A 72,089-nucleotide genomic window follows, 5' to 3' on the forward strand; every position below is an offset into this window, starting at 1 on the left:
TCTTACTATAGAGAATGAAGTCAAAGACAAATGGAGATGTTATTTTCATAATCTTTTCAATGAAGGACATGAAATAAGTACTTCTTTGGGGGAGTTGAGTAACTCAGAAGAGTAGAAACCACTCATTTTACCGCCGAATTAGGAAGGAAGAAGTGGTTATAGTTTTAAAAAAGATGAAGCACAGAAAAATAGTGGGCCCAAATGATATACCGATCGAAGTGTAGAAAGTCTTGAGAGAGATGGGTATAGCATAGCTCACAAACATTTTCAATAGGATTTTGAAAACGAAGAAGATGCCAAATGAATGGCGAAAGAGGACTTTGGTGCCTATTTATAAGAATAAGGGCAACGTACAAAATTGTATGAACTATAAGGGTATTAAGTTAATGAGTCATACAATGAAGCTTTGGGAGAGAGTAATTGAGCATAGATTGAGGCAAGAGACATCGGTCTCTGACAACCAATTCGGGTTCATGCCAAGGTGCTCAACCATGGAGGCAATCTATCTCTTACGAAGATCAATGGAAAGATGTAGAGATATGAAAAAGGATTTGCACATGGTTTTTATAGATTTGAAAAAAAAGTATGATAAGGTCCTAAGAGACATTCTTTGGAGAATTTTAGAGGAAGGAGTACGAGTAACATATATCCAAGCTATAAAGGATATGTATGATGTAGTAAGGACTACCGTAATAACTCATGAAGGACAAACCGAAAGCTTCCCCATTACTGTAGGGTTACATCAAGGCTCATCTTTAAGTCCTTACCTTTTTGCATTGGTAATGGATGAGTTAATGAGACATATTCAAGATGATATTCCTTGGTGTATGTTTTTCACAGACGATTAGTGTTGATGGATGAAACTTAAGAAGGAGTAAATGCGAAGCTTAACCATTGGAGATAAGTGTTGGAATCTAAAGGTCTTTGCCTAAGTTGGTCAAAGACAGAGCATATGAAGTGCAAGTTAAGTGCAAACAGAGGCTCAAATGAGTTAAAGGTGAAGATTGGAGACCATGAAGTTCCAAAGAGCGACCGTTTTCGCTACCTAGGATCTATCTTGCAAAAGAACGGAGAATTGGATGAAGACCTTCACCATAGAATACAAGCTAGATGGATGAAGTGGCATAATGCATCCAGCGTGTTGTGTGACCGTTGTATGCTACTTAAGCTCAAGAGAAAATTTATAGGGTGACAATAAGGCTGACAATGCTTTATGGCAGGGAATGTTGGGCAGTGAAGCATCAACACGTACATAAAATGGGTGTAACGGAGATGAGAATACTTCGTTGGATGTGTGGGCACATGAGAAAAGATAAGATTATGAATGAGGATATCCGAGGTAAAGTAGGAGTAACCGAAATTGAAGGAATGATGAGAGAAAATCGGTTATGGTGGTTTGAACATGTGAAACGAAGGCTTACTAACACTTTGGTTAGAAGATGCGATTACAGGACAGAGGTTCAAGGCCAAAGGGGCAGAGGAAGATCTAGGAAGACTTTGGAAGAGACTCTAAGAAAATACTTAGAGTACTTGGATCTAACGGAAGGCGTGATATAGAACCGAGCGCAAGGACGTTCTAGGATTCATATAGTCGACCCCAATTAGTGGAAAAAATGCTTTGTTGTTGTTATTGTTGTAGGCCCATTATCCCTAAACTTTTATAATCAGTCACTTTTCCCCTAAACTTTAACTTTAGCTGATTACTTCTTAAAATATTATAAATAGTCAATTTCTCTCATAGCTTTACGTTTTAAAATTTTTCATTTGTCTAATTTTTCATTTTTTTTTTTGCCTCCATACAGTTGTTATGTGTCGTTGGCGTGACCAAAATGGATGAAAATTTAGCAAATTATAAAACATCAGAAAAGTAATCGGTTAAAGTGAGAGTTCAAGAAAAAAATTGGTAATTATAAAAGTTCACGGAGTTGTTGACTAAAATTAAAATTCAAGAAAAAATTAATCGCTCTATACAATTTTGAAGGTCAAATTGACAAATATGCCTTTGATAAAAGCCCGAAAGAAAAAAAAAAGACTCGGAAACAAAACCCAGCAAACCAAATCCCCGCCCCCTTCCTCCCTCTTCCTCACTCCCTCACTCCCCACTGCCGAACCCACCACCGTCAGAATCCATTGCTGCAGTCAAACCTCTCTCTCTCTCACGGAACTCCACCAGTCCGAAGGCTCAACCCTCCTTTCTCTAATCCAGCTTCGTCGCAAACCAGGTGACTATTCTCTCCGACTCCCTTTCTCTCTCTGGCCTTGTGTGATTTGTGATTCTTGTTCCGAAAACTGAAAAGAATTAGAAATAGAGTTGGAATTATGAATTATTATTCTTATTTGCGGATTATTTGTTTTCCTCTCAATTTTTACATGTCGTTTTTTTTTTCAAGCATTTTCGACAAAGAATTGCGTAATTAGTAGTTAGATGGATGCATTTGGATTGGACCCATTGCAGTTGAGGACATGGTTTGTGGTTTTGATTTGTTGCTTGCATTAGATGGATATTAGTGTTATACAGGTAGCCGTGGCTTGGAAGTCTGTACCAGTGCAGTACAGCAACATATGGAATTAGGCTTTGAGTATCAGTCACTGCAAAGTTAGAAGTTTGGAGTACACATCACAACGTGAGAGACGTTAACGGCGCCACAGAAATGAAGGTCCGGGTGGTGTGTCGGAAAGTGTATGATTACATTCGTTATGATCTGAAAGAGATTGCATTTCCATCTTCGCTGCCGGACCCTCCTCATATCAAGAAGCGCCGTAAGCTCACCATGCGTGAGTGGTTCTTGGTATGCCCCTTACATTCATTTCCATTACACATATAGATATAGGCTCTGTAGTTAATCATACTCACATCCAATTCATTTAACTAACTCATGGATCGTTGAAGTAATTACAAGCACTTGATTGTTAAAATGCTTTTTGAAAATAAAATGGACACACAGCATGTTTGGGAGTTCTTTTGACCTTTCAGATATCAGAAAACACATTTTTTAACAATTGTCTAAAATGGCGCTCCATGGAGAAGTACTATTGAGCTAACGGATAGGTGGTTTCCAGGAAACACTTGGATTATCACTGAAATCTATTTATACGCTTAATTGCTTATGATAAAAGTACTAATATAAAAGTACTATTGAGCGGAAGCGATTCGTGTAGAAAGAGTCTAGTTTTAGTTTGTGTGTTTTAATTGTTTACCTAACTCGGGGGTTGGGTACGTATCAGCCTCTTATTTGGGTAGTCTAACCATTTGATCTTTCTCTTGACCAATTCTGATATGAATTTTGATAATAAGGCCAATTGTTCAACCGTAGAATGCTTTAAAATTTGAAGTTCTGAGTGTTAAAGTTGATTTTGTTTCTGATGATTTGAGGTATTAATAATATTTGGCTATTGCTTTTCTTTTCGTCTAGTTTCAGATATAGTTTGTCTTGTTTTCATCGAGTATGAACTATGTTTTTGTGCTTAGGATATGTTAAAGCTTATTAGTATATTTATGCGTGTGGTGTTAACATGAAGGATGTAATTTATAATTTTATACCTTGCGTTGGCTGTCAGGTGTTGAAGGAGGCTTCTAGGCTTTATGCCGCCAGCTGGGTGCGGGATGTTGGTCCTGAACTGCGACCTAATGATTATAAGAATAAAGAGAGTGAAGATGGACCTGGTGGAGCACAGAGAACGGCTAAAGAGAAAGAACCCTCAACTTTAGAGGATCTTGGTAAGTAATGTCTACATTATGCTGCCACATCAATCAATGTGACCATTTTAACAATAACTTAGCGGAATGCATGCTTGTTCTATATGATGTGTGCATGCATATGACTACGAAGATAATGACTGATGCCCAATAGATCTTTGCTTTTTGTTCTTTGATTTGGTTTGCATTAGTGTCCTGCAATGTTCTTACTTAGGAAGTTGGCATAAATAATCATTGAATCATGCAACTTGATAATTCGATCCCGTCAAATATTTTACATGCATCAATTCTGCTTCAAGTACAGTAGGTTAGAAGGTTACTTTTTAATAGTTGTTTGCATATCCAAACAGCTTCAAAAAAAATAAAAAAATAAAAAATCTACATATGCTTCTTTTGAAAGTGGTTCAACTTTATGATTGTAAAGGGAAGATGAAGTAAACCAGTATGAGTAACAAATATAGAAAGGAAGATTTGCGGACACTATTTTGTAAGGCAGTTGTTCCTGGCTGGTTTTTGTGTGTGGGTTCACTTTAATCTGTCGATTGCCTGTGTCTCTAAACTTCTGAATAGAATTTGGGTTATGATTCTGTAACTTTTACCACTCTTTGTGATAAAAACACATAGTCCTCTCTCTCTCTTGCCTGTGTCGTTTTCTTTTTCTGTCGTAATAAGCTTTTTTCATCTCATCGGCCCCATCTCTAACAACATAAACAACAAAAGAATAGCTGCAAAGGGAAGATGAAGTAAACCAGTGTGAGTAACAAGTATAGAAAGGAAGATTTGCGTGCACTTTTTTGTAAGGCAGTTCTTTCTGGCTGGTTTTTGTGTTTGGGTGCTCTTTCATCTGTCGATTGCCTGTGTCTCTAAACTTCTGTATAGAATTTGGGTTATGATTCTGTAACTTTTACCAATCTGTTGTGATAAAAACACATAGGCCTCTCTCTCTCTCTTGCCTGTGTCGTTTTATTTTTCTGTCGTAATAAGCTTTTTTCATTTCATCTCCCCCTTCTCTAACAACATAAACAACAAAAGAGTACTTTTGTTTAGTTAAATCTTTATGCTTTTCAGTTATAACGGTTTGAGATCTGATTATGTTTAATGCTTTTCACTGGAAATAAAAACAAATAGCTGTGGCTGCAAGAGGAGGAATGGAGACATTAAAGCCTGCTCTGCAGCGGGTGTACATGACAAGAGCGTCTGCATATAGAGATGCTCTTCAAAGTTTTATACATGGGTACCAAGAAGGCATCCAGCAGGTCATGGAGAAAAAGGCAAAAGATTCTAAATCTGAACAAGAAAGTGATAAATCTGCGTAACATCTCTTGTTACTCTTCATAGTTGTTGCTGCACCTACTGACACCCCTTCTTTCGAAGTCATGGGGTCATTTTGCCGAGTTCCTTCGACATGGTTCTCCCAAGCACCCTAGTATGGTATACTTGTTATCTGTGTCCTTTACAAGTTCTTGAGCTCTACTTTTAGCTCTGTTTTAAGAACACGTGCCATGGTTTTTCATTCAAGTATTCAAGAACTCGAAAGCAAATTTAAGAAATGTAAATATAATGTAAATTTGCACTATTTTTTCTCTTTTGGGATTGATATAAATCTGCTTTATTGAAGTGATGAATTTTTACTTTGTCACTAGTGGTAATGAATTTTTACTATTAAAGTTTTATTATTTTCTTGAAAATCAAGTAATCTGCTTTAATTTTTATTTTATTTTTTATGGAAGTAATCTGCTTTATTGTCTGTAACATACGTTTACTCTTTGGAAGGTTTTTATTTTTATTTCTATTTTCTAAATGAACAATTACATGTCATGACACATGAATGTCTAGCGCGAAGGATATCTTACATGATATGAGTTGACTGTCGCATGGTCTGATGCTTTAGCTTTCACCTGTGGGTCTAAAACAGAAAAACTGCCAGAATCAGATAGAATTGGCCAGCTTGGTTTGGTTTTCAAATAAAACTAATTCTCTGATGTCAGATTGCCACATATCAACAAATTCCCACGATTATTTGAAGACGATTATATTTTTATGAGTTGGTTGTATCATACTATTAGCCGATCAAAGACATAATATATGGAGTGCAAGTTCAGTGCAAATGGAGGCCAAAATGAGTTAGGGGTGAGGATCGGAAATCAGGAAATACCAAAGAGCGACTGCTTTCGCTACCTAGGATCTATCTTGCAAAAGAACGAAGAATTAGATGGAGATCTCAACCATAGAATACAAGCTGGATGGATGAAGTGGAAGAGTGCATCTGGCGTGTTGTGTGACCGTCGTATGCCACTGAAGCTCAAGGGAAAATTTTATAGGAAGGCAATAAGGCCGGCGATGCTGTATGACACAGAATGTTGGGCGGTGAAGCATCAACACGTACACAAAATGGGTGTAGCGGAGATGAGGATGCTTCGTTGGATGTGTGGGCACACGAGAAAGGATAAGATTAGGAATAAGGATATCCGAGGTAAAGTAGGAGTAGCCGAAATTGTAGGAAAGCTGAGAGAAAATCGATTACGGTGGTTTGGACATGTGCAAAGAAGGCCTACTGACGCTCCGGTTAGAAGATGCGACTACGGGATAGAGGTTCAGGGCCGAAGGGGTAGAGGAAGACCTAGGAAAATTTTGGAAGAGACTCTAAGAAAAGATTTAGAATACTTGGATCTAACGGAGGACATGACACAGGACCGAGCACAATGGCGTTCTAAGATTCATATAGCCGACCCTACTCAGTGACTTGGATTTTTCAAGTCTCCAACTGAGAAGTTTTCCTCATTCGAGAAATTAAGGGAACACTACCTCAACCTACATGCTTCACTTACAAAGCTTCAACATACAAGCTTCAACAAAAGAAAAATTCAAAGAACTTAGCGAAGAAGGCTTTGGTGTATTTAACACAATACGTTGAAATGAAGCAAAACTTATTTATTGATATCTCCGATAAGTTATAAATATGTACATATACATGAGTCAAAATAAACAAACAAGAGGGGGCCTTCACAAAGGTTGCTTAGGAAAAGTCTCAGCAGTCGGTAGAGCCCCAGAAAGAGAAGGCACCGGAGGGTGATCACTCGGAGCCTCAGTATTGGACAGAACCCTAGAAGGAAGATGCATCGGAGGCTGATCATTTGGAGCTTCATTACGCGGTACAGCCCTAGAAGACGAAGGCAATAAATGCCTTTGGAACAAACCCACAAACCTCTGATGATCAAGTAAAATCTGACCATCAGATTCCTTCACTTGGTTAAGCTTCCTCTTCATGTTTGTAGCATAGTCATATGCGAGCCTGTGCAACTGTTTATTCTCATGCTTGAGCCCTTTAATCTCCTACTTGAGACTCATCACTTCAGCCGCCAATGATTCAACTTGGCGGGTTCGAGCAAATAGGCGTTGGGCCATATTCGACACAGAACCTGCACATTGAACACTGAGAGCCAGAGAATCCTTAACAGCCAACTTATCAGACCGTTTGGAAAGAAGTCTGTTATCTTTGGGAGTGAGAATGTTCCTGGCCACCACCGCAGCGGTCATATCATTCTTCATTACGGAATCCCCAACAGTAAGAGGACCAGTAGGGGATAAGAAGGATGGGTGCCATATGTTGTCTGGAGAAGGCGCGGCTGCCTCTTCACAGAGGTTCAAGTTAAAACGACGGTCGGAAGGGCCAGACATTTTCAAAGGTATTGAAGAGAGAAGAGGTCGGACAAATCAAGATCTTAGAAGTGCAAGAATGGAGCTTCTACTGGTGGAGATTCAAGTGTGCTTTGGAACTTAATGCCAACCTCTATAAAAATCTGCACTCGACGGAACTTCAGAAATCGAAGAGGCGCCTGCTCAGAAATCGAAGATGCGTTTGCTTTATCAAAAGTTGGGCTGCTTAGAGACCACGAGGGCCGATCTCAGAGATCGAAGAGGCATTTGCTTTCTCAAAAGCTGGGCTACTCAAAGACTACGAGGGCCGATCTCAAAAATCGAAGAGGCGCTTGCTTTCTCAAAAGCTGGGCTGCTCAGAGACCACGAGGGCCGATCTTAGAAATCGAAGAGGCACCTGCTTTCTCAGCTTTGTCAGCACTTGTCACATGCACACTCAGCTTTGCGGAAAGTACGGGCAATCTGTCGAAGATTTCTGGTGAAGTAGAAAGCATGTGAATCTTACTGTTCAATCATCCACTTTCCACACGCAACATCAGCTCATGGGTACCACAAATAACTTTGTCAAAGATCTATGACAAAGTTTAGACACGTGAAGCTTGCAGCTCCCACTACATCGCTATGACCAAGAAGGGTAAAAGAATAGCAAAGAAACAGCACTAACAAAGTTTAGACACATAAATTTTCAAGGTTTAGCTACCATATTATTACCCACAAGGGTAAAGGAACAGCATCACTGCTGGATAATTGGAAAGTCCCTGTGTGTCAACCTCTGTGCTCCGTGGCAAGGTAGACTAGCAAAAATGCCCAACCTTTACTCACATTCGAGAAAACACTCCCAACAAGATTGTTTGCTCCAAATTCGACGAGGCACCGCCTTCAGAATCTCGAGAACCAGACTCCCAACAAGATTACTTTCTCAAAAATCAAAGAGACACCGCTCTCCGAATTTCAAGAGCCAGACTCCTAGCAGGATTGCTTTCTCAAAAATCGAAGAGGCACTGTTCTCCGAATCTCGAGAGCCAGATTCCCGACAGGATCGCTTGTTTGAAAACCGAAGAGGCATCGCTTTCTCAACTTCGAGAGCCAAATCTCCTTGGATAAAGCTTGTCTGTAATCTTCACACGCAACATCAGCTTTCCAGATACCATAGACCACTTTTTCAAAGTGCTTTGACATAGTTAAAACACGTGAAGCGGGCAGTTCCCACTACAGTGCTATGACCAAGAAGGGTAAAGGAATAGCATTACTACTTATTGTTAGGGAGACTCTTATATATGTCGACCTCCATCCTCAATGGACAGGCAGACCTGCAAAAATGCTCAACCCTTCCTCATATCTGAGAGGGCAGTCCCAACGAATCCTCTCGAAATACTCAGCTTTCTTTCCCCCCCAATAATACCTCAGCAAACAAGCTACACCAAAGCAAGAATATCTCATATCATCAGGGTTAAAAGCAAGAGTATCCTATATCATGCTTTTCCCTGTCTTTTCCTTTGACCTTGTTTTTACCTGCAAGACAAGGAGAAAGAGAGCAATCAGTCAGCACTTGGAATCAAGCTTCCAGTCAGGAACTGACTGCCTAGAACCCTTTACCTGATTGCTTACCTGGCATTGCTCTCGAGTACTCATGCTTCCAGAGAAGATACCACATCTGCCTGAGGAACAGAAAGGGCCAGTGAGAAGGATACAAGGAAGCATGTGGAGACAAGCGTAACAGAACACGTGCCGATACTTCCACTACTTTGTCAACAGCAAAAGTATCCCATATCAGCAGGGTCGAACGTACTCTAGATTTGATAGACTTGTTTTGACCCTCAAATTCTTCAGTCGCCCTTATACTCTGGAGGTAACCAGAAAACCCTCCAGCCCAGTTCAAGAATAAGCCTGTGGAAAGTTACTTTTTCAAAAGCAAAAGTATCTCATATCATCTCTTTTCCTTTTCTTCTCTTTATCCTTCATGCTGCCTGCAAGATAAGGAGAATGAGAACAATCAGCCGAAACTCGAAATCAAACTTCTGATCTGGGACTGATTGCTTGGAGCTCTGATTGCTTACCTTGTCTGTCACCTCTTTCAGCAGATCCCCTAGCTCGGCGACTTGGGGGACTCCTACTACATGGTTTGTATCGCGCTTGACCACGTCTGAAACTACAAGTAAGCTTCAAGTGAAATTGATACATTACCTTGTGCATCTCCACCAGTTAAAGATACCACCCCTGGACGGAGGAAGAGTACTTCCAGAGAAGATGCCACATCTACTTATGAGATAGATAAGGCAAGTGAAGACGATACCACACTTCGGTACTTAGAAGTTTTCTGATTACTCAGCGGCTTGAATCTTGCAAGTCCCCAACCGATGAGCTTCCCCTCTAACCAGGAGGCCAATCACAGAACGACACATGTCGACATCAGAAGCCAATCATAGCGCGACATGTGTCAACATCGGAAGCCAATCACAACACGACACGTGTCAATGTCAGAATAAGGCTAGAAACTCTCTTCTATAAAAGGAGATCATTCTCCCAAAATATTTCCTAATGCCATTTGTACTAAATCATTCACTTGTACCCACTAAAGGAGAGCTTGAACCTATGTACTTGTGTAAACCATTCACAATTAATGAGAACTCCTCTACTTTGTGGACGTAGCCAATCTGGGTGAACCACGTACATCTTGTGTTTGCTCTCATGTCTCTATCCTTTTACATACTTATCCACACTAATGATCGGAGCAATCTAGCGAAGGTCACAAACTTAATACTTTCTGTTGTACCAAAGTCTTCATTGATTTTGTGCATCAACAATCCTTAAGTCCTTACCTTTTTGCATTGGTAATGGATGAGTTAACAAGACATATTCAAGATGTTATTCCTCGGTGTATGCTTTATGCAAACGATATAGGGTTGATAGATGAAACTCAGGAAGGGGTAAATGCGAAGCTTAACCTTTGGAGAGAAGTGTTGGAATCTAAAGGTCTTCGCCCAAGCCGATCAAAGACAGAATATATGGAATACAAGCGGGATGGATGAAGTGGAAGAGTGTATCTGGTGTGTTTTGTGACCGTCGTATGCCACTAAAGCTCAAGGGAAAATTTTATAGGACGACAATAAGGTCGGCGATGCTGTATGACACAGAATGTTGGGCGGTGAAGCATCAACACGTACACAAAATGGGTGTAGCGGAGATGAGAATGCTTCGTTAGAGGTGTGAGCTCACGAGAAAGGATAAGATTAGGAATGAGTGGGTTGGACATGTGCAAAGAAGGCCTACTGATGCTCCAGTACGAAGATGTGACTACGGGACAGACGTTCAGGACCGAAGGGGTAGAGGAAGACCTAGGAAAACTTTGGAAGAGACCCTAAGAAAAGACTTAGAGTACTTGGATCTAACGGAGGACATGACACAAAACCGAGCGCAATGGCGTTCTAGGATTCACATAGTCGACCCCACTTAATGGGAAAAGGCTTTGTTGTTGTTGTTGTTGGTTGTATCATACTATTATGGTGTTCTTATCCAAGTATTTTTCAATAAAAATTCATAAGATATATATATTTTTTTTTTTGACTAACCGATAGTGTAGTGGATTAAATTGTTAAATATTTGGGGAGGAGGATCGATGGAATGCCCACATCAAGGTGCATAGACATAATTGTTTTTCACCATTACGTTAAGGCGTTACATGCAAAATTCACAAGATACATATAGCAATATCGTCTTAACATGATTTGGTATAAAAAAATAGATTAAATTAATTAAAAGAGCGATGGTAAGCTATATTTAAACTGAACCCAAATCATCTCCGGATCTAATGATCCTGGGCCTAAGGATCAACTGATCCAGACCGTTGAAATTTGTTCCAACGACTACAATTATTATAACTTTTAGAAGAACCTTATGTTTGTAACCGTTGAATCAAATTTCAACCGTCTGGATCATTTGATCCTTAGACTCAGGATTGTTAGTTCATTTAAACCATCACTTTTCTAAAGAAAAGATATAGAATAAAAAAATATTATGATGGAGATAGTCGTCATCATGACGCATTGTGATGGATTTTTGCAACCGAAACCTGTGTCAGCAGTAGTTACTACGGATGCAGAGGAAGTAGAGTTCCGCAATTCACTTGAGAAACCCTATCATCTGAAATTCTCAATCCCTCCTCCGTTACAGTGATTGAGTGCCCTCCCTTATGTTGTTAGCTCTGCAGCGATGGCTTCTTCAGAGATAGAGGTGGTGTCGTCGGAACCAAAAACCCAGAAAAACCCTGCGGAAATGCCCGTGCTTGACGTCTTCTCTGCTTCTGCTTATGGCGATTTTCAGAAACTCAGAAAGTTCGTCGAGCAAGATGGTGCCTCTCTCTCCAAGCCAGACGTCCATGGCTACTACGCCCTCCATTGGGCTGCTCTCAATAACTTCCCCGATATCGCTCACTACATAATTCAGGTATCTATGCTCTAAAACCTTTCTCTCTCTCTGAATTAGCTTTTTTTCTTTGCTGGGTTTGTGAGGAAAGGTTGAATTTTGCAGTGGGTTTGTGTGGAAATGTTCAAATTTTGCAGTGGGTTTGGTTACTGGTGATGAAGCATATTCTGTTTTTATTTTGTCCCATTTTTGGTATTGGACTGCTGTATTCTTTAGTGAGGTTGGCTTGATCTGTATTAATGTACTTGTTATTGATGTGGTCAAAGCATGGCGGCGATGTCAGTGCGACTGACAATGTACAGCAGACAGCATTGCATTGGGCAGCTGTGCAGGGTGCAATTTTGGCGGCGGATGTGCTCTTGCAGAATGGAGCTAGGGTTGAGGCAGCTGATGTACATGACTACCGGGTAATTGTCTCATTTCCTCTCTTTTTAATTTTTTTTTTCATTTTCCTTAATTTTCTTGTTTGAGTTTGTCTATTTTGAAATAGAAACTATTATATTAGGCTGAACCAGGTATATGATTAAGGATTAGGATTCATTGATGCATACATTTCTTGTGAAACAAATGATGAAGACCCATGGTCCCTGGATAATCCGCTTCCTTCCTTGCTTCAGCAATTTCATCCAACCCCACAAATAGACCACCTCAACATTCTCAGTGCCTACCCCCTTAATCCCCGCCAAATAATCTGGGACTGGACTACCCACCAGTCATTTGCACCAAGTACTCCACAACTTTTTCTTCTGTTCATCTGAAATGATACATCTTTTCCCATACCGCACGTGTCTCTCTCTACTGCAAAGGATCTCTAATTAGGGTTCTCTGAGACTTCTAGGCCGGTCCAAACCCCCATATCACCCAGTTCTTGCAAAAGGAATTAAAGAAGCTCAATTGGGGGGGGGGGGGGGAGATTATAGAGAATTTAGGAAGGAAGAAAATGCCATGGGAAGGATGCTCATCCTGTCATACCTATTTTGGTTCCCTGTGTATCATTCTTACACTTTTGACTTGGGACCCATTTCTTTAAAAGTAGTTCCCCATAGTCTTGCCCTGCTCTTGTATATCTGTATTGTGGGACATGTATGTTCTATTCATGTTCCTAATTTTTTCAGTTCTTGTATCTATGTTTATGTTTACTGAGGTTCTTTTCTCTTACAAAACTGTTAGCTTTGAGTTCATTGAGATTGAGATAATTTTCAGACACTAAAATGGACCTTTAAAACCTTGATTCCACCTTTTTATTGGTGGAAATGAAGAGCTGAAAGTGGAGACGTGGCGTGGATGAGATTCCAGAAGCGATGGAGCGTGTTATTCATGGGTCACACGTAGTTTTCATTAGTTTTACTTAAATTAAGTATTCAACTGCCGAATCCAACGACTAAAAGTGAAGCCCAGTTTTTAACACTAGTTGCATATGTAACATACGTTAATGAGATGAAGTACATGTGTACAAATTTTCTTTGGTGTGGTGACTTGCAGATAATCAGTTTTTGGCACTGACGGTTGACTGCAATGTGTTGGCATACTTTGTCGCTATGTTCTCAATATGTAGCATTATTTATTTTATAAAGCGATTATTATATTTATAATCATATTATTTTTTGGAAGATTTATATTTAATATGAATTTAATTTTGATGGGGTGATGTATACTTTAAAACTAGTTGTTAGTCCTATATTTTCATGCATGCAAGGGATGTTATTGCTACTAGTTTTTTCTTGTCACTTGTTTAATTTACCGCAGGCAGTTCACGTTGCTGCTCAATATGGGCAAACATCTTTTTTGAATCACATTGTTGCAATATATCACGCTGATTTTGATGCCCCTGATAATGAGGGGAGGAGTCCTCTTCATTGGTATGTTGAAAGGCTATACTATGGCATACTGACATGGTTTACGTTGACATAGATAATCTGTGACATTGACATCAAGCTTTTTTAATTTCTCCATGACAACATGGGCTGTCATGAATTAAATCTATTCATAGGCACGTTGTTTTATGCACACGTGCAAAGAATGTGTGGATAAAGGGTTGAAGTGGTTATTTATTGCTCATTTATCCCTACCTTTTTTCTAATGTAACTCTGTGACCCTTGTGGAGGTATGCAGATTGGTATTAGAACCATAAAATGACTCCTGGTGTGTTATAAGGACTTGCAGGGGTACAATACCTGTCTGTATACCCCCACAAAGCTTTCAATATCAGATGTGGTTCATTATGTACATCTACATAAAGCACCGGAATTAGTTCATTCTAGATTTGATTTGTCCATAACACTAGCATCCAACTTCTTTGCCTTTTTGTTAATGTTGTTTAGTATGCATGGAATACTTCGAGTTGTCTAGATTATCCTTTGCGATTATTTGATTGGTCTATTTTGATCATCTGTGTTTTTGACTGAGCCTTTAAATGACAAAAGTGCCACATCTGATTAGCAAAACAAGTTTTCTGAACTGAGGTCATTGATCAAATTATTCTGTTCTGTGTAGCAGTCATACGTATCTGGTAACATGAAATATTTGTTGTGAGACTGTCTACAGGAAAATTAATCAATTATTATATTTTCAACCAGGGCCGCCTATAAAGGTTTTGCAGATACAGTTAGATTGCTTCTGTTTAGAGATGCATGCCAAGGGAGACAAGATAAAGAAGGTAAATGTGCACTATTCACCTAAATATGTTGTGTTCTGGTTATATTAGTAGTACAATTAAATTTCTACATCAGCTGTTTATGTAATGTGTCAAAACTGGCTTGAGTAGAAGAGAGTGATTAGACATGTTTCGTGACGGGTGTCAAATAATGCAATACATAACACGTCGATGGCTATGATCATGAATTTGCTACCTTAGGATACTTGTAAATATTTTTTTTCTTTTATATCGAACAATATTACTTTCAATCATGCTAATTCTTCTTTTTGGTTCTCTGCTCTCTGGTCTGATTTGAGTATACTATTGTATTAGGTTGTACCCCTTTGCACTGGGCTGCTTTAAGGGGGAACATGGAGGCTTGCACTGTGCTTGTCTATGCTGGCTCTAAGAAGGAATTAATGGTGAAAGACAATACTGGTTTTACTCCTGTTCAGATTGCATCTGATAAAGGTCATCAGCGTGTCGCTCTCTTCCTTGTACGTAAATTTATATTTGTAGCACTCCTGGTAGCTTTCTCATCACCAAATCTAACGAGACTTGAAAAGCAGATATGGGAATATGAGGTTCAGTTTGGGAGGAGGTTTTGATATCGGACCATGTCTTGCAATGGTTGCATAGATTCATCTCATAGATTTTGACATTTCTTATTATTCACAGTTTCTTTTCTTTGTTGAGAATTTAGTGTAATGTATAGTACATATATAAGGTAAGCAAATTGGTTACTGGTTCTCATGTACTTTCCATAACTTACATGCCTCCCCAAACATGAATTTGTTTTCTCTTTTCTGGAATAGTTGCAGGAGTTTGTAAACATATATGTCATATCTATCCTTCTGTATATTTTCTTCCCATGAGAAAAGTAATTTCAAGTGATGTGTCCCCTGTGGATGGGAAAATTGTATTCTACAACATTTGGTTAACAATTAATAGGTATATTTAAAATATAACCATGTTAGAAACAAGGGTTTATTTATATCTTGTGCAGGCTAACCAGCAGCGGGCTCATAGAAAATGCTGGAGAGACAAATTTTGCATTGGGAAGATGGCGGATATTGGTTACGCACCTGTCTTGTTGTGTATAATAGTCTTTCAGACAGTTCTCTTTATGAACTCAGTCCTCGCAGGTAGTAAAGCCTGTTCCAGTTTTCCTTTAGATTTCAGATAGATTGAGTTCCCTTGCTAATTATTCCTTACTGACTACATACTTACTCATGTTAGCACCTAATCTGACAAAGGTTACTGCTGCTGTCGGTCTTTGGGGATGGGCTGCCATTTCATTAGCAGTGGGTTCCTTGATTATGTTCTACAGGTGCAGCAGGTAATTCTTTCCTGGAATCCATAATTAAAAGTAAATTCAAATTTTATGTTCGTCTTCTCCAGTTCTCGGAAATGGGTATGTTTTTAATTAGTTTCAGTAAGAAAATTTGAATGTGCGTTGATACTTGAACTTCTAATTTACACAGTGTAGTAGTTACTTAGCACTAAATGTTGGTTTTTTCCACAGCCACCAGATAATCCCACCCGGTCCTTTTTTGGAGGAACCTAATACATCTGAAACATTGCCAAGAGATTACCAGCCTGGCAAATTCATGCTTTAATAGTAGATGTGCTTTATATATATATATATACCACAAATCTTCTGTTTAGTAATGAATTATCTAAACAATTATCTGCCACATTTACTACTGTGATGTCGTTAAACAATTACCACATTTGCTTGCAGTAAGGATCCAGGTTACATCAAAAGAGCAGGGGATTTCAGCAATCCTATAAATACAGAGGTATGCAATGTTTCTGTTTAGTCTTTATCATCTATGTTCAAAATAAGTAGTCTTCTGATGACTAACCGTAACAATTTCTATTTATTCATTTATTTTCTTTTCTGAAGCCATCAGTTTCTCTAAAACAGAAGGTGGTAGGCATGAAACTTATTTTGAACTTATTTAGGTCGATAGTTTGAATCTCATCTGATGGAAAAATGTTAAGTGCATCTTTTATGACAGCATCACATATGCATAAGTAAAAAAATCGTGTATCACAAGATTTGGATGAAACGGAACTGAGAGAGGTCCAAAATCAAGGAATTGTCATGTAAAGAAAACTCTACTCCTTCCCATCAAAATTTTCAATGATCCTTGTTTTTGTTTCCAACCACAGCACTGAAAGCTAAGCTATTGATCTGCAACTACAGAAGACTTTCACCTTCTTCCCCAAACTCAAAGATCAATTATTCTGATAGAACAAAAGAACCCTTGATTTTGGAATTATGCAAGACAAGTCAGTCTCCCTCAGCAATATATATGCGACCAGGCAATAAATGACCCATATAATGCAATTGAAAAATAATGATGTCACAAGACATGCTCGAGTTTTTAAACCTACATATTCTGCGTGCATATGTGGTAAAAACAATTTTACTCTGTATGTGGCAGTGTTCAGAAATGCAGCTCCAGATGGGGCCTTGCTGACTTATATACTTGTGTAACTGAGCTTACTAATAGGGCACCAACATTTTTCAGGATCCTTTGTTGAATATTGCTTTAAACAATTCCTCTGTATGGATGGGAAATTGGTCTCAACTTTGCCCCACTTGCACGGTTAACTTGATGTCCTATTTTCTTTCAAAGAGGATACTAAATATAATAATATATTTGGATATTTCTTTATGGTGCACATGATTATTGTGTATTTGATTAATGTCATGTTTTTCTGACGTTCTTTTGTTTCAGATAATTAGACCTGTTCGCTCTAAACACTGCCCCACATGTAACCGATGTGTAGAACAGTTTGACCATCATTGTCCATGGATATCTAATTGTGTTGGAAAGGTAAGTAGTGCTAACTTCTTATCATAGTCCAACTCAGTATAACTATGTTATGGATTCTTGAGGTCACATTTGTTTCCACCAGCTTCACCGCCTCTTAATTTGCTTCTTGCAGAGAAACAAACGGGATTTCTTTATATTTATCTGCTTAGGAACTTTGACGTCACTCCTTTCTACTGCCGTTGCAGTTCAAAGTATGTGGGTAGCAGACATTATGAACTTTGCGTTGAACTATTTGTTTCATTTTTTTACTAGATGACAGCTGTCTTTTCCTGATGACAGGGATTTGGAGTGCATTGCCGGGATTGCAAACAGAAGAAACATGGATTCGTCGTGTGGTAGTTCAATATCCTAGTATTGTTGCTTTTCTGTTTGTGGACATAATCATTTTGATAGCTGCTACAACCCTAACGAAGGCACAGGCAACTCAGGTAATTGATGGAACCCTTGCTACATAATGTTAGCTTAAGTTAGCAAAAGACAAAACATGTGTTCCTCCGAAAATGTGAAAACTACATCTACTGAGATGGGAATCATACTCTTGAAATGGATTAACTAGCATTCTGTTGCATTCAAGGATTAGCCAGCTCATACGGTCTTTAATTTGGAAGACAATTTATTTTTTGTTTACCTCCCTTTCCTTCTTTCTTGAGATTTTTCCTTTTGCGGTGGTATAAATATCGATTGAAGAACTCGTTAAGTTATGGGAAAAGAATGTGGGAGCAGATAGCAATTGATAAGAAAGTTATGCCCCTTTTGGCATCCTGTTGAGAATACTAGCAAGAGAAACGAAAATGGCCATGAAGACTAATTAATGAATTGGATGTTGCAAAATTTGGCTCTCTTTTTTGTAGTTAAAGTTAGTTTTCTTTACTATTTTGTACCTGCACATTGGTATGTTTTTTTGAATTTGACCCCTTCATTAGTCTAATTTTCACAGATGTACTTACAGTAATTGCCTTTTAAACTCTTCTAAGTTAGTGAGACTAGACTGATTATGTTGTTTCATCTCTGAAACAGATAGCTCGAAATATCACCACCAATGAATTGGCAAATGCTAATCGTTATGGGTATCTTCGCGGTCCAGATGGGCGGTTCCAAAACCCGTATAACCATGGGTGCAGAAAAATTGTTCTGATTTTCTGATTCAGGGCCACACTGATGATGATGAAATTGCCTGGTCTCCATTGCAGCAGGTTGCCAGTTAGTACTCAGAACGTTAATCGGTCCTCTCCATTGTCCCAGGCTACGGATGACGCTTGGCGTTCCACCTGTATTTGCTTGTATCTAGGTTACCCAATTCGTATACATAATTCCCGGTCATTTACTACTACTACAAAGTACAAACTCCATTTTCAGTTAGCCACCACATGTACAATTGAAACAACAAAATGCAAAAGAAATGAAAGCTTTTTATCGTGCGATTGTCTTCTGCACAGATCGTCTTTCTCCTCAGTTTCAGATTATTATTGGCATGGAATGAGAGTTGATGCTTGAAATAATGCGACCTATTATGCCTCCGGACAATTTGCTTACCATGATGAGAATTGCGCATGTTTCATTTTATTTTTTATTCTTGCTTGGTGGATGTCTTGTTGTAACTTGTACCTTGAACCCTACATCATAGAATTTGTTCAGCTTTGACACCATGACACTGTCAATCACAATACTCAACTGGATTGAGATCCACTTCTAGATTTGTGTCTCGAGCCCGAAGAGATTTAGACTGCTCAATTTCAATCATGTGATGTCTATTAGCCAATTTCACTGGTCACTTTCCAAACACTCAAACTTGAACGGCTTGGATCTTTTACTCTCTCTTGAACGGTTCAAACACAAGGATCTGAAGTGGATCTCATTTCCAACTTGAAACTGAAGAATTTTTCCAAAGATTGAGAGAAAACCACCATCTTTTCATCTCTTCAATGTTTTGTAACTTCCTGACGTAATTGGCTCTTTGAGGGTTGGCTTTGGCTGGGTATTTAAATGTTCAGGCTCTTAAATGCGTCTCAAATATGCTACACAAAATTTGAAAAGTAACCTATGTAGAACGTGTTACTGTCAAGTGATTATCCCTTCTAAGAATATGTATTGTCATGGTAAGTTTTTCTACACATCATGTAAGTTGCACTCGACAAATGTAACTCTCAAATACTAATTTGTTCGTTACGTGACAATTTAAAGAGTAAAATTTACAAATTTACAATTTTAAACTTAACTTACTTTACAAACTTTATTGTCGGATTATAATCTTTTTTCTCACCGTGTTTATGGTCAAAATCTATTTTGGCCATTGGGTTTTCAATTTAGCAAATTTTGACCACTCTGTTTTACAAAATTTGCAATTTTAGTTACATCTGTCAATTTTGTTAATGCAATATTAAAATTAGTTTACCAATATGTTACAATTTGTGGTGTTTATTGGAGATGCTCTTCTTAAAATATGTTAGAATTTGAGATGTCAGCGAATAGAAAAGCACACTCATCCATGAAAGGAAAGATTGATGCCAATTAAGAAAAAGAAATCAGAAAGAGAGGATCTGCAAGTGATGTGGGATTGAAGTCAGTCAGGACTCAGGACTCGGGACTCACCATATTAATCATCAATGACAGATCAGAAAGACGCAGAATCAGTTATATACTGACTACTGAGTAGTGACACTGCATGTGCGTTTCAAGTCATTGCCCATATCGATGGAAATAGCCGCAACTACTACTTTCTGCAGATTGGTCAGAGACTCACAGGTGACGCCAAACTATATAGATATATATTATATCCAATGTGTTTGTACCATACTTAATCAATCCCAAAACTACTGAGCACCGGTCAACGTTATACCGTCAAGGACCCAGAAGAGTTTCCCTCCAACCAGGAGGTCAATCACAACGCGATACGTGTCGACATCAGAAGCAAATCATAGCGCGACACGTGTCAACATCAGAAGCCAATCACAACACGACACGTGTCAATGTCAGAATAAAACTAGAAACTCTCTTCTATAAATAGAGATCATCATCTCACAATATTTCCGAATATCATTTGTACTAAATCATTCACTAGTACTCATTAAATGAGAGCTTGAATCTATGTACTTGTGTAAACCTTTCACAATTAATGAGAACTCCTCTACTCTATGGACGTAGCCAATCTAGGTGAACCACGTACATCTTTTGTTTGCTTCCCTGCCCCTATCTATTTACATACTTATCCACACTAGTGACCGAAGCAATCTAGCGAAGGTCATAAACTTAACACTTTCTGTTGTACCAAAGTCCTCATTGATTTTGTGCATCAACATTTGGCGCCGTCTGTGGGAACGACACTTATTCCCACTCTCTTCAGCTTTGCTAAGCTGGTTTCCACCATTCGTACACTCTCTTTTGACCAGACATCCTTCTCCAACATGGGGAGCGAAGGAAGCCACAACACACAGAATGACACCCCTCTTGCACCTAGTGTAAAACAACGAAAGAAGGAAGGAAAGAGGGTTGCTCTTTAAGCTAAAGTCGATGAGCTAGAAGCTCAGAACAACAAGATAGCAATGAAGAATGAGGTCCTCCAGGAGCAGTATGCGAAGCTCTTTGAGACGCTTCACGAAACTAGGCGTACTCAAACACGTGAGCTCGTTGCCTCTGTGGACATCAATCATCATCTGGGTGCCCCCAACACGGAGGGTCACCTCCCTTCGACATGGGTATCCTTGATGAGGAACGAGCTAATCATCAAAACATTGATCAACATGAGACTTCTCTCAACCCAGATACTTCGACCTGAAGTAGAAAAAGTGGAGGAAGACACATCCTTGCAGAAGGGTTGGAAGGATCGAAAGCCGTTTATCGTGACTACCGAGACTTCCTAAAGCAACGTTGAGAGAATCCCCTCCACATATCCTCGAAGATCAATGACCCAAGGGTTTCTGAAAAACTTGGTCCCCTTCCACGACCCAAGCCAGCTGCCAATCTAGGGAAGGAACAACAGGTCCTAGAGGAACATAAAGGTACGGGAGACTCTGAGGTATTCCGACAGACTCGCCCTAGAAGTCAGTACGGCGAGTCCAAGAAAAAACCACACGCCCTTGCTCAAACTTTCCTACTTCCAAAAGGCGATGGAGACTTACGAAAGAAAATTCCAGTGGTACATGACTCCACTTAAGACCCCATTGTCCTACAGCTTCTTGAGGAGGTAAACAAGTTGAAGGCCGAACGTCAGGCCGAGATACCTGACTAAAACCAACCCAGGCTTGGCCCTCTCACAAGAAGGATCCTCGACACCCCCTTCAAGCGAAGACAAAACAAAAGCTTGGTTTACAACTCTATACTGGAAGGGAGGACCCAATTGAACACCTTAACCTCTTTGAGTCCACCATGGCATATCGTATGCACACCGACGAAGAGCGATGTCTTCTCTTCCCCTCCACCTTCTCTGGCAGAGCTCTAAACTGGTATTGCCATCTTCCATCTGAGACAGTAGACTCATTTGAGGAATTGAGGAAACTGTTTGTCTCTCAACACATCTTCCAGACCGATTACTTGCATTTTGCAGATGACTTGTACACAGAAGTCGGACAAGTCACTACGAGAGTATGTCGGTTGCTTCAGCCATGAGTATTCTCGCTGCACTGAGGCAGATGACAAGACTGCCCTCAAGGCCTTCACGGCAGGCCTATGTGATTGTTTCTTCAAGTACATGATCAATGCCAACACTTGGAAAACTTACTCTGAGGTGATGACACAGGCTTACAACCACGCTTCCGTCGAAGCAAGGACATACCAAGGGAACCCTTATATGGTTAACCCCTATCAACAAATGGGAAGTGGAAGTCAAGTTCTACCAAGTGAGGAGATATTGGCCATTTAGACACCCAATGCATCGTCTCCTGCCTCATTTAGCTACTCGCTAAGTCACCAAACGTATCTGTCTATTGGTAAGATGAAGGATTTTTACTCTCAGCAGGCCCATTACAACAAGAAGGATAAAAGTTCGTATCAAGACAACCAGGGGTGAACGTACCGTCGACTATTATGACTATGGGGCCAAGCCTCACTCTTTTAAAGTGGAGGACTAGGTACTGAAGGAAATGATATTATAAGAAGTCATACACATTACAAATGTTTTGACTCTTAACTGCTTGAGATCTTTTGTCACACAAGCCATTCGACAAATATTTAAAGAAGAGGGAATTCAGATAACTTCTTATGAGTCTTTTGCGTTCCTAACACTGGAACACTTGGTCTACGCTGACCTACCCTTATACTCCAACTCAGAGCTTCAACATGCGTACTTTGACACAAAGTATGTGATACTAAGTGTTACAACCAATATGGGTCACATATCAAAAGCATGGATCCCTTCATGTATAGCAAAACATTTATAAGCATCACTCATATCAATCAACATAAACATTATACATTCCAACACATTCATACATAAACATCATACATTCCAACACATCCATACATAAGCCAACTGTGCTTCGAAATGGTTCAACATACTTTGTGTCTTCAACACTTGCTACAATGTGTCTCGACACCTTGCCCTTATTCTCACCAATCAAGTGATGAAATGTGAAGAAGGAACTCATCTTCATGCCACCAACCAGGTGATGAAATGTACAACTCGTACTCTAATATCATTTGGCAACTTGCCACTCGTGCCACCAACCAGGTGAAGAAGGAACTCATCTTCGTGCCACCAACCAGGTGATGAAATGTACAACCCGTACTCCCCTTCATGCCACCAACCAGGTGATGAAATGTACAACCCGTATTCTAATATCATTTGGCAACTTGCCACTCATGCCACCAACTAGGTGAAGAAGGAACTCATCTTCATGCCACAGACCAGGTGATGAAATGTATAACCCGTACTCTCCTTCATGTCACCAACCAGGTGATGAAATGCATAACCAGTACTCTAATATCATTTGGCAACTTGCCACTCATGCCACCAACCATGTGAAGAAGGAACTCATCTTCATGCCATCAACCAGGTGATGAAATGTACAACCCGTACTCTCCTTCATGCCATCAACCAGGTGATGAAATGTATAACCCGTACTCTAATATCATTTGGCAACTTGCCATTCATGCCACCAACCAGGTGAAGAAGGAACTCATCCTCGTGCCACCAACCAGGTGATGAAATGTGATGAAAGGTGATGAAGGAACTCACCTTTGTACCACCAACCAAGTGATGAAAGCAACTCACCATTCATTCCACCTACCAGAAGACGAGTGGTACAACTTATACATGTGAACTTCTAGCATTCACAAATAATCAAAAGCCCTCAAACTTGACAACTCAACTAGGGGATCACTTATCCCCAACAAGAGTTGTAGTCATCAACAAAGTCTTATTGCAAGCCAATAACAACTTCAGTGCATGTTATATGAAGATCAAGCTATTCAGCCCTCTTGCATTTGCTTCAGACATTTCCCCTCTGTAACAATGCAAATACTACAACTCGTAGAAAGCTTCACACTCTTGATCAAGACAGTGTGAAGCAAAACCAATTTATGGTGCCAACAAGAGCTTCATCAAAGGAGTTTAACCACAATTCTCAAAAGCTTCACACACTCTTGATCAAGACAGTGCAAAGCAAAACCAATTTATAGTGCCAACAAGAGCTTCATCAATGGAGGACAAGACAGTGTGAAGCAAAACCAATTTATGGTGCCAATAAGAGCTTCATCAATGGAGGACAACCACAATTCACAAAAGCTTCACACATTCTTGATCAAGACAGTTTGAAGCAAAACCAATTTATGGTGCTAACAAAAACTTCATCAAAGGAGTTCAACCACAATTCTTAAAAGCTTCACACACTCTTGATCAAGACAGTGTGAAGCAAAATCAATTTATGGTGCCAACAAAAGCTTCATCAAAGGAGTTCAACCACAATTCTCAAAAGCTTCACGCACTCTTGATGAAGCAAAACCAATTTATGGTGCCAACAAAAGCTTCATCAAAGGAGTTCAACCACAATTCTCAAAAGCTTCACGCACTCTTGATCAAGGCAGTGTGAAGCAAAACCAATTTATGGTGCCAACAAAAGCTTCATAAATGGAGGGCAACTACAATTCTCAAACTTTCGAGGCAAATTCAAGACTGTTCGAAGCAAATTCAATTTATATGGTTCATCCAAACCTTCGACTACTACAAGGTGTGGCTTGCATCACAATCTCTTACTCAACAGTGTGGAAGCAAAATTTGTATATGTTGTCTCTCCCACATTTTCAAATTTCTAGTTTCCCAAAAAAAAAAAAAAAAAAAAGGGAAATTCAATAAAGCTTTATCAATGGAGAACAAAAATTCTGAAAAGCTTCACACTATCTTGATCGAGATAGTGTGAAGCAAAATCAATTCGTGGTACCCAACAAAGCTTCACCAACAAAAGCTTCATCAATGGAGGACAACTACAAATTCTCAAAAGCTTCACACTATCTTGATCAAGATAGTGTGAAGCAAAATCAATTCATGGTACCCAACAAAAGCTTTACCTACAAAGCTTCAACTACAAAGCTTCACCCATAAAAGCTTCACCCACAAAAGCTTCACCCATAAAAGCTTCACCAACAAAAGCTTCAGACACCACAAAAGCTTCACCCACAAAAACTTCACCCACCACAAAAGCTTCACCCATAAAAGCTTCACCAACAAAAGCTTCACCCACAAAAGCTTCACCCATAAAAGCTTCCCCCACCACAAAAGCTTCACCCACAAAAGCTTCCCCCACCACAAAAGTTTCATCAACAAAAGCTTTACCCACCACAAAAGCTCTAACAAAAGCTTCACCCATTAAAGCTTCCCCCACCACAAAAGCTTCACCCACAAAAGCTTCACCCACAAAAGCTTCCCCCACCACAAAAGCTTCATCAACAAAAGCTTTACCCACCACAAAAGCTTCACCCACAAAAGCTTCACCCGCCACAAAAGCTTCACCCATAAAAGCTTCACCAACAAAAGCTTCATCCACAAAAGCTTCCCTCACCAACAAAAGCTTCACCCACCACAAAAGCTTCACCTACAAAGCTTCAACACAAAAGCTTCACACTATCTTGATCAAGATAGTGTGAAGCAAAATCAATTCATGGTACCCAACAAAGCTTCACCTATAAAGCTTTATATATATATATATTCGGAAATTCGAAAATTCAGAAACTCGAAAATTCGAAAATTAAAAAAAAAGAAAAAAGAAAAAAAGAAGCCTAGGCCTCATCTTCTTTGGACCTAACAACTTTCATAACAAATATATATGAAGGAGGAGTTTTGGGCTACCACTTAGAAAGGAAAATGGTGAAGTTTTGTTACTTTGGAAACTTGGCTACTAGCAAGACACCTCATTCGTCAACTCCCTCGACCGGAGACTTGGGGGACTCCTACCATATGCTATTGCACCTTGATACTCGGAAGTCTCACGACCACTCAGTGACTTGGATTTTTTCAAGTCTCAAACCGAGAAGTTGTCCTCACTTGGGAAATTAAGGGAGCACTACCTCAACCTACATGCTTCACTCACAAAGCTTCAACATACAAGATTTAACAAAAGGAAAAATTCAAATAACTTAGTGAAGAAGACCTTGGTGTATTTAACACAATATGTTGAAATGAAGCAAAGCTTGTTTATTGACAGAGCCCTAGAAAAAGGAGGCACCAGAGGGTGATTATTCGGAGCCTCAGTACTAGGCAGAACCCCAGAAGGATGAGGCACCGAAGGTTGATCATTTGGAGCTTTATTATGCGGTATAGCCCCAGAAGACGAAAGCAATAAATGCATTTGGAACAAACCCACAAACCTCTGATGATTAAGTAAAATCTGACCATCAGATTCTTGCAGCTGGTCGGGTTTCCTCGTCATGTTTGTAGCATAGTCATGTGCGAGCCTGTGCAACTGTTTATTCTCATGCTTGAGCCATCTGATTTCCTGTTTGAGACTTATCACTTCAGCCGGCAATGATTCAACTTAGCGGGTTCGAGCAAATAGGCGTTGGGTCATATTAGACACAGAATCTGCACACTGGACACTGTGAACCAGATAATCCTTAACAGCCAACTCATCAGACCGTTTGGAAAGTAGTCTGTTATCTTTGGGAGTGAGAATGTTCTTGACCATCACCGCAGCGGTCATATCATTCTTCATCATAGAGTCCCCAACGGTAAGATGACTAGTAGGGGATAAGAAGGATGGGCGTCATACGTTGTCTTGAGAAGGCATGGTTGCCTCTTCACCAAAGTTCAAGTCAAAACGACGGTCGGATGAGCCAGACATTCTCAGAAATGATGAAGGAGTAATGAGGTGCAATAAATCTCTGAAGTAAGGGGAAAATTCCTACAAGCAATAACTCTCTGAATGTACTTCTTGCACACAATTGGTGCCCTTATAAAAGAAAAGGCAACAGGGCCGTTGGTTAAAAAATCGAAGAGGCACCACTCTTCGGATTCCGAAGAGGCACCACTTTCCACACGCAACATCAGCTCCTCGGGTACCACAGATAACTTTGCCAAAGATCTCTGATAAAGTTTAGACACATAAATTTTGAAGGTCCAACTACCCTACTATTACCCACAAGGGTAAAGGAACAACACCATTGCTTGATAACTAGAAAGTCCCAATGTGTGTCAACCTCCGTGCTCCGTGGCAAGGCAGATTGGCAAAAGTGCCAAACCTTTACTCACATTTGAGAAAACACTCCCAACAAGATTTCTTGCTCAAAAATTGAAGAGGCACCGCTCTCTGAATCTCAAGAGCCAAACTCCCAACAGGATTACGTGCTCAAAAATCGAAGAGGCACCGCCCTCCGAATCTCGAGAATTAGACTCCCAACAGGATTACTTTCTCAAAAATCGAAAAGACACTGCTCTCCGAATCTCGAGAGCCAGACTCCCAACAGGATTACATGCTCAAAAATCGAAGAGGCACCGCCCTCCGAATCTCGAGAGCCAGATTCCCAACAGGATTACTTTCTCAAAAATCGAAGAAGCACTGCTCTCCGAATCTCAAGAGTCAGACTCCCAACATGATTGCTTACTCAAAAATCGAAGAGGCACTGTTCTCTGAATCTCAAGAGCCAGATCCCTAATAGGATTGCTTGTTCGAAAATCGAAGAGGCATCGCTCTCCGAACTTCGAGAGCCAAATTTCCTTGGATAAAGCTTGTCTGCAATCTTCACACGCAACATCAGCTTTCCAGATACCACAGACCATTTTTTCAAAGTGCTCTGACAAAGTTAAAACACGTGAAGCTTGCAGCTCCCATTACATTGCTATGACTAAGAAGGGTAAAGGAATAACATTACTACTTGTTGTTAGGGAGACTTTTATATATGTCAACCTCCATCCTCCATAGCCAGGCAGACCTGCAAATAAAAAAAAAATGCTCAACTTTTCTTCACATCTGAGAGGGCACTCTTAGTAGAGTCTCTCGAAATACTCAGCTTTTTTTCCTCCCGATAATACCTCTGCAAACAAGCCATACTAGAGCAAGAGTATCTCATATCATCAGGGTTAAAAGCAAGAGTATCTCATATCATTCTTTTTCCCTATCTTTTCATTTGGCCTTGTTCTTACTTGCAAGACAAGGAGAAATAGAGCAATCAGCCGGCACTTGGAATCAAGCTTCCAGTCAGGAACTGACTGCCTGGAACCCCTTGCCTGATTACTTATCTGGCATTGCTCTCGAGTACTCATCTTCAACATCTTATACTTCCAGAGAAGATACCATATCTGCCTGAGGAACATATAGGGCAAGTGAGAAGGATACAAGGAAACATGTGGAGACAAACATAACGGAACACGTGCCGATACATCCACTACTTTGTCAACAACAAAAGTATCCTATATTATCAGGGTCGAACGTACTCTAGATTTGATAGACTTGTTTTGACCCTCAAATTCTTGAGTCAGCCTTATACTCTGGAAGAAACCAGAAAACCTTCCAGCCCAGTTCAAGAATAAGCCTGTGGAAAGTTACTTCTTCAAAAGCAAAAGTATCTCATATCATCTATTCTCCATTTGCTTCTCCTTATCCTTGTTGCTGTTTACGACACAAGGAGAATGAGAACAATCAACCGGAAGCCGAAGTCGAACCTCTGATCCAGATTGCTTGCTTGGAAGTCTGATTGCTTACCTTGTCTGTTACCTCATTCGGCAAATTTCCTAGCTCGGCGACTTGGAGGACTCTTACTATAGGGTTTGTATCGCACTTGACCAAGCCCGAAACTACAAGTAAGCTTTAAGTGAAATTGATACATTACCTTGTGCATCTTCATCGGTTAAAGATACCACCCCTAGATGGAGGAAAAGTACTTCCAGAGAAGATGCCACATCTACATATGAGACAGATAAAGCAAGTGAAAATGATACCACACTTCGGTACTTAGAAGTTTCGTGATTACTCAATGGCTTGGATCTTGCAAGTCCCCACCGAGGAACTTCCCTTACTCGAGAACTTAGGGGAGCACTGTTTGTACCATACTTGACCAATCCCGAAACTATTGAGCACTTGTCAATGTTATACCGTCAAGGATTCAAAAGAGTTTCCTCCAACCAGGAGGCTAATCACAGTGCGACACGTGTCGACAACAGAAGCCGATCATAGCGCGACATGTGTCAACATCAGAAGCCAATCACAACACGACACGTGTCAATGTCAGAATGAAACTAGAAACTCTCTTCTATAAATAGAGATCATTCTCTCACAATATTTCCGAATGTCATTTGTACTAAATCATTCACTAGTACTCACTAAAGGAGAGCTTGAACCTATATACTTGTGTAAACCCTTCACAATTAATGAGAACTCATCTACTCCATGGACGTAGCCAATCTGGGTGAACCACGTACATCTTGTGTTTGCTTCCCTGCCCCTATCCATTTACATACTTATCCACATTAGTGACCGGAGCAATCTAGCGAAGATCACAAACTTAACACTTTCTGTTGTACCAAAGTCCTCACTGATTTTGTGCATCAACACAATGAAATCATGCCTTTCTAAAGCTCCATTCTGTATAGACTAATCCAGAATTTATATATCCAATCATGCAAGTGCATATATCATGGAAGTGATTTTCATACAACCTTTTTTGAACTCATATTTGATTTGATGTACAAACATTCAAAATTTTATTTCTCTTCATAATTCTTCTTTAATTATGTATTCTTTTATCTCCCACCACCCTTCTTTCATCTTTCATTTCTCATATATGCTTTCCTCGTATCATAGATATATAAAATGTGAAAATTAAAAAGAAAAACAAAAATCACTGTCGACCAAACTCTATATTTACAAATAGTATAAAATAAGGGTGATGATAGAAAGGTCATTTGTTTTTTTATCATATTTGTAGACCACAAGTTGTGACCATTGATGGTTGAATTCTTTCTTTAATTCATTAAAAATAAAATTTCAACCATCAACCACTACATTATTTAGTTACAAAGTATGGTCTAAAAAGATAATCTCCTTGTATTTTTCAAAATTTTAGATGAAAGAAAAAAACCAAAAAGCTAAAGCAGCGAAAGGGGCTTCAGAAAGCTAGCTTTTTTGTCTCATAATAACACAGGTGAATAGTACCCATGAAATGAAATTTTCAAATTTCCATGCATGCCATCCTTTCTCTCTTTATTGTACGCCATCAGTCTTGCAAGAACCAAATTTGAAATTTGGGGCGTCCCTTCTCCAAGCGATCTCTCTCGTCTCCCAGGTCGTGTTCTACCAGCTCACGTCCTTCCTCTTGTATGAAAATTTCAACCAAATTTGATTGCTACAATGACTCTTCATAACTACATATGAAGGCATTCTAAACGTGATCGTCATATTGATGACCCTAATGATTTTTCTGAAGAAAGTGATAAAGATACTGATGAAGAATACCATAATTATCAAGCTAAACGACCACATGAGATAGAAGCATTAAGAAATAACATAGTCTTAAGTTTGATGAATGCATCTAATTAGACTACTTTGTTATTGAAACAACTTTTGGATTGTTTTTATATTTGAAGTGTATCAGTTGATTGATGGTATTTCAAGTGTATAGTAGTGTTGTGCTAAAGAATCCTAGCTACCAAGTTTGTAATATTCTAATATTTTAATATTAGAGATGGGTTTAAATTAAGATATAATATTTTTTAAAAGTATATTTAATAATTGACATTTATTTGCCAAACAATTAAAGTAATAGCACGTCCAGGATTATACCATTTTGGATCATTTTATAAGGTTCTAACTATTTTACATAAAAATTTACCAAACCCAAACACTGTTTTTTTTTTCTTTGTTGCTAAAAACACATTAACAACTATAGTTTTCTAAACATTTTGATACTTTATTTCACAGCACAGTAGAAATTTTTTTCAAGCACATCAATATCAAACTAGCCCTTGGTTATGTACTGCTTTGCCAAATCACAGCTTGGAATGCCACTCTTACATGTGCTTCCATTGCATTTCCATGATCAACGATAAAATTTGGTTGGCTCTTTCCCATTTCGCGAAGACCTCCCTTCCTGCAGCAGTACTTTCTTCAGTTAAGGCAGACGACTGAGATTGATTGAAAGCAATATTGAACTCTCACATCCCAGATGGATTTCAATTCCCTGCTTCCAAGACTTAAAGTTATTGCCATTCAGTTTCTCAATGTTAATACGAGCAAGTTAAATCCTGCAGAAAATATTAAAAAATGATTTGCAAATTCATCAATTTGTGACAAATTCAATGAACATTAATCCTTTTTTGTCACACTTAAAACTCTAGATCCAGTCTACCCACTTTTTTTGGCGTGAAGGAGGAGGATCGGCTAGGGTTATTCAGGAGAAAGAACCTAGACCTAGGATGATACCATGTGAAATTATATTTTCTTGTATTGATTAATTGTCAATTTACAGATTAGATAGAGTACACGTACACAATAGAGTAATTACTAAGTATTTATCATTAAAAACCAAAATTTGTAAATTGACAATATCAAAAAACTCTATCTAATCTGTAAATTGTTTGGAGTGCGCACCAAGACTAGTCATATACAACTTTATATATTTAACGTAATCTAGGAGATTGCGGATAGATTTGAAGAGATGAGAGAATCTCGCTAACACTTTTCACTTTCATGAGGCTATAACTGCCTCTTATTTCAAATTTGAGTTCATTACTTTGCCTTCATATAATGTTTAATACTAGTTTAAACAATATTAAGTCTAATAATAACATCAGTCCATACACTTATATGTCGACACATATATATCCTTAAGTGATAGTTTGGTCTTACTCACACTATGGAAAACTCGTGTACACCACTTTGTATATGGTCTAGAGCAACAAGTTAAGAACTACTACTGAATTAAGAGTGACGAGCAAAGGTATTAAATGTACATATGACATTCTTCTACCATTTACAGAACTATGAACTAAGGCAATAATTAACTTCCTATATAGTCTCAGAACTTATCTAATATTTAAACGGAAAGTGAGGTCCGTAAAATGCCTTTCACTGCAAGGAATTCTAAGGCCACCCACTTGATGATCAAAACCAAACTCTTCGGCAGCCTGACTCAACAAATCTTGGAATGAAGGGTGGTTCAAGTAGGAAACCGGAATCACAAACCGCTTCTTCTCCTCGTCTTCCTCTCCGACATAAACCGCAAAACAGCCTTTCGGAACATCCAACGTTGTTGTTGCTGTTATTGTCGATGCAAGTGGTGTATATAAGAAATGGTACTTGAAATGTTGAGACCTCTTATGTCTTCGGACAATTTGCTTAGCATGATGAAGAACAATGTCTGCTACACGAATGCCCATTTAACTTAGTAGAGCAAACTGAAATTGTACACGATAAGAAATTGAGAGCATTTCCTTGAGACTTGATAGTGTTGATGTAATGGTTTATTTGTGGGTGTTTATATAGAGAGAGCAGAGCAGCCTGATTTTTTATGGACAACTTGTACCTTGCTATGTACTGTACTTTTTTGTTCAATTATATGGCCCAATTTGGAATGGGGTCCAACGATCAGATGGCTTGCCCATTGTTTCTCCATAGAAAGAAGAGAAACCATTGGTTTTAGGAGTGAATTTTTTATGGGAAATGATATTCCACAATTTTTTTAGATTTCTATAATTTTTGTTTTTTTATATCTATTAACGTTCTTTTATTATTCAATTTAACAGTTACAAATTAATAGGCTTGTGTACATCACTTTCCTTTTTGACATGTTTATGCAACAACTCGATTTCAATTCTTTATGAAGTTTTGAGTTTAACTTACTGATTGCTCAACGAGAATACAAAACATTACATGATTCGCTAAGTATGAGTAACAAACTGATCAAGTTAGTATCAAACTCACAGCTAGCAGTAACATGAGTTTGATATGGCAAACACGTTTTACGTGATATTACATGAAGAAAATGATATTAGAGTTCGTATCAATTGGATTTCATGGGAAAATATGTGCCGTTCCAAGAAGAAGGGTGGTCTTGGCCTTCGGTCGTTATATGACTTCAATCTTGCGCTCCTTGCCAAGCAAGGGTGGCGGTTGGTTCAGAATCCAGATTCCTTGGCGTCTCAACTGTTAAAGGCCAAGTACTTTCCTCATAATACTTTTTGGCAGGCGTCACTTGGATCTTCCCCGTCAGTGTGTTGGAGGGGCATTTTGGAAGCACGATCAATTCTGGAAAATGGGTCTCGTTGGCGGGTGAGGAATGGCAGTTCGATTAGGATATGGCATGATCGGTGGCTTGATCGTCCTCATCTCTTTCAACCTCTCATGCCTTTTTCTCCAGTTGTTGGAGTGGAGTATGTGGCTGATTTGATTGTTGTGGAAACGGCATCTTGGAACATCAACTTTGTCACTGACTTATTTCCTCTTGATGAGGTTGCAATGATTCTTGCTACTCCGTTGAGCTACAGGCTTCCGTCTGATAAGTTAATATGGCATTATGATGCGAAAGGTTTGTTCTTTGTAAGGAGTGCTTATAAAGTTGCTTTTAATTGTTGCTTTGAGGATTCATCTTCGCAGTCGAATTCGAGGGGCGCTTTGGTGTGGAAAGTTATAGGGAGGGCAGCTATACCGGGTAAAGCAAAGATGTGTAGTTGGAGGGAAAATATGTGTAGTTGGAGGGCTTACTGAGATATTTTGCATACTCGTGTTAATTTGGAAACCAAGGGAGTAGTTGTGGACAACATATGTTTGTTTTGTAGTTCCTCTTCGGAGTCGGCGCTACATGTGTTCAATGATTGTCCATTCGCTCGTGCGGTATATGTTTCCTCTTAGTTGAGATTGGGTTTAAGGCTCTCAGGTCAAGGTTCAATGTGTGATTGGCTGTCACTATGTGTGGACCATTTATCCAAAGGCCAAGTGGATTTATTGTTCATGACTTTTCAAGGAATCTGGCGTGCTAGGAACTTGCTGCTTTGGGAGAACAAAGTGAGTAATTTGTCTTTGGTCTCTCATCTTGCTAAGTTGTAGCTGGTTGAGTTTGTGAAAGCCAAACACGGTTTCACTTCCCGCCCCCTTCAAGCACTGTCGCGTTGGAGCCCCCCCCCCCAGTTGGGTGGGTGAAAGTCAACGTTGATGGTTCTTTTCTTATTAGATCCAATATGGGAGGTGTAGGTGCGGTATTTCGTGACAAAGCTGGATGATTTGTTCGTAAAATATCCCCTGCATTGAACCCTAATATGGTGGAATTGCTGGCTGTTCGCAAGGGTGATCGTTGGGTTGTGGATCAGAATTTGGCTCGAATTATTGTGGAGAGTGATTCATCGCAGGTGGTTCAAGCTATTGGTAACTGCGTCCAGGGGTCTTCACTTATGGATCTTCTGGTGGATGATATCCATGCTTTTTTGCAAGCCTTTGTGGACTCACAGGTTTGTTATGTGCGTCGCATTGCTAATGTTGCGGCACATGGTATAGCCAAGTTGGCTGTTTCTTCTTCTATTGATTTTTGTTGGTACGAGGAGCCTCCAGACTTGATTATGGAGGACCTCTCTGATGTTGTTTGAATTATGATTTCTCAATAAAATGCTATCGTTTCTCTTAAAAAAAAAAACTGACTACAAAACTATTTTTATTTTTCAATGTACGGTTTTTGTAGCGTTCATGATTAAGGATGGCAATTTAACCCGTCAAATCCGATCCCTGTAAATAATCGATCCGAATGGTTCGGTTTTGGGCATAAAATTTTAGGTATTTTATAGTTATGGGTAATCGTCGGGTAAATTTTTCGGTTTCAGGTTTGGTTATGGTTATTGGGGTATATGCCGCAAACCCAAACCCGAAATTGAACCATTTCATCTATGAATAAAAAAAATATAAATATTTATTATATGAAAAGGGTTTGTTAATAATCATGCATTATTAAATATGAAATTAATTAGTTACTTTTATATCATTAATAATAGGAATTATATGCTTATAATTTTCAAGAGTATAAATATTTTCTTAGTAATATAAAATTTTAATATTACTTATTAGATGCATTGTATCAATTGTATTAATAATAGCAATTTATTTATTATTCTTCATTTAGAAATAATATAAATAAATATATAAATATCATAATTGGGAAAACCATTCCCTGATAAAAAATCCATCACCTGACGGATTTAGTTATAAGGAAAATTCGTTCGGGGATTCTATGAGTTCGGGTTTGGGGAAAATAAATGGGTTCGGGTATGGGAATAGCACATCTGAATCCAATCCACCCCGTTGTCATCCCTATTCATGATTAAGTGACTTTTCATAGTTTAAACATATGCTAAATCACAAGCAGTTTGATAATCGTTTTGCTTATCGTTTTAGTTTTTAGGTTTTGCTTTGGAGAAATTAGATTCACATCCCTCTTTTTGCTACTCCATTGATTAAAACCTTATTCATTTTCAATTTTTGATTAAGGTCCTTAGGTTTTAATAAACGCTATTAATTATTGAATAATAATTTTTTTATTTCTAAATACATTCATTTAGTGTTAGAAACATTACATTTAATATATTTATATTTATGGCTAAATTTTTTATCGTATATTTTTATCTTTAGTTTGTACCCATTTTTCATTTGCAATGATTTTTTAATTTGTACCAATTTTATTTCCAGTTTTAATTTGTATTCATATATAAATTTCTTTTTGTGCCCATATATTTTAAACTTTTATTTGTATTTGTACCCATTTTTAATTTTGCTAAATGTACCCATGCTAATTATATGTATTTATTTTATGTGTTAAGTTATATCAGTAGTTATTTTTTAAAATATGTTAATAATTAGGTGGGTACGTTATTTTTTGCTATATTTTTTTAATAACAATATTATTCTATTATTGATTTTTAAGTATTTATTATATTTTAAAAATATTATTTAAATTTGATTAAATTTCATAATTTGAGGGACATTAAATGCATAAATGCATGAGTTAAATATCTTAACTGATGCTAAGGACTTCAATCAAAATATTTAAACAAATAAGATTTCAATCTAATAATTAATTTGATAAGGAACCAGAACCAAAATGAACCTTTGCTTTTTAGTTTTATTTTTTAAGAACGTATGGAGGATGAAATCCAGTGTCTATGCAGTTGTTTTATATTGATCCAAGAAATCATGAAAGATAGATCCAAGCTCTCTATATAATGCATGCAGTGATGTTCTTAACCAACAACGAAAAATCTGAAATATTGGGAAGGGTGGTGGTAGAGATATGGGGCATGTAGTATATATGTGAGTTGGAAATCAGCAATCATCATCTTAATAGTCATAAATGGCAGAGGCATGTGCATGCAGATGAGTCAGCTGCCAGACTATTGACAGCACTACATGTGGCTTTGAAGCTATTGCCCATATCGATAGCTGCAACTGCAACTTAATTTCTGCAGCTTATTGTTGGTCATGTGTGACGTTTAGCTACCCAATCACGTATGGCTTTTCCAAAGGAGAACAAACTTGTACGGGTTCACCGGTGGCCTATCAACACCATAAAAATAGAATAAATTGTAGTAATAATCTCTTAATTTTTATCAAATTGGAACAATGATCACTTAACTAACAATCTATTACCATTGGTTCCTCAACTCATCAAAATGTGTAGTTATATTTATTTTCGTCAACTTCGTTAGAATTTTGTTAAAATAAGTTATATTGGAATGACCATTGCTACAATTGAGGTCCCGCTCAACTCAACAAAACGTGTAACTATGGTCATTTTCTTCATTAAAATTCTGTCAAAATGAGTTACGTTGGAGGGACCATTGCTACAATTGGGTTAAAATTGATGGACCATTGATTCAATTGGGTTAAAGTTGAAGGACCATTTCTCCAGTTAGATTAAAGTTGAGGGACAAATAGTAACGAATTTTAAATTAAGAGACTATAACTGCACGTTTTGATAAGTTGATGGACTAATGATAATGAATTTTTAGTTGATTGACCATTGTTCTAATTGAGTTAAAATTAAAGGACCATTGCTACAATTTACTTCATAAAAATATGTAGAGAAAAATGAACATATATGTTATAATAATTATAACATATGTGTAAACATTATGTGATGGTAAAACAGTGACATGTAAGTCTTTCTCTTTACAAAGAAAATACAGCTCAATATGCCCTGAAGAATGGAAAGAGTAAAGTTGCATAGAAATGAATTATGCACATTATTTTTCTCTCTTTATTTTTATTTGATTTTTCCCTCAAATAATAAGTCGAATTTCAATCCCATTTTGGTGCGCATTTTCTCATTCGAAAAATACAAGTGAAGAAATGTTGCCTTATATGATGAATTTGAAGACGTGCTAACGCGACGAAACTACAAAAATGCGTAACTAATGAAGTAGGGAAAGAGAGGAAAAACCATGAAGACCAATTTCGAAGAATACGTTAGACAATCACTAGACTCAAAAGCAAATATTGTGAGAGTACAGGCCAACAATATATCAAACTTACATTAAGAATATCGCTTCAAAAGCTAAATGCAATTTAAATCCCCAGACTCACCTAGACAATGGAAATTCTTTGTTCACTAGTCGCTACGCTTATACATGAACAAATTCAGTCCGTTCAAGCCAATTAAAGGCCCTTTTATGGAGAACTTCATAATCTATAAGATATAGGTAAGGAGGCAAAACGAAGGTGTTGATCGCAATGTTATATTAATGAAATCCCGAGCCTCTGCATTTACCCTAACTTATGCTACTATTTATTTATTTGGAAAACTAACCAAAACCCCCAAAAAACTTTAAGAAAACTAATGAAAAGGGTTTGAAAACTTTGAGTTTTAATGATAAGGACAAAATAAAGGGTAAAATGAATAGTACCAGGTTTGACTTTTTAGTGTAAAAATGTGGTTTTTCGTTAAAGTGAACAATACCGTGGGCTTTTCGTTAAAACTCTCAAAAACTTTCATTTTAATCATCAGGACAAATTTTTAATACCCAAACTGGGCATAAGAAAGGTGACAAAGGAAGGCTTCAGGAAGACAAAACATGCAGCAACCCTTGAAAACTTTTAGACAACAATTGAATGCAAAATGATAAAGTAAGGGCACAGGCTCTAGTAGACAAATCATGCATGAGGATTCACATGGGTTCACATGGCCTTTATCAAAGCAAAAGAAAGAAAAGACAAAATCCCGTCAGAATAAAAAATAGTGTCTACAGATTCAGAAACAATGCAAAAAATATTGTAGATCTTATTATTAGTCAAGCAGAAAATATAAAATTAGAAAATAATAAGCATAATCATTTGTTAAACCAATTGCTAGAGCATTTTTCAGAAAAATTCAATAAAAACAATTAGACAAAATTTAGACCATATTACATCTCAGTTAGATGATAATAATAAAAATATTCAAAGGTTTCCTAGCAAAAGAGAGATAAAAGAGCTTGTTGACCTCATAGATAGTAAGCCGAAGCAAGTAGAACTTAGATCACTAGAAATAGTTGAGCAGTTAAAAGTAGAAGTCCAAAAAATTCAATTAGTGCAAAAAGAATTGAGTGAACAAGTAGATAAGTTGCATAATAAAATAAATAAATTATTAGTTTAATGACCGATTCTAGAACTAGCAAAAAATATATCCAAGCTCTGAAAGAAATTAGTAAGTTAGATAAAGAACCAGTAGATTTAACATATTTTTTAACACAAGTAGCCAATAGTAATATTCCCATTAGGCAAAATAATTTAATTATTCAATTAGTTTTAAGTTTGGTTGAAAAATTAGATCAAGTTGAAGAACAAATAGCAGAAATAAACCAAGTTTTACATAACGCATCTTCATCATTTCCACCATCTTTGCTAGATAAATTAGAAAATTTAACTTTATGTGCAAATAGTAATATTAGAAGACCTAAGCTAAATCCTTTTGATAATAGAAAATGGAACTCTTTAGGAAAAAGGGAAAAGAAGTAGTTAGAACTGAAGATATTTATTCAAATGAAGAAGAAGCACAAAAATTTATTCGAAGAGGTTTTGAGAGAACACAGAAAAATAAATATAACTTGTACCAAGTAGGTTTATTTGAAAACAGAAGCAGAATTATAAGTAGCATTAGTCAACATGACATTAGCTGTATCGATAAAGAAGTTACACTTAATTTAATTAGTAAGGAAGCAGTTATGCATTGAGAAAATCACATTTCAGTCAGATTCATATAGGAACAATATTAATTGGAATAATAGGATTAACTAGAGTACAAGTAGGCACAAAAGCATTAGTATACATATATGATGATAGATGAGATAATCACCAACAAGCAACAATAGCAACAGCTGAAGTAGATTTAAGTTCAAACTTAGCAGTCATAGGTTGTATTCTAAATTATGTTATGACAAGAAGCAAAACCAGTAGATAATAGCTTTTAAGAAGGAACTCAGTGGACATTACCTAATTTACAATTAGCAAGAAATAGACAACCAGATAAAGTACAAATCTATGAAACTAGAACAGGTCAAGGAACAATTAGATTTAGTAATTACAAGCAGCTAGAAAAATAGAAGAGGATGATAATGAGATCGAAAATGAGAGTATACATATAACTTTTGATAATTTAGATATTAATTTAGTTGAGAAATTTTTTGATCATATTGTAGATAAGCTTATAGACGATATTGATCATTTAGATGAAGAAGAGTACTTAGAAAAATATAACACATATGATTTAAGACTACACAAAATTTCAGATGAAGAGATGAAATTTTTAATTTTAGAAATAGGGAGTAGAACATATTTTAGGATCAAAAGAATATAATAATTTATTAGAATTGAAAGAAGAATGTAATCCAACAGAAGCAAGTAGTACATTAATAGCGCGTTTACGTAAGGGTAATCGGAATCAAGAAACGGAATTGAATTCCGATTACGGCATACTCCGGTGTTTACCAAATCTGGGGGAATCAAAATTTAGTGGGTCCCACACAAATTTTGGAATCCAATTCCAAAATGTGGCTGATTTGGATTCCTAAGATATAGAAGGTATTGGGATTCCGGGTGGCTTAGGCAATCCACTTGATAATTTTTTTCCCTTTATGCCCTCACTTACTTTCATTATTTTCAAGATTATCCTTTTTTAACCTAGACTTATTTTTCTTTCACCCAACTCATTATTTTCAAGATTATCCTTTTTTAACCTAGACTTATCAGTCGACCCATTTTATTTATCAGTCGACCTAGAGTAAATTCAATCGATCTAAAGTAACTCTGTAAATACATGCAGAATCATTTTGTTACTCAATGCAGAATCAGTTTGTTACTTCATGCAGAATCAGTTTGTTACTCAATGCAGAATCAGTTTGTTACTTCATGCAGAATCAGTTTGTTACTCAATGCAGAATCAGTTTGTTACTATTATATACTATATCAAATTTTGTTAAAAAAAAGTATATAAAATATTTGATTTGGGACAAGGGCATTTTAGTAATCATACTGGTTTATATTCCGATTCTGCTGAATTAGTAAACAGTTTTATAGAATTGTATTCCGATTCCAAACAGTTTTAGTAAACAATTTCAACAAGAATCTGATTCTGATTCCACCTCATTTCAATTCCTCCTCAATCCGATTCCTCTCAATTTGATTACGGATTAGTAAACGCGCCATAGGAGTAGAAAATTCAGGACACGCAAGTAGAACTGATCAACAATTTTTGAGACCAATAAATAAGCAATATAATGAAAAAGAAAAAGTAGATTATATAGAAGAAAGTATGATAAAACCACCTAGAAAAAATAGGATTTCATATTTGCTAGGGTTATAACAAATTAATATAGCTGGTAATATATTAAATTTAGATAATGTAGATCCACAAGATTGGGAAAGAGCGATTGAGAGATAAGAAAAAGGTTGCGTACATGCATCATTAATGTTAGATTTTAGTAATTCAAAAAATATGTTAGATTACTTTGAGCATACTTTAGATAGTTTAGTTTTTTATTATTTTCAGTCATAGAAAGTTCAAAATCCAAAACAGCATCATGCAACTAAAACACATTTTAATATTAATGGTTTTGTTACTTTGATTAAACAAGAGTTTTTAGATCATAATATGTTAGATGACAGAAGTGAACAAGAACAAATAAGAGTAATTAGAAATTTAGAATAATTACAAATTTGTGATTTACAGTAAATAGCTGAGTATACCACGGATTTCTTTAAATATTTAGGAAGAACAGGTAGAATTAATGATATTAATTTATTAGATACCTATATGACAAAAATCAAAGGACCAATAGGAGAAAATATTTGGAATAAATGGCAAAAGCATCCAAAGGAAAATGATATTGCAATAGGACCTAGAATTCAACATGTATATGATATACTTAGACAAGAGTGTAGTCACATAAAAGCTAAGAAAGAAATTAGGAATTAATTTTATATGAGCTGTAAAAATATAGATTTACCATAACAGTATGGTTGTCATAAGAAAAATAAGTATAAGAAAATATACAAAAAGAAATATAAGTCATATAAACCATACAAACAGCATAAGAATTTCAATATAAGACCTTTAAGAACATATAGAAAGAGAAAATATATTCCAAAACAATTTAGGAAAATAAGTGGTAGACCTTGGATTAGAAAATATAAAGCACCAAAAGATAATAGTAGTTGTAAATGTTATTCATTTGGAGAGACTGGACACATTAGACCTAAATGTCCAAAATTAGGAAAACAGTCGACATAAAAAGTATATTTGATGGAGTTGTTTAAGTTAGAAGAAGATGAAGATATTCAGTCAATATACAGTTCAGATGATTTAAGTGATAATGAGAGTATTTATAGTATAAAGAGTATTAACATGATAGATTCAGATTCTGAAGATTCAAGTAGCACAAATAGTGATTTAGAAGAGTATATATGTGCATTCATAGACGAGCAACATGAAGAAGAATTTAAATACATTAATTTAGGTTGACCAGAAAAATGTCATAAGTGTAGTAAATTAGTTGCAAATAAGTGCTATAATACATATTCAATATTATGTGAAAAATGTTATAGTAATATGTTATTAGAAATTAATTCAGCAGAATCACACGAAAGTAATACTTTTCATAGTATAGAAAAGCCAAAAAATAGTTCTTTAATTACCATAAATTGTGAAATAGAATTAGCAAAAGAACATAAGATACAAACAACAGCTGTGATAGATACAGAGAGTACAAAGAGTGTCACAAGAAAAGAGTTAGTACCAGAAAAATATAGACAAAAATTAGCAAAATCAGTAAGAATAACACAATTTGATGAGAGATCAATTTACTTAACACATTGTATTAATAATGAGTCTATTAAAGTAGAAAAACAACAATTTAATTTACCATTAACATTTGTTTTACCAGTAGGATCATACCCATTCATTTTAGGTTTAAATTTTTTGAAAAGTTTACAAGGTTTTTTATTTATGAATCATAACATAACATTTTTTAAAAGAGGTATTACAATAACTGATCAAAGTAATACTGTAGAAGCATACAAAAGCATAAGTATAAAAGAATCTAGTAGTCAAGATAATTATTACTTGGAAAACTCAAAAGAAAATGATGAACATAATAACATAGAAGAGTTTGATGAAGAAATATTTGAACATGAATATCCGATTTTAGATGAAGGAACCCATATAGAAATATTACAGTTAAATAAACCAAAGAGTTTAGAAGAATTATTGCAATTAGCAGAACAAACTAGGATTATAGGAGAAGACCCACAATTACATTGGTGTAAAAATAAAATAATAGCAAAATTAGATATAATTAATCCAGATTTAACCATAAAGACAGCTGATATGCCTTGTAGTTTAATAGATAAACAAGAGTTTGAGCAACAAATAAAAGAGTTGTTAAATTTAAAAGTAATTAGACCTTCTAAGTCTAGACATAGATTAGCAGCATTTATTGTGACAAAACATTCAGAGCTTAAGAGAGGTAAGGCTAGAATAGTTTATAATTATAAGACATGAAATGATAATACATATGAAGATAGTTATAAGCTACCAAATAAGGATGAGCTTATAAATAAAATTTAAGAGAGTAAATATTTTAGTACATTTGATTGTAAATCAGGATTTTGGCAAATACGATTAGCAGAAGAATCAATTGAATGGACAACTTTTACTTGGCCAGAAGGACATTTTGAGTGGCTTGTTATGCTATTTGGACTTAAAAATGCTCCATCGATCTTTCAAAGAAAGATGGTCCAAATTTTTAAGAAATATGATAATTTTTGTATGTTTTTGTAGATGGTATTTTAGTACATAGTAAAAATAGAAATGAACATAGGAAGCACTTAGAGATAGTTTTATAAGAATTTATCAATAATGGAATTGTGATTAGCAAAAATAAAATAGCATTAGAAAAGCAAGATATAGAATTTTTAGGAATGTATATCAAGTCAGGTACAATACAATTACAAGATCATATAACTAAAAAGGTCTTAGAATTTCCAGACAAATTAGAAGATAAAAAACAGTTTCAAACATTTTTAGGATTGTTAAATTATGTAAGAAATTTTATCCCTAATTTAGGTAGAAAAATACTAGTATTACATAGTAAAACTAGCAAAACAGGACAAAAGTATTTTAATAGTGAAGATATTAAATTAGTTCAAAATATAAAAGAAGAAATTACTAAACTTAAACCATTAACATTACCATTAGATGATAGTTACAAAATAGTTGAAACAGATGCTTCATCATTAGGATGGACATGTATACTATACCAGAAAAAGCATAAGGAGTCACCAAAGTCTGACGAACAAGTTTGTAGATATTCATCAGGAAAATTTAGTGATGTACAGTCAAGATGACCATCAACAGAATTAGATAATTTTTGAAATATCCAAATCAAACAGCCAAGCATGAGGTTAGGTCATGAAAAATTAATTAGAGCCTTAGAACAAGAGTTTGATAGTTTTAATTTAATTTCCATCAAAGCCAGCAACATATTCATTCTCTTGAGCACAAACTTCAAGCCGTTTCTAGAGACCATGAGTCATTACCTAGTAAGTTTACCAAAATGAACCAAGAACTCCAATCTCTTAGAATGTAGCAAAAGGCAAGTGACACCTTGAAAAGATAATTGAAAATATGTTTGGAAATTGATCAGTATAAGAATAAAGAAAAAGAGGTTATTAAACCCATAGAACAAGAGGCTAGTGAGCCCATAGGAGAGATTAAGATCGAAATGGAGCAACATCAAAATAATGAACAGCATCAGCATCAGAGTGAAAAAGAAAAACAAGAAAGTTTTCTTAGGAATTTACCTTTAGACTTAATAATAGATGACATTCTATTAGAAGAAATATCAAAAGCAAAATTAAGAATAATGCCACCAGATATGCAAAATGAGATCCAGCAGAGCATCACAGTCCATGAAAGAGTTATAATTACAATTACAATGTGCTTTGTATCAGTCAATCTTTGATCCAAAACTAGGGATGTATATTATTACAAAAATGTATCTACCTTGTCTTTGTGATAGTACATAGAATTGTATTTGTAAACCAGAGGTTAACATAGTTGTGGCCAGGATTAACGTGAGAGATTTTAGACATGGCATTTTAGTTATGAGTATCAGAAAAAGCATAATGTAGTAGAAGTTGCCCCGACCTTATTATTATAATTTGGCTATCTTGATAAAATATTCATTAACCATATTTCCCAACTAGAATCTTTTCCTAAAAAAATTATAAAAGTAATAGAAGATTATCTAGAAAAGTGGAAAGAAATTTGCATAAGTTTTATTAGTAGTTTTCCAGATTGATATGTACATATGCATAAGGAGAAAGTTAGGCATATAGCCATGATTAATTCATACAAAAATATTTTAAAATTTCGAGGGATCCAAATGTTTGCCTTAGATGAGTTTGAAGATTTTAGGTATAATATGATATTAGTAGCAGAAGAAGAAGAAATGCATATTTACAGCAAGTCAAAAGCCCGCCATCAGCCATACTGGAAGTTTCAAAATTTCAAAGGAGAAACAGAATAGATGTATTACAAGGTGACAGAAGATAGAGAAAGAGATGTAGAGCTAGTAGAAGGCAATGAACAATACTGGAACAATTTGACAGAAGAAGAGTTGCATAACATCGACAACATGATGGAAACATGAAGAGCTGACAGCAAATTAGCATAAGTTGAAGTTCATAATGGATGAATGAAGATGAAGATGAATAGTTCATAAGGGAGTTTTAACGTTGCAATGAGATATATAATTAACTTGTGAGCCTTAACTTGTTGGTAATCATGTTGGTGTAGTCTTACAACCCTTTAGCACTCAAACGCACTTCATCTTCATTTGTTATCTATTCTTCTATTCTATTAAGAGAAAATGACTTGTCAACTTTTTGCCCCTTTTTCTTCCAATTTTGCCCTCACTTTTGAATACACAATGTTGACATGAGGAGGGCAAAATAGTAATTTTGTATCTTTTGAACTTTTTCCCTTTTTTTTTCTTATTTTGCCCTCACTTTTGATACACAATATTTACATAAGAAGGGTAAAATAGTAATTTTATATCAAAATATTTACATAAGATAAAAAATATGCACTTATTAAGAGAAATTGTCCCACCATCGTTTTTTCATACACTTAAGTGAAATCATGATGTTTTTTGGATAGTTTGAATGAATTGAAGCGGTTGCACTTGAGGAGAACATAGGAGGAGGTGGGCGGTTGTTCACACACACAGAGTATGTGGTCATCTGCTAGTTTTTGATTAAAACACTCTAAAAACATGGGACGCATTAGAAGTGGGAGACACCAAGAGGGGACCCATCAAAAGCATTGATACTTTAGTAGCAAGCGGCATGGAGGTAGGCTTGCAAGCAAGCATGTCAAATTTTTGAAGGAGATCATGAGCATATTTGAGTTGATTGATGTGAAGATCAGTGGAGTCACGTTGAACTTGTAATCCCAATAAATAACTGAGAGACCCAGGTCTTTGAAACTGTCGGCCAAGGAGTGCAGTAAAATGAGTGAGAAGACTAAGAGAGTTGCTAGTGACAACAATGTCATCAACATATAGTAACAAGTAAGTAGTAGAAGACGCATGATAAAAATAAATAGAGAAGAATCAACCTAACTATAATGAAACCCAATGTAAAGCAAAAATGAACTAATCCGTTGGAACCAACTATGGGGGTTTGTTTGAGATCATATAGAGATTTCCGAATATCACAAACATAATGTGAACGAGCATGATCCACGAACCCTAGAGGTTGAGTCATGTAGACATCTTCTTGAAGATAACCTTGCAAAAATCCATTTTTCACGTCTAACCGACGAAGCGATCAGGCTCGGGAAATAGCAAGAATCAACTTTGTACAGATAGTAGCTAGTTTAACAATAAATGTTTCAGAATAGTCAATACGTTGATAAAACCCCTAAGCTACCAAACGAGCTTTTGTAGTGTTTAATAGAACCATCCGGATATCTCTTGACACTAAAAATCCATTTGCTTCCAACAATATTCTGACTAGGTCGAGGAGGAACAAGGGACCATGTTTGATTACAGAACAAGACATTAATTTCCTCATGCATGGCATGATGCTATTCCGGATGCTTGACAGCCTGAGAACAAGTAGGTTCACCGGAGTTGATACTGTTGACTTTAGTGTATATATTCCTATAATCTTGGGATTCTTAGTTTATTATGTTTTTATGTAAATTATTTCTTTCCTTAGTGATAGGATTGTAACTTCTTATAAATCCCTCCTTGAGAGATAATAGATAACTTAACTCAAACAAAAAACAAAAGCATTCTCTTCTTGGCACCAGAGCCTAGGTTAGAAAGAAAAAAAAATGAAATCAGGTGCGCAGCCAGTTATGCAGCGCCGTCCGACCAGAGAGCGACGCCGTCGTTGTTGACCGAGAACCCAGAACCATCAGCCGTGCAACCATTCGTGCAGTGCGCCATCCGACTAGCGAGTGACATTGTTGTTGCTGGACCCGAGTCTACCGCATCGATCTCTGCATCCATCTACCACAATCCGTTGGGCCATTTGGCTGCCCAAGATCGAATAGCCCACAAAAACCTGCAGGTTGCTGCTGCAACAGTCACATCTGCACTCTCACCATCGTACCACCGTGCCGTGCCACACCTGAACCATAACCGCCGTTTGCAACTCACGCCGTCTGCCTACCACTGCTGCTTCTTCAAAGTCCCAGACCCAATAGCCAGCCACGTTCTGCTACATATCCGCACTCGCCAATTGTTGTTTTTCGTTTCGTCGTTCACTAAGCTTCTGCAGCTTTTCTTTGCGTTGAAGTGGTTATGCGCGAAAGTTATGCGAAAAGTTTTGCAATTGTTTGTCAGAATAAGAAAAGGTAAAAGAAAAGATTTAAAAAAAAACGAAAAAAAAAGAAAGAAAAAACTGGAAGAAAGAAAAAAGGGAAAAGGAAAACAATTTTTTGGTTTATTACCATTAATTGGTTGTTTGTGGTTGTTAGGCTTTTTTCTTGTTGGCCCGTGTTAATTGAAGCTGCTTGGAAATGGCAGTCTGGAGTCGTACTGCTCCATATCGATCCGACCGAATCGAACATGAGAATAAGACTATGCGTACCATGTTTGCTGATGCGAATGTAGATTATGACAATATAGTTGAAGAAGTGTCTGCCCCTACTAATGTTGGTATCAGTAGTAAGGCTTTAAAGGTTTCTGCCTCTGTTACGAATAATACGTGGATAATTGATTCTAGTGCTACTGAACATATGACTTGTGATTCTAGACAGGTACAAACCCTAAAACCATACACCAAAATAGTCATGAATGTCGCCAACGATAATCCTGCCCCTATTAACGGGGAAGGAACTGTCTCCCTTTCAGATACTCTTAGTCTTGATACCGTGCTTATTGTTCATTCTCTTGATTATAATTTATTATTTGTTGCTCAAATAACCGTCGCCCTACATTGTCTTGTGATTTTTTGGCCTTCCTTTTGTGTCTTTAAGGATATTCAGACTCGCAAGACGATTGGTTATGGTATTAGAAAGGGGAAGCTTTACTAATTAGAGCTAACACCGAGCAGTACCCAGATGTTGACTAAAGCTCTTATTGTGGAAAGACCCAAAGGGGAGCAGAACAAAGCTTCGGAGGTTTGGTTATGGCATTGTCGACTTGGACATGCTTCTTTTAGTTATTTACGGAGGTTGTTTTCTAGCCTATTTCTTAAGAGTGATGTTTCTAGCTTTAAATGTGGTGTTTGTGAATTGGCTAAAAGTCATCGTACTTCATTTCTATCCAGTTTTACAAAAAGTTCTATTCCATTTATGATAATCCATTCTGATGTTTGGGGACCATTTAAAACTGCTACATTTGGTGGTGCTTATTGGTTTGTTACTTTTATTGATGATTGCACACGTACGAATTGGCTTTGCTTGATGAAGTCCAAAAGTGAAGTTACTTCCTTGTTCCAGCAATTTCACAAAATGGTGTAAGTACAATATAAGTCACGAATACAGGTTCTTAGAAGTGATAATGGTGGAGAGCATGTGAACTCTGAACTTCGTACTTTTTTGGATCATCAGGGAATCGTTCATCAAACTACATGTCCTTATACTCGACAACAAAATGGAGTTGCAGAACACAAGAACTGTCATATTATGGAGGTTGTTCGTGCTTCTCTACTCGAGGCACATCTCCCGTTGTCTTATTGGGGAGAAGCTCTCACCTCAGCTGCATATCTCATTAATCGTGTTCCATCCTGGTCAGTTGATTTTCAGACACCACTTCAAGCTTTCTCTTCACATGTTGATGCTCATGCAGTGCTAAATCTTCCATCTCATGTGTTTGGTTGTGTGGCCTTTGTTCATCTCCATAAATAGCAGATGAGTAAGCTTGAACCTCGAGCTTTACGGTGCATGTTCGTGGGTTATGCCTCAAATCAGAAAGGATATTGCTGCTATCACCCTTCGACTAAGAAGTTGTTTGTCACTGTGGATGTTGCATTTCATGAAAACGATATGTACTTTGCCCATTCCGTGTCTGGACTTTAGGGGGAAAATCAGGTAGAAGTTCAGACTCTTGATTATACTGTTCCTGATATAGATATTGTGAGTCATTTGGATTTAAGTGGTGATGTCTTGGAGACAAGTGGTGATGATTCACAAGAAAATAATGATGTGAATAACGTGGAATTAAGTGGTGATGTCTTGGAGTCAAGTGGTGATCATTCACATGAAAACAATGTTGAAAACTTCGAAAGGGACGAATCGACACAGCCGGAAAATTCCTTACCTTCCTTACCATTGGATAACTCATTGCCAGTTTCCTCACCGTTGGATAACTCAGTGCTGTTGGCTACCTCACAGTCGGTCTCACCATCTTTGAGCCCAAATATCCATAATCAATCGTCTTTGCTCCTGGATGCACCACCACCATGTCGTCTCCCTAACCATGTCAACCGAGGTATTCCTAAACTTACTTACCAAGCAGACCCTAAATGAAAAACTAAGTACCTAGTTAATAGACCCAACCCATAATTTAATATGTTATACCCGTTAAGTAATTATGTGTTTACCAGCCACCTGTCAGGATCAAATAAGTCATTTGTATATCAATTATCTATTGTATCTATTCCTAATAGTGTGCATGAGGCTTTAGCTGATCCACGTTGGCAAATAACTATGAAAGAAGAATTGAAGTCTTTGAAGACTGATATGGTATTAACTAGCACTCAAATTAACCCTCTTTTTATCAATTGTAGCAATGTATGTAAGTAGGGATCGTTCTAGACCGGGGATTAGGAGGGATTGCAAAATCACTTGGAATTGACTCAAATACGTAAAAAACAAGTTTAAAATACTAAACTAGACTCAAAGAATGCAAAACTAAACTTTAAAACACCAAAACAAACCAAAAGACTCAAAACAGCCCCAAAACACTCAAAACTGCCTTAAAAACACAATCTGGGCAATTTTGAACACTAGACACAAAATTGGACGAAAATTGGTTTTAACTTGACCTAAGACACTTAAAAACACAAACTAAACATTTACTAACTAATTTTGACACTTTAAAACAAAGGGGGATTGGTTTTGGACGAATTTAAAAACAAAACAAACATTGTAAATTAGAACAGATTGTAAAAACGAATTTGAGTTAAATGGGTGAATGGAAGGCTAGCTAAGGGGTTCATCTCCACACATGTTATACTTGCATTCAAAATGATTTCCAATTGCTTTTCAATAAACCATGAATTCTCAATGCCCCAAGTTAATTAGGTCCGCTTAAATTAACCTTCAGATTTCCCTAACGTTATTGAATTGGATGATTGCATACGACAACCCAAAACATTCCCCACAAGTCCCCTACATGATTGCATAATAGAGATACAAGCAAGAATCATTAAGTTCTATGAAAACCATAAGCATTGACGAAGCACTTGTTACTATGATTGCATGAAACTTATGCCAAGAATTTACTTAACGCGATTGAGATCATCAACCTTTACTACTTGTGAATATAATTCCATAACGATTAGGTGAAATTTCCTTATATCCTAGCATTCAATTTATGCATGATAATTAAGCGTGCACTCTCAACCAACACACACAAATCAATGTAATTCACATAGATAAGTAAATTGAATTCACAACTTATGAAACGCAATTAGAAGTAATCAAATCATAACGCAAGCATAAACATGTATTTCGAATCCCCCCCTAACCAAGGGGGGTTTAGTTCCTCATACGCACAAAACAAAAAGAATTGAATTTAAACATTGAAATCAAAGGAAAAGAAACACCTAGAAATTCCAGCAGCGTGAACTTGAATTGCATGAATTTCCGAGCTTCCTTCTCCTCCTCCTTGGTGCGGCAAAGGGTCTAGGGACAGGTTTAGGACCTTTGGTGTATGGATGCATGGTTATGGATGGATGTAGTAGTGTTTAGGGGATGGGGATGGTGCGGCAAAGGTTAAAAACTAGGGAGAAAGGTGTTTGGTGGCTGCGGCAAGAGTGTGAAGAGGGTTGGACGAATTTCTGGAGTGAATGGTGAATTGTGGTGAGTGGTGATCTGATTTAGGGGTTAATATGAGTATATATAGGCACTTAAAACCCTAGGGTAATCAGATATGGACTTGGATAACCCAAATCCACAAGGAAATAGGTCTAAACAATCAGATTTTGCAAAGGAAAAGGGATAAGGGTGCGGCAGCAATGGGATAAGGTGATAAGGTTTCTAGAATGCCTTGCAAGGCAAGGAATTAGGGTATCTAGAAGCTAGGGTGCGGCACCAATGTAGGGATTTAAGGATAGGGCTTCTAGAAAGCCCCAAAACTGATAGGAATTGCATGAAACCCACGGCAAGGATGGAAACTTTCTAGAAACTTCTCATTTGTGTCCTTCAACACTTAGGAGTCCTTCTAGTATTAGGAAAACATGTCTCAATCCTCTCTTGACTTGGAATTATTCTCCTACTTCATCTTGGAAACCTTTCCTTCTTGGACTTGGAAATCTTTTTTGTAGCTGCAACTTGATGCCATTTGGATTTAACTTTCCTACTTCGAGTAGGAAACCTTGTTTGAGTAGGAATCTTCATTCTTCTAGGAATCCATCTTCAACTAGGAATCCCTCGTAGATTAGGAATCCTTCGTAGATTAGGATTTCATCTTTTAATTAGGCGCTTTCCTACTTCGACTAGGAAACCTTTTTCAAGTAGGAAACATCATCTTCAAATCTTCAATTTCGTCCATCCTCTTGGCTCCAAGCATATGATGTCCATTCCAAGCTCTAAATTGCTCCAAAAGGCTCCAAAATGCATCCTTTTGCATACTTTGCCCTTAGAACCTGAAAACACATAAAACTAGCTTAAAAGACTACTTTACTAAGGAAAAACACTATAAATGCACAAGAACAAGCTAAACTAAGGTGCATAAATATGCTCCTATCAAAGACGAATGCTACCTGGGAGATCACAAACTTGCCAGCTGGCAAGAAACCTGTGGGATGCAAATGGGTCCACAGTATGAAATACAAAGCTGATGGGACGGTGGATCGCTTCAAGGCAAGACTGGTAGCAAAATGGTACACTTAAAAATATGGAATTGATTATACAGATACATTTGCTCCTGTGGCCAAGATCAACACAGTCCGTGTTTTGTTGTCATTGGCTGCAAATCTTAATTGGCCTTTACAACAAATCGATGTGAAAATTTCCTTCTTGCATGGAGATTTGACAGAAAAGATTTATATGGATCTTCCACCAGGATGTAATGCTCCATAAAATTATAAGAGAAAGGTGTGCATGTTGAAGAAATCCTTATATGGTTTGAAGCAGTCTCCCCGAGCATGGTTTGGAAGATTCACAAAATCTATGAGAGCATTTGGTTACAGAAAAAGTAACTCCGATCATACTTTTTTTTTTAAATGTGAAATATGAAACTTACTACACTCATTGTGTATGTAGATGACATGGTGGTGACAGGGAATGATCCGAAAGAACGTGCAGCCTTGCAAAGATACCTGTGTACATAATTTGAGATGAAGGACCTTGGATGCCTGAAATATTTTCTAGGGATTGAGGTGTCAAGAAGTAGTTTTGGAATTTTCTTGTCTCAGGGGAAGTATATTATTGATTTGTTGCACGAGACTGGAATGTCAGCTTGTCAGCCAGTAGCTACACCATTAGAGGAAGGATTGAAGCTTAGTATTGATCCTAACCAAGTGCCAGTAGACAAAGGAAGATACCGAAGGTTAGTAGGACGTTTAATGTACTTGGCACACACAAGACCGGACCTTGCCTATGCCTTAAGTGTAGTGAGTCAGTACATGCATGATCCTAGAGAACAACATATGAATGTAGTGAATAGAATCTTGCGATATGTGAAGGGAAGTCCAGGAAAATGAATTTTGTTTAAAAAGAATAACCATCTTAGCATTGACAGTTATACTGATACAGATTGGGCAAGTTCAGTGGATGATAGACGCTCAACATCAGGTTACTTTACATTCGTTGGGGGTAACTTTGTTACATGGAGAAGTAAGAAACAAAATGTGGTTGCTTGTTCCAGTGCAGAAGCTGAATACAGAGGTCTGGCCTTGGGGATTTGTGAAATTTTGTGGCTTAAGATTTTGCTAAGGGATATGGGTATAGAACATGCTCAACCCATGAAATTATTTTGTGATAATAAAGTTGCCCGTGACATTGCACATAACCCGGTACAACATGATAGAACAAAGCATGTTGAAGTTGACCGATTCTTTATCAAAGAAAAATTGGAAGGGAAGATAATTGAGGTACCGACAATAAGAATAGACGATCAGTTGGCAGATATCCTCACAAATGCTGTTTCAAGTCATAAGTTTTCAAGTTTCTTACACAAGTTGGGCATGTGTGATATATATGCACCAACTTGAGGGGGAGTGTTGACTTTTGTGTATATATTCCTACAATCTTAGGATTCTTAGTTTATTATGTTTTTATGTAAATTATTTCTTTCCTTAGATATAGGATTGTAACTTCTTATAAATCCCTCCTTGAGAGATGAATAGATAACTTAACTCAAACAAAAAACAAAAGCATTCTCTTCTGATACATGCTAAAAGAGCTTGAGGAAGAGGATACTGGACGGTGCCATCCATGCGAACCACTAGTGTTAAATCAGACGATCATCACACGAGCATAATATTTTGATGCTCGTAAGCGACAAATAGTTATGTAAAATTATTGTAAACCAGTAAGTGAAAATAGAACCGTTTAAATTTGTAGGATTGATAAACGAACGAAGATCCGCAAAATAAAGTAGGCAACATGTATTTTATGCTGTAAGAAAACTAGGAGTATCTAATTAAAAGTAGCTAGATTTCTTCATAATCCTGGGAGACATTTGATTCACTCCCCAAGGAAAAAACAATTACAGAATGTTGCAATTGTCTACTCTACAGAATTGTTGGAACTAGTTAATTCATGTAATATACAGATTTTCCGCTATGCCATCTCACAATGCATTCAAGCGAGAAATGAGATCAAGGAAGGCATCTTCTCGGCAGGGAATTGTTGGACCCAATTAATTCATGTAATATACAGCTTTTTCAAATACAAGGATGGACACATGCTAGCCGACACTCGAGGGTAACGAAGCCATTTTAACGTGCATGCAAGTTAGAAAGATAGAACGAACATAAATAAAATATGTAAATTTAAAATATAATGAAATAAACAAATGCGGAAACGTGTTCAGAGTATACAAATAATCAAGAATACTGTGAAAGAATTAATATAAAATGGTACGAGCAAAGGAGTGGGTCCTACTAAGAGAAGACTCGAAGATACGATGTGGGAGTGCCCTGATGCCGGGATCGTACACTTCGATTCTAAATCCTTAAGGGGGTGCAAAACAAAGGGTGAATGGACCAAAGTTTATAATAATAATACTAATACGAAAACCGTTTTCTTTTTTAACATACTAACCCCCTATTTCGAAAACACATATAATATTACGTAATAGGTTTTTCTCGAAACTCTAGCATGCCATGAAAACGTTTGTAAAACAATAAAATCATCTCTAAAAGTGATAACGAAGTGCCCGAAGGCAAATCCAAAGAATCTTGTAAATCAAATCAATGATGTACTTAATTAGGGGTATCATAGTTGCCTGAAGGTGAAGCTGTACGACACTGGGTAATGCCAATGAAGAAATATGGTAGTTCTCATCACCCGAAGGTGAAGTTGTACGCTTTGGGTTACGCTAGAAAAGAAATATAACATAACACAATGACACTAACCGTGGCTAGTGAAGCTGTCCGACATTGGTTTTTGTCAGTGAAGCTGGGAGTATGTTAGATCCCACATCGCCCAGGGGAGTGGATCCTCTATGTCTTATATGTACATACTCACATCCATTAGCACGAGGCCTTTTGGGAGCTTACTGGCTTCGGGTTCCATCGGAACTTCGAAGTTAAGTGAGTTCGCGCGAGAGCAATCCCATGATGGGTAACCCACTGTGAAGTTCTCGTGTGAGTTCTCAGAAACAAAACCATGAGGGCGTGGTAGGGGTCCAAAGTGGACAATATCGTGCTACGGCAGAGTTGAGCCAGGGATTTGGTGGGGGCCTGGGCCGAGATGTGACAGTTTGGTATCAGAGCTAATCCCTGGCTGGAAGTGTGCTGACTAGGACATCGGTCTCCTAAGGGGGGTGAATTGTTAGATCCCACATCACCCAATATGCCTTATATGTACATGCCCACTTCCATTAGTACGAGGCCTTTTGCGAGCTCATTAGCTTCGGGTTCCATCGGAACTCCGAAGTTAAGCGAGTTCGCGCGAGAGCAATCCCATGATGGGTGACACACTGGGAAGTTCTTGTGTGAGTTCCTATAAACAAAATTGTTAGGGCGTGGTTAGGGCCCAAAGCGGACAATATCGTGTTACGGCAGAGTCGAGCCCAAGATGTGGTGGGGGCCCAGGTCGGGATGTGACAGAGTATGTCATAAATATCTCACTACTCATCAACTGTGTCCTAAGGCCATAGATGTATACATACTTAAGTTGTATGTATGTGTTGTATGATTACCCACTAGATAAGCATTGAAAACATAAACATAATCTTTCCAAATCATAGAAACTTTCTATCTCAGGCATCAACATAAATCATCATAAATCATTAATATGAAATCATCAAATCATACTTATAAATCTGTAACATCTCGGCTTTTGATAAAACGTAAGTTTGATAAATCATAAATAGTGCGTAAAACGTAAAATCATGAAATCATGCCTTTTGGGTGCGTTTGGTACGCAGACGGAACGGAACGGAACGGGACGCGACGGGACAGAACGGGACGGGACGGGACGGAACGAAGGTGTAATTTTTGAAAAAGACATGGGTATATTTGTCTTAAAATGGTAAAACATTGCGTTCCACAAACGTGGAACAAACCCGTTCCAGGGGGGGAGGTGGAACGCAAAAACACTCAAAATCTGTCCCGTGGAACAGCCCGTTCCACCCATTTTTGGCGCACCAAACGCGGGACGGAACGCCTCGTCCCGTTCCGTCCCGTCCCGTCCCACGTACCAAACGCACCCTTTGTGAATCCAAGCCTAGTATTTAAAAAAAAAATCATGCAATTTGAAAGGGGTGTACTCATATATACTTGATAGGTCGCAGCCGTTCTAACTAGGAAAGACGAAGTCTCTGATAGTAATTGCACCTAAGCATAATATTGGGACCCATTAGTAAAACTCAACTAAAACAATTAAATTTGGGAAAATGGAATGCGGATTTAGAATCAAGGCATCGAAATACCCCAAGAGGGGTACCAGGCAAATTTCGTAAAAAGTCAGTGAAAAAGTAAATGGTAGACCCGAAAAGTCAACCAAGACGCCGAGCCGGTCAACTAAGTTAAAACTTCGAAATTTCACTAAACATATGTCAAAAATAGACTTCAAGCATCGAAATTAGCCTAAGAGAATATTCTAGTCCCCGGAATCGTTGCCGGCAGCTAAGAACCTTGCTGGAATATGTAGAAATGGCCGGATTTCTAGGCAATTTTTGAATCGATATAAGTCATTCATTTCTCAACCAAATTTGACCCATAATATACGCAAATGAAGCTAGGGAAGTGAAGAACAAGATTAGACCGTTTGGAACCCAAATGGTGGCTGGAAAATGGCCTGAAAGGCGACTGGTCCGTGGGAAAATTGGGTTTTTCTTCGGAAAACTGGAAAAACTTTAAACGTCCATAACTTTGCCATTTTTAACCAAATCACACGATCCAAAACATGAAAATTTATCTACGCAATGAGAGGAATCCAAATATAGGGTTATAGGTCTCACCTTGGCCAAAATCTATAAGAAAAACATCGAGAAACTCGTTGCTCAAGACAGTGCTTTTGAAACCCAGTTTTTGTTGGGATTTGTACGAAATAAAACTCATAGCTGGGTTCATGGGGTCGAGACGAGTATGATTATAATGTTTGTTATTCAAATTTTGGTGGTGATGGTGATTTGTTTCACGGGGAGAAAGGGAGAGCCGAGAGATACAGTTAGAGAGAGTTATAAAGAGAGGAGCTACGGGAGAGAAGAGGGAGGAGAGAGAGAGTTCCAGAAATTTTGAGGGTGCCCACATGGCACTCACCCAATGGTTAGACAAACATATCACATGTCCAATTAATTATCAATTTACCAAAATATCCTTGACGTTTAAAAGTTCGTAGAATATTTGTTATAACTTCAAATTATATTTTGTTTGCGCTTATGCGTTCGTAACGTCAAGTACTACACAAATGCACTAATATAGTAGATCTAACGTTTCACGACACAAAAGTCAACGAAAGTAAAAAATCTCACCTCTAGGGGTATTTTTGTAAAATTACACATTTAAAATTATAAAAATCATAAAATTAGGGACGGGTTATTACACCACCCAAGGGATGATCAAACCCGAATTCTTCTTCAGCGTCACTTAGCAAGTCTTGAAATTCAGGCTCATTAAGGAATGTTACTGGAATGACAAATCTCTGCTTTTGGGACATCTGCTAATTTAGTTGAAACTCCTCCGATTGTATTTGAAAATGACCGCCTAAGAAGTTTCTAAGCAGGAATTACAGCCGGACGATGGAAACCCATTGTTGTATATCTCGAGATGAAAACTTGAAGCAAATCTCAAAGAACTTGCAGAACAAGGAAAACTCTAGTACTTGCGAATTTTTAGACTAGAGAGTTTGTAGACTTGTAGTTGGTGGTCACAAACGCAGTCATAAGGAATATATAGTTGAAAAGCTCGTGCACGATTCCTCTCTTAAAAGAAACAAGTGGTGCAAACAAATACAATCCGGCTGGGGTAGAGACGGGAACAAGGGCTGATGAGGGATCACATGGTTTTGTCTTCCAAATATCATCAAGCAATTAGGCAAAACATGTGGAGCAAAATCAGTTGTTTCAAATTTCATATTTAATTTTAGGGTGTTTGTGATTCAACAGAGATGCGAAGTCTCAATCACTACCAAGGAGTCTTGGTGATGAACTGGGAGATGGTGCCATGTGAAACTTCCAATGCTAATGTCTCGAAGACCAGTCACGCCAACTGCTAGAGATTTTCTGACACATCGATGGTCTTATCAGTTTGGACATGAAATAAAAGAAGCAAAGATAGCAAGTGGTATAGAAAACTTGGAGCTATGAAAGAGTACTTCATCAACAAATGCATGGTGAATTGGTAACCTGCAGAATAAGATGACTGTCTCAAGTATGTCTCTCTGATTTTTTAGGTAATATCCTTCCAAAAAGATTTTAGTTATTTGAGTTTTAATAGACAAGTCAATGTGATTTTGAATGAACTATTGTCTCTCTTCATTGGGTTCATGCTGGTGCCTTATCACCAATTATTTCAGATAAAAGATGGCTTTTGGCATGTACCAATTTATCTATATATACATACATATGATTAGACTTGGGAGCAAAGCAACACAAAGTCTTCTAAGTCCCAACTCCCAAGCATCTCTAGGCTCTATTTTTTTCTTTTCACAAAATTGAAATCTTCATTGTTGGTTTTCTAATCTAGAAAATCAAAACAATGGGTTTCCGATTGTCTGGCATCATTTATGCTAAGAAAAACCAAGTTCCTTCAAAGGCCTTGTATGTTCCTAAAGGCTATTTTGCTGTCTGTGTTGGGGGGTGCCAAAAGAAGCGGTATGTGATTCCACTATCATAGTTGAAGCAACCTTCATTCCAAGATTTGTTAAGTCGAGCTGAAGAAGAATTCGGGGTTTGATCATCTCATGGGTGCTATCACAATCCCGTGCTGTGAAGATACCTTCCTTGATCTCACCTCTTACTTAAGTGTATGAGCATTAGGCGGCTAACATATATTTTACAGCACAGTTTTGACACCAGTTGCTGCAGAGGTATAGCGACTTGCTAACTCGGATAAATTTTTGGATGCAAATATCACATCTTCTGACATCTTCTGTTGGAACAGGCTTCTGATAATTTCATGGGCTCCAATTCCAAACCGCTTGAGAGCTCATGATCAAAATGGCCAGCCCAGCGGACTTAACTTCAATGACACCAAGCCAAGAATGTCATATGAAGTTGAAAGATATCAAGAATGTTTATTGAAAATCCTTTATACTTATTACTTGTTCTGCAAAGATAATTGATAATATACTATTTTTCTTGTTCATTTTCACTTTCTTATTATTTTGTAATGACCGAGCAATATCACTAATGCTACTTACTAATCACGTATTCCGTTGTTGATTTCCAAATGAACGGCTAATGAGGTTGTAACAATGAAATGAATACTTGTGAAGCAACCACCATATATGGAGACATTTTTCAGTGAGCTAGAAATACGATCCGGTACATCAAGTGTGATAATACAATTGGTTAGAAAATAAAAAATAAAATTCTCCAACGATTTATATTATGACACATGATGTATCGGACCGTGTTCCCGACACACTGAAAAACTTCTCCCAAATGTGAGGATTCACAAAATTAAGCCATAGTATTGTCTTTAAAGCTGCTAATTTAGATGGACTATGTCCACAACAATTATTTTATTAATCAGCGTGCAGGCTTTGATACCATCAACATGAACCATGACCAAAGGAAGCGCATGCCACTTCTGCCTATACCCAAGTCCAATACTTGAGTGAGTCAGGCCCAATGGAAGTAGGGTTAGGGGATAGGCTTTACGACTGCACCGGTGGGTGTAAATGAACCGAGTAATAAAGTGCTCAAACTCGGTTCCTAGAAATTATTCGAATCTAGGCTTAAACTCGAAAAATGATCATAGATTCATAAATGTAAGCTCAAATATGGCTTGAATAGTTTTTTTTTTTTAAATTTTTTTTTTTAAGCTCAAGCTCAACTTATTAATAAGCTGAGCTCGAATTTTTTTGTTTCGACTTAATGAAAATTAAAAATTATTAAAAATAAAAGATATAGAAAAATATATATAATAATAAGCTAAGTACTTTAAAATGACAGCATGCCCACCACAAAAAAAAAAAAAAAAAAAAAAAAATCAGGTCCAAAAACTTAAACTGTCTTTCGGACTCTGTCTAGTTGTAACATACCTATATCATAAGAAAACGGAAAAGTTTACCAACGCAAATACATTTAAGATATAAATGAATTTAACTAATTCTAAAAGAGGTAAATTACAACCAAAAGGATCTATAATATAGGTAGCTAAAAACAATTTACCTCTGACATAGGTAGATTATGGACAAAGGAAGATGTTATATAAATCGATAAATATAAGTAATCTACGATACAGGTCTATTAAATAAATAAATGTGATAAAGGGGTCGAAGGGACTTCATTCCTACTATTTATCTTATGATTTATGATATTACAACAACTAACATCGAATAAGATAAATTTATTAATTGATGTGGTATTTTGGACCCTAAAAACTACAAAGCCTATGTGATGCGCAAGCCGAGTAACTAATAAGCTAACTACGTTCTTCGGTTGTGTGTAGGGTGTGCCAACTTGTCGACCGAGTTCGGCCGGAAAGTAAAATATGTTGATGTGGCGTTGGCCGCGCTGCTGACTTCTTGATTTTGCGATTGCGGCCGAGGAAGGAACACGTCTTGGCCTTCGGGTTCTAGAGCCTGAAGACAAGGCTACTAGTTCTTCGAAGTTCACAAATTGTTGGCCTTAGTCTCGGTAATTATATTCGTGAGAGTGTAAGTATACTGAAATGGTACCAAATTGTACGAACACAAATACTCGAAAGAGATAAATGTCTTGATTGTAAATGTGGTTCGGCTGTTAGAATGTCGAACTCTAAAATGTACTTGAGAATATCCAATCATAAAACTCGGCTTTCAATGTGCCGAGCCTAGTAACCTAGTAAGAGCTCACTTTGCCGAGAAGGTTGAGATGACCTTTACCAACAAGGACTCGAAAATCGTTGTCGACCGAGACTTGAATAAATAACCAGTCGGCCTCTAAGCAGTGCTGTCTATCCAAACTGAAGGTGCTCCTTGGTTGGTTGGTTCTATGGCTTCAGTGTTGTCTATCCAAACTGAAGATGTCACCGGTTGCCTTCATAGTGCTGTTTATCCAAACTGAATATGTGTTGGCGAGAAGAAAAGGGAAGAAGAAAAATTCTTAGGGTTGTTGAGAAACTTTGCGCAGGGCAATTTGTGTGTTGATTTGAAGGGGGTTGAATGATGCATTCCCTTCTCTATTTATAGCAGTGCACCCCCTTCATGGCCGAACTAGAACTGCACTCGGATTAGAACTCCTTAACCCAATCTGATTAGGTTTCGGCCAATCCTAACCCCAATAGGACTTTGAACCAAGCTCCTTAACGATCCAGGTTCATCTCCTAATTTTAAGCATCTTCAGCCTTAAGACTCCTTGTTGCACTAGGGTTCGACTACCTCATCCTTGTCTAATCCTCCTCGCAACAGGATTCAGCCGACCTTGACTGGACAACTCATGATATGATTCTAGATGAATACTACTGGGTCGAGAATAATTCCAGGCTCGGCCCAAAATATTATTTTGGGCCCAAACAGGTATATACATATATCACTTGCCACATAAGATGATATACAAATATGGTACAAAAATGTGGTTTCTCTAACACTTTCCTTCTTTATCACAAACTAAACAAAAAGAATATAGTTCCAAACTAGCCTTGTTTCTCTTGACAATTTCATATGTGGTTCAATATCCTAGCGGAAGGATATTGGATTTACAGTTTTCCACCCTTGCTTCCCTAAAATAACCCTTCCCACTCCTATTAATAATAATAATAATAATAATAATAATAATAAAGTTTTATAAAAAAAAAATTGACAAAATTTTTATTTTTTTTTATTTTTTTTTAACTCTTAATGGAAAGTGCCTTTCTTGACAACAAGCATCTTAGGATTCATAATAGTTAAAGGCAAATCCCTCCTAAAAGTAACCTTACTCCGATTATTAATAAATTTTTCTCTCCTAATTAATATAAACCTTAATTTTGGAAGAATTGTTTTACAAATGATCATATAGGACAAATCCCTTTAGACGAACCTTAAATCAGTTGATTCGTCAGATCAAATAAGAAACATTTTGACGCTCAGAATAATGGATACGTGAACCAACGGAATTAAGTAAATGAGGATTCTTTTTCTATATTAAAGAAGCTATGAATATTGCTAAAATCTCCATTTACATGCATTATCCGATCTGGGGAGACAATAATTCTCCCTCCTCAATCGAAAAAAAAATGTGTAAATATTCCTTTGCACAAAATTGTGTGACAATCACAGAGTTCATGTAATTGTTCTCCATTATCCAATCTCATAATGCTTTCAAGCTAGAAATAAGATCAAGGAAGGCATCTTGTCTGCAGGGAATTGTCAGACCGCCCATTGGGTGATCAAATCCGAATTCTTCTTCAGCCGCACTTAGCAAGTCTTGAAATGCAGGCTGGTTGAGGATTGATATAGGAACAACAAACCGCTGTTTCTCACTCTCGCCAACATAAACTGGAAAATAACCTTTTGGGACATCAGCTAAATTATTCGAAGCTCCTTGACTTGAATTTGAAAGAGAACGCTGAAGAAGTTTCTTGGCAGGAATTACAGATGGAAGACGGAATCCCATTGTTGTAAATCGTGATAGTAAAGACTAGTAGTCGAGTTTATAAAAACTTGAAGAAGAAAGGAGTTTGTGGAACAACTATACTTGAGAAGTTGTAGATTTATTATTTGGTCATTAACCACTGCATTCATATGGTATTTATAGTTGACAAGCCTTGTAGAATATCCTCTACTGAAGAAAATATATGGTGAAGACAATCCGGATGGGGTATAGAAGGGAACAAGAGCTCATGAGGGATCACATGGTTTTGTCTTCCCATCAAGCCTTTGAGTAAAATATGTGGATCAAATTTATTATTTCTCTTTCCATCACATATTTTTGTTTGTTAGGCAGATATGAAGTGTCAATCACTACCAATTACGAGTCTTGGTGATGAAATGGAAGACAGACGCATGTGAACTTCGATCAAATGCTAATGTCTCTTACCAATCCCAATTCAATTGCCTCAAGACCACTCACACAAACTACTTGAGATATCGCCACATCGCCTTTTGTCTGTTTGGACATGAAAAACAAGAAGTAAAGTTAGAACCTGGTTTCGGAAACTTGCATTTCTGTCTCTGAATTTTTAGGTGTATACTTATCCTTCCAAAAGGATTCAGATATTTATTTTAGGTTTAGCCTGAATGCCTAAGTAGTTATATAGGCAAGTCCATGTGATTTTGCTTGAGATGATGTTGCTTCATTGGGTCCATCCTGATGGCTTAACACCAACATTTAGAATTTGGATATGGTCATCCCATGGGTGCTATCACAATTCCAGCAATGAAGTAGGTCTTGACTGTTGGATTGATTATTCATTGAATGGTGAAAAATATCACATCTTCTGATGGTAGAGGCTTTTCATAATTCATGAGCTACAACTTCAAACCGCTTGAGAGTTATAAACAATTTTATTATAAATCCCATTACTCAAATGTAATTAGTTGTTTTGCAAAGATAGTTGAGAATGTGTACTTTTCCTTCTCTTGTTCATTTTCATTTTCTATTTAAAAATTTTTTTTTGTAACTATTTGCTGAAAAATACAAATCTCTAAAATATGTAGAGCATACAACAATACCCAGATCAAAATACTTAATTGAAGTGAAAACTGTTGGAAGTTCAAATCAAATACAGTAGCTGAAAGTAGTAAAACACTTTTTAGAAATTGTTGGAACACTTTTCAGAAAGTGGTGAAACTATTTTTTGAAAAGCTGCATGTGTGTGTGCGCATCAAAAGTAGACCTGACATTCGTGTTGTGTTTTCCGTGTTCGTGTCGTTTTCGTGTCATACCTGATATCTTAACGGGCCGTGTTGTGTAACACCCGTTAAAATAAATGGGTAAAATGACCCGACCCGAAATCGACCCGATAATATTAACAGGTAATATGACCTGACCCGTTACCCGTTAAGGAAAATATATTTTAAACCAATAAATAATCAAATGAAAAACATAATACTAAATAAGTATATACATTCCATATTATCACATTCAAAACATAAAAACGCAATTTTGTTTTAAGTATATTTTCGCTTACCTAAAGTCTTTAATAGTTTTTAATTAATGTAGAAGTGTAAAAAAATATAGAAAAAAATATATAAACACTCGTAATGACAAGCTTTATAACTTTCATGAAGAGCTTAACTTCGAAATTCGCCACTATAATCATATAAATCATAGATCAAAATTTAACCATTGATTATTGTTTACATTTATGCTTCATTGTTCTCATCAAATTTCATTTTTTTAGATTTTCTTTTTTGAAAACATGATCTATTAGAGGGTGCAGGTAGATGAACGGTTTGGATTGTTGATATTATTTTTAAAGTTTTACGGTTAGTGAAAATATTGCTTGATGTTTATAAAGTTTTTACAAATTATATGACATTGACTCATATTTCAGTTAACTGTAAATATCGAAACGTGATATCATCTTCTTACATCCGCCAGATGATCATGTTTTCAAAAAATAAAATTTTAAAAATTAATTCAGTAAGAAGAATAAAGCGTAAATGACAATCGACGGTTAAATAAATTTAAGGTTTCACTACTACAAAATTATCTATTGCTGGTGGTTCAGCTTCAATCATTAAGAGCAGATTTTGAGGTTGCTCATATGAAAGAAGGAGAAAACATTTCAGATTACTATTCTCGACTACTTGTAATTGTGAATCAAATGAAAAGGAATGGCAAAAGGCTTGACGATGTTCGTGTCATGGAGAAAATCCTTCGGTCACTCACATCTAACTTTGAGCATGTGGTGATTGCCATTGAGGAATCCAAGAATTTGGAGACGATGAGTGCAGAGGAATTGTTAGGATCCCTTATAGTTCATGAACAACATATTCAGAATAATGCAAGCCTCACAACGCTAGAGCAAGCTTTGGAGTCAAAGTTGAATATTGACAAACCAAATGGAGGTTGTGGACAGTGGAATTCGCGTCGTGGAAGCTCATCCAACCGTAGCCGAGGACGAGGACGAGGCCGAGGAAGAGGTTGAGGCTATGCACAAAACCGAGGTCAATCTCAAGAGTGGAGATCTACTCGAGGAAAGACGCATATCCAGTGTCATAATTGCAAGCAATATGGATTATGCCAATGAATGTTCATATAAAAATGTTGAGCATGTCAACATGGCAGAATCAAGTGGAAATGCTAGTGAGGAATTTACAATCTTACTAGCACACCATGATATCAGTAGCCAACAAGATGTTTGGTATTTGGACTCTAGTCCAAGCAACCACATGTGTGGAAAGAAAGAGTTTTTTACCGAACTAAAAGATGGGCCTTATGAATTTGTGAGTCTTGGTGACTCCTTAAAGTTGCAGTTGAAGGCAAAGGAAAGATCAAAATCATCCAGAAGGATGGTAGAGAAGAATACATCTCTGATACCTACTACATACTAGGTATGAAGAGCAACATTCTGAGCATTGGTCAACTGTTCCAGAAAGGGTAAGTTATACATATGGAGAATATGCTTCTCACTCTCAAGAATGCAAGGAGAAAGCTTATTTCACGTGTTCAAATGTCAAAGAACCGTATGTTCCCGTTGAAGTTGAACATAAAGATTGGAAGCTGCAACATTGGTGTGATGGAAGATGAGTCATGAAAATGGCATCTTCGGTTTGGCCATCTTCATTTCAATGGCCTAAAGTTATTGTCAAGTGGAGAAATGGTTCGTGGTCTACCCCAGATTGAAGCCACACACCAAGTATGTGAAGGTTGTGTGCTTGGCAAACAAGCACAACTATCGTTCCTTGTTGGTGATACATGGAGAGCAAAGGCACCACTGCAGGTAGTGCACACGGATATATGTGGTCTGTTGGATCCTATGTCCTATGGAGGTAATAGGTATTTTATTACCTTCATTGATGATTTTAGTAGGAAGACTTGGGTTTATTTTCTCAAGGAGAAGTCGGCTGCCCTAAGAGTCTTCAAGGAGTTTAAGACACTCATAGAAGTTGAAAGTAACCACAAGCTTGTCGCTGTGAGATCAGATAGAGGTGGAGAGTACACCTCCAATGCTTTCCAAGCATATTGCAAGGAGTAAGGAATTAGACATCAACTGACTGCTGCCTATACCCCATAACAAAATGGGATAGCCGAAAGAAAGAATTGAACCATTCTTGACATGACAAGGTCTATGCTTAAAATGAAAAATTGGCTAAAAGAATTGTGGGCAGAAGCTGTAGCTTGTTCGATTTATTTGTTGAATCCATGTCCAACAAAAAGTGTCAAGAAGATGACACCACAAGAGGCTTGGAGTGGATACAAGCCGAATGCTGCACACCTAAGAATTTTTGGGTGTGTTGCATATGCTCAAGTTCCAGAAGCCAAGAGGAGGAAGCTTGATGATGTGAAAAATGTGTGTTTGTAAACTATCGTGAAGAGTCCAAGGCATACAAACTCTACAACCCACTAACTAGCAAACTAGTGGTTAGTAGAGATGACATCTTCAGTGAGGAAGAGGCATGGAAGTGGAACAACAAAGAAGTCAGTAAAGAGAATATCGTCTCCCCTGATTTTGAAGAACTAAAAGTTGTACCACCAGTCGAGCAACAACCTGCTCAAACAATCACAACAACTTCATTGCACAGACATGCAAGGAGTGACCCTATATCCAGTGAAGAAAGCAGCTCCTCAACTTTAGTGAGGCTAAGAAGTCTCACCGAGATATATGGACAAGAAGAAGAAGAAGAAACCAACCTTTTCTGCTTGTATACAGACCACGAGCCTCTCTCATTCAATGAAGCTGTGGAAGAAGATCGTTGGAGAATAGCCATGGAGGAAGAAATCCATGCCATCGAGAAGAATGACACTTGGGAGTTGACAAAGCTCCCACCAAATCATAAGGCTATTGGTGTCAAGTGGGTGTATAAGATCAAACACACTGTAGATGGGAGTGCGGATCGGTACAAATCAAGGCTCGTAGCGAAGGGCAACAAACAAAAGTATGGAGTGGACTATGATGAAGTCTATGCTCCAGTTGCAAGACTTGACATGGTAAGATTGCTAATCTCTCTTGCCGCACACCATAAATGGAAAATTTATTAACTAGATGTCAAGTTAGCCTTCCTTAATGGAGTACTTGAGGAAGAAGTGTACGTGGAACAACCAGAAGGCTTCCAAGTACAAGGAGAAGAAGAAAAGGTGTATCATTTGAAGAAGGCTTTGTATGGCCTCAAGCAAGCACCACGAGCTTGGAACTCAAGGATTGATAACTACTTTCACCAAAATGGATTTCAGAAATGTCCATACGAGCATTCAGTTTACATGAAGAATGGTACAAAATGGGAGTTCTTAATTATTTGTCTCTATGTAGATGACTTGTTGTTTACAGGAAACAATGAAGCAATGTTCCATGAGTTCAAGCAATCCATGTTCAGTGAATTTGAGATGACTGACAATGGATTAATGTCATACTTTCTTGGCATAGAGGTGAAGCAAGAAAGTGATGGTATCTACATCTCTCAACAAGAGTACATGAGAGACATATTGGAGAAGTTTAATATGGACAAGTGCAATGCTGTCAACATTCCAGTTACAACTGGATTAAAAGCTATCTAAAGGAGGAGAAGGTGAGTTTGTAAACTCAACCGTGTACAAAAGCTTGGTTGGAAGCCTAATGTACCTTACAATCACAAGACCTGATATAGTTTATGGCGTTGGACTCATGAGTCGGTACATGGAAACACCAAGGGAGTCTCATTTGTTGGCCGCCAAGAGAATTTTGAGGTACATAAGGGGTACTCTAAACTATGGTCTGTTTTATAATTTTGGTGAAGATGCAAAATTATTTTGTTATTCAGATAGTGATTGGGGAGGGAGGTACCAAGATGAAAGGAAAAGCACAACTGGCTATGTGTTTTTTTCTAGGATCAACAACTTTCTCATGGATTTCAAAGAAGCAATCAATTATTACTTTGTCATCGTGTGAAGCCGAATACGTTGCTGTAGCCTCAACTGTGTGTGAGGCAATTTGGTTAAGAAATCTGTTGAAGTCAGTGTGTCATCCATAAGTGGAATCGACTGTTATTCATGTGGATAACATCTCATCTATCAAGCTTGCTAGGAATCCAGTCCAACATGGAAGGAGCAAGGATATTGATACCAGGTTCCATTTTCTGAGGGACCACGTGAAGCAAAAGACAATTGAATTTGTCTATTGTCACACGAAAGAACAAGTAGCTGACATCTTCACAAAGCCAGTGTCAGTTGAATCATTTCGATTGCTGTGTGAAATGCTAGTCATGAAGGTATTTTGATTTGAGGGGGCGTGTTGGAAGTTCAAATCAAATACAGCAGCTGAAAGTAGTGGAACACTTTTCAGAAATTGTTGGAACACTTTTCAGAAAGTGGTGAAACTATTTTTAGAAAAGTTGCATGTGTGTGTTGAAGGATTATTTTGTGAAAACATGTTCATTTAAGCAACATCATATAGCATGCAATTAACAATTAAAGGCGGAAACATGCTAGCATGCACTTAAAAACAAAACATTAACCAAGAAATTCAAAGCCTAGTAGATTGGTGAACCATTAATCAACTCAAAACAAAGTGAGTTGAGATTTATACCTTTGTAGATTCCTCTTTGCATAAGCAAAGGCTAATCACCCAAAGAGAGGGCCTTCATTCCTTGCATCTTAAATCTATATTTTTGGATGGAAGAATAGGTTTCTCCAAGTTCCCAAAGTAGGGAACCTCTAAGTCTCTTCACCAAGGAGAGATTGGAGAAGAAATGAGTGACCTTGGAGTAGTGAGATTGCAAGATGCACCCCCCAAGGGGCCGGCCTCCTAGAGAGAAAATGGAGAGACAAGTTCTCACCAATTTTCTCTAAAAGAAACCCTAATGAATAAAAGGCTATAAAGTCATATTTATACCTTTATTCATTTGAGTGGCAAACTTGTAATTAAAGCAAGTTCACTACCCTTCCTCTAAATGGCCGGCCATGGGGTGTTGTTTGGGCTTTTGGGTCTTAGTGAATCATTATTCATTAAGTTGTCATACAACTTAAGTCAATGGGCTTGACGTTCGAAGCCCATTGGGCCTTAAGGTCCAAAACCTATCCCGAGGTCTTTAACGAACTTATTCGTTTGATTAATTAACATATTAATTAATCCTTGCCATAAATAAATGATTAAACCATTTAATCATTCTTACTCATCTCCGTTTAATCTCCAATCTCCACCTCTTATGGTGTGCGATCCATTAGGTTCCTTTTAGCGAGGCAGTGGGCGATTAAAACCATTTCAAATCGATTGTGAATTGAAACTTACTTTCAATTCTCCCTTTAGTGATTACACACGTTTAGGGCTTCCACAAACCATGAGTGACACCTTGCAGCATATCATGGTTACCCAAGCTAATCAGAAGAGGTAGAGAAAACCTATTCAGTTTGGGATTACAAATGCAATACGGTCTTTCTCTAATCTAATACTCCTGACCACATTGTTTGGTTTGATAGTTTATTTATTCATGTCTACTATCCAATGTGATTCGTGTGCTTATATGATTTCATTGAATGTGATTTAGAACGACTTTTCTAAATCTCATTCATACTCTGGCCAGAGATTCTAAATCATATCATAGAGTATTCTCCCTCAAACGGTTTGAAGGTTAGAGATCCCTTGTTGCGCATTCACTTGCCTCCATGACTAAGTGGCTTAACCCCAACGATGCCGTGGACACCCCGATGGGGTGACTTTGACATAATCAAAGATCAAGGACTTAACCACAAGACAACTGTGATGCCTCAGGTCAAAGGACTAATTTGCATTATCCCAAACATGAGTTCTCATGTGACATGAGTATGAGAACTCTTCGTTGATCACGTTCAGTGAACTCATTCTCTACTGAGCACCTACGTACTTGTCTTGATGTCACACACACCAATGACTCGAGACTAGTCACTCTCCCTGAGAGAAGACATAGCACGTACCGATCTTGACGGACTGTCAATGCCCAATTGGCAATCCTATGATCAGGAACATTTAGGATGTGTCTACGAAAGAATGGTCTCATGAATCTAACTTCATTAGATTACATTCTTCAAATCACATATTCCTTGGACTTTATCGTTTAAGCATATAACATTTATATGAGACGGCTCAAACAATAATCTTTGCCCTTTATATTAAACTAGATTAGTTTAACATGTAAAATGTCCGTAAAGTATCATCATATGATTGGCTTTAGGGCACATTTCCAACATGTGTGTATCAAAAGGTGGTGCATGTGTGAAAGGGTGTAAAGATGGTAAACACCATCATTGATTGCATGTGTGTGTGTATTTTTGTTTATTAAAAAAAACCACTTGTGTGGTTCTTTTGTTTTTGCAAGTATAAGAAAGCCTTCCTGTAAGGCTATTTGTAATTCCCATTCTCAATTTCAGCTTGTAATCTTTAAGAGTTATAAACTCTTCTAATATTTCAAAGTGTGTTGTTATCAACAAGCTTGCTACTTCTTTCCTTTCGTTTGTCCAATTTTATTGAGAGTGATAGTGAGAAGTGAGATAAAGTTAGAAAACTTATCACCCACATATTTTTGGTATTGAGTTAGTAAACTTTAAAATACCAACAAAAACAGCAGTTCAAAATGTGCTGTGACATATAGTAGTAAAGAAACATTATACATATGCATCATTCGATGAATCTGTCCAAATTAAAACGCTTAAGGGGTTTACACATATAATCCCGGGGGAATATCACAATTTAGAGAAAAAACACTTCACACATAAGAGAAATTCAACACTTTAGAGCAAGACAAGTAGATAGATGGTGGGTTTTTTTTTTTTGTTTTTTTTAAATTTTATTTTCTCCCAATTGAGCTCTTGAGGTGCTTTTGGTGCTTCAACTTATTTCATAATTTGTCCCATTTCATGACTGTTTTCGCGTTTGTATTGCTCATGTGAAATTTCACAAGCAAAATTATTCATGCTTCCAAATATTTTTCTCTATGTAGTGAGTTTGAATGGAAGGATGGATATATAGCCGAACCCACTTTGAATAAAAGGATGGATATATAGCCGAACCCACTTAATGAGAAAATGCTTTGTTGTTATTGTTGTAGTGAGTTTGCATGGAAGGATGGATAGTGGGCTCTGAGAGAGGGTCGGACCCTATGCCTTTTGGTCGGGGGGGGGGGGGGGGGTGGATGCTTTGCATCGTATTCCGATGAGCTAATATTGCCTAATCCTGTATTTTATTATGAAATGAGTACACTCCTTTATGGCATAAAAGGAAACCATGATTTTTCATTTTCTTTTTCAAATAATGTTAGGCCAAAACTGTTTATTAGTTATTATCAGAGCAACTAAAAGAGATCCTAAAGGAATAATCAATCAGAGCGGAATCTGAAGAACAACTATTCCAATTTCCTCTTCGATCTTCTCTATAACAAAATATTTATAACTGAAAGGGATCTCAATTACCACCTAAGTTAAACTGCAAAAGCTACTAGGCTAAATATAGAAGGTATCATAAGATTGATAATAGTAAACCTTTTTTTTGGAAAGAGATTTCGTTAGTGAAAAGTTTACGTACAAGATAGAAGGTATCATAGATTATAAATAAGGAAAATTAATAAAAAGAGCTTGAAAATTTTGAGTTTTAACTATAAGGACAAAATAAAGAGTAAAGTAAATAGTACCATGATTGACTTTTTAGTGTAAAAATGTTGTTTTTCGTTAAAGTGAATAGTACCAGGAGTTTTTCGTTAAAATTCCCTAAATAAGGAATCAAACGATTCATCACACGAGCATGAAATATTTTGATGCGGGAAATTTTATTTGAACTCATCTAACCTATTTCTACACCCAACTTACTCTCTTCACCCATATTGTTTTTTATTAAAGAATTAATATCTCTTTAAACCCAAATTTATTACCTAAACTACCCTCTCAAACTGAATTCAAAATATAAAATTATCTTTACACCCATTCCCTTTATAAAATAACATCTCTAATTGAGTGTTTTTTTTTTTCTTTTCAAAGAGGCATCCTTTGCCCCTAACAATTGCATATGTTGTATGGTACTAGCATTTCCATGGCTGCTTTTTTTCTTTCCGCTACCACAGCCTATCCATGGACTTGGGATCCAAGAGATCATTCCTTAGACTTGAATTTGCCAAGAGAATGTTATGCAAGCTCCAGTTTAGTCATTTTTAAACTGAGCATTTTCATATACTTTTTAAGAAACTTTGAGGTGGCATAGGGCTAGGTGTTTTATTGCTATGTTAATAAACAAATAAACAAATTGAAGCTATTTTGAATAAAAAAGGTGCAAGACATGCCACTGGCTAGTTCGTGGTTAAGGTTGAGCAATCTTTA

General features: G+C 37.2%; 4 protein-coding genes and 1 long non-coding RNA gene across 8 annotated transcripts; 3 read left to right on the forward strand and 2 right to left on the reverse strand.

Moving 5' to 3' along the window:
- Nucleotides 1-1,992: 1,992 nt before the first annotated feature.
- LOC103445053 (uncharacterized) lies at nt 1,993-5,314 on the forward strand. 3 transcript variants are annotated; one of them, XM_017334811.3, is made up of 4 exons: nt 1,993-2,222; nt 2,509-2,789; nt 3,559-3,718; nt 4,826-5,314. In XM_017334811.3, the coding sequence occupies exons 2-4, from the start codon at nt 2,652-2,654 to the stop codon at nt 5,011-5,013; spliced, it is 486 nt and encodes a 161-aa protein (XP_017190300.2). In that variant the 5' UTR covers nt 1,993-2,222; nt 2,509-2,651; the 3' UTR covers nt 5,014-5,314. The 3 variants fall into 3 exon arrangements, with proteins under 3 accessions (XP_017190300.2, XP_008382237.2, XP_008382238.2); XM_008384015.4 differs by having other exon boundaries at nt 1,997-2,222; nt 2,498-2,789; XM_008384016.4 differs by having other exon boundaries at nt 2,036-2,222; nt 2,519-2,789.
- A 6,072-nt stretch (nt 5,315-11,386) lies between these two features.
- LOC103445052 (probable protein S-acyltransferase 23) lies at nt 11,387-18,695 on the forward strand. 2 transcript variants are annotated; one of them, XM_029109531.2, is made up of 13 exons: nt 11,387-11,797; nt 12,043-12,183; nt 13,523-13,635; nt 14,353-14,432; nt 14,745-14,908; nt 15,418-15,556; nt 15,651-15,750; nt 16,156-16,213; nt 16,952-17,029; nt 17,162-17,260; nt 17,373-17,451; nt 17,540-17,688; nt 18,278-18,695. In XM_029109531.2, the coding sequence occupies exons 1-13, from the start codon at nt 11,564-11,566 to the stop codon at nt 18,401-18,403; spliced, it is 1,560 nt and encodes a 519-aa protein (XP_028965364.1). In that variant the 5' UTR covers nt 11,387-11,563; the 3' UTR covers nt 18,404-18,695. The 2 variants fall into 2 exon arrangements, with proteins under 2 accessions (XP_028965364.1, XP_070662813.1); XM_070806712.1 differs by lacking the exon at nt 16,952-17,029.
- Nucleotides 18,696-31,566: 12,871 nt separating this feature from the next.
- On the reverse strand, nt 31,567-32,110 carry LOC103433041 (auxin-induced protein 15A-like). Its single transcript, XM_008371265.4, has one exon. The coding sequence runs from the start codon at nt 32,052-32,054 to the stop codon at nt 31,701-31,703; it is 354 nt and encodes a 117-aa protein (XP_008369487.2). The 5' UTR covers nt 32,055-32,110; the 3' UTR covers nt 31,567-31,700.
- A 25,577-nt stretch (nt 32,111-57,687) lies between these two features.
- On the forward strand, nt 57,688-58,848 carry LOC103432988 (uncharacterized). The gene is made up of 2 exons (XR_001789819.3): nt 57,688-58,570; nt 58,645-58,848. It is a non-coding gene; the product is annotated as an uncharacterized lncRNA (long non-coding RNA).
- Nucleotides 58,849-61,785: 2,937 nt separating this feature from the next.
- On the reverse strand, nt 61,786-62,471 carry LOC103408279 (auxin-induced protein 15A-like). Its single transcript, XM_008347136.4, has one exon. It carries the CDS (start codon nt 62,283-62,285, stop codon nt 61,980-61,982), a length of 306 nt encoding a protein of 101 aa, XP_008345358.1. The 5' UTR covers nt 62,286-62,471; the 3' UTR covers nt 61,786-61,979.
- Between the last annotated feature and the right edge of the window lie 9,618 nt (nt 62,472-72,089).

Source organism: Malus domestica, chromosome 10, assembly GCF_042453785.1.
Source record: "Malus domestica chromosome 10, GDT2T_hap1".
NCBI lineage: Eukaryota > Viridiplantae > Streptophyta > Magnoliopsida > Rosales > Rosaceae > Malus > Malus domestica.

Excerpts from the sequence above, each read along its gene's own strand:
- LOC103445052 (XM_029109531.2), top strand. The coding sequence starts at position 11,564 with ATGGCTTCTTCAGAGATAGAGGTGGTGTCGTCGGAACCAAAAACCCAG. Across the intron at positions 16,214-16,951 it reads GCAATCCTATAAATACAGAG|GATCCTTTGTTGAATATTGC; the intron begins GTATGCAATGTT and ends AACATTTTTCAG. Across the intron at positions 17,261-17,372 it reads TATCTAATTGTGTTGGAAAG|AGAAACAAACGGGATTTCTT; the intron begins GTAAGTAGTGCT and ends TGCTTCTTGCAG.
- LOC103408279 (XM_008347136.4), bottom strand. The coding sequence starts at position 62,285 with ATGGGATTCCGTCTTCCATCTGTAATTCCTGCCAAGAAACTTCTTCAG.
- LOC103433041 (XM_008371265.4), bottom strand. The coding sequence starts at position 32,054 with ATGGGCATTCGTGTAGCAGACATTGTTCTTCATCATGCTAAGCAAATT.
- LOC103445053 (XM_017334811.3), top strand. The coding sequence starts at position 2,652 with ATGAAGGTCCGGGTGGTGTGTCGGAAAGTGTATGATTACATTCGTTAT. Across the intron at positions 2,790-3,558 it reads CCATGCGTGAGTGGTTCTTG|GTGTTGAAGGAGGCTTCTAG; the intron begins GTATGCCCCTTA and ends GTTGGCTGTCAG. Across the intron at positions 3,719-4,825 it reads CTCAACTTTAGAGGATCTTG|CTGTGGCTGCAAGAGGAGGA; the intron begins GTAAGTAATGTC and ends AAAAACAAATAG.